This window comes from Clarias gariepinus, chromosome 12, assembly GCF_024256425.1.
Source record: "Clarias gariepinus isolate MV-2021 ecotype Netherlands chromosome 12, CGAR_prim_01v2, whole genome shotgun sequence".
Classification (NCBI taxonomy): domain Eukaryota; kingdom Metazoa; phylum Chordata; class Actinopteri; order Siluriformes; family Clariidae; genus Clarias; species Clarias gariepinus.
In genome coordinates this window covers 13,471,485-13,543,573 of record NC_071111.1, presented here as the reverse complement: position 1 = coordinate 13,543,573, position 72,089 = coordinate 13,471,485, and the positions used below count along the sequence as shown (strand labels likewise).

Genomic DNA, 72,089 nt, shown 5'->3' with positions numbered 1-72,089 from the left:
CTAAATATACATTTTTTTTAATTATATATTTTGTTTAATGGGCAAATCATGTTATATCACCCAAATATTATCTGCATCCTATACTTGAAAATTGTCATAATGTTTCCAAATAGACCATTTTTGCCCCCTTTGTTGTTTCTTGGTTTCAAAATAATTACTGAAAACCATTAAAGTTAGCAACAGCTAGATTTCAAAAGACTAAATACTGCACAAAAAAGTTTCTTATTTATATAATTTAAAAATATTAATTTCAGAAAAAATCCTTTAACTAAGTTTTTATTGCATTTAGCCCCACTGATAGGGGGGCAATAACAATAAATAATAATAAACTAAATGCAATAACAAGAGCGCTTGCAGTCATTAATGTTATATGTTTTTGTGCGCTCTTGTTATTAAACGCAGCACTGCCATCTTATCACAGTGCTTCGGAGCTCTTGAAGATTAAAAGGTCAAAGGATTAAATATCACTCCTTTTTATTTTTTTTTAATTAAAGTACTTATTGGAGGATGGTCACCATGACCATTTTATTAGCCATCTGGGGCCATGCTTATGTTGTTCTCGATACGTAACATAACATTGCATTTTATAAACACTTTATGGGTCTTCAGTTAGTAAATGTACCACCGTATATAATCCACATGCCTTCAGTGTTAATGCAAAGAGAACCAGGGCGTTATACTAGTGAACTTAAAGTATCATTTAGGCTTTGGTCCAAACCAAGAAAACTGAACTATACGTGTGACCACACCCTTAATCTGTTTATGAAAATGAGAAGTGGTCAGCAATGCAGATCCTACCACTAAAATGATGACTCAAAATAAGGAAATTATCAACTATGTTTTCAGGTAATGTACATAATCAGTCAAGAAAACAATTGTTAACCTTTAAACTTTGTAACTAGCGGATATGTCACACTAAAGCAATGTAATAGGGTCAGGGCTAGCTTAGTGGTTAAGGAATTGAAAAAAGGTTTGGAAGGTCCCAGGTTCAAATCCCACGACCACCAAGTTGTCCCTGTTGGGCCCTTGAGCAAGGCCCTTAATCCTAAACTGCTCAGATGTGTAATGAGAAAAACAACAACATGTAAGTCGCTCTGGATAAGGGCATCTGCCAAATGCCTAAATGCACTGTATGTACAGTATGTAATGTACAGTATACTAGCTGGAACCACTGTTCCATTAAGAAGGAACATTGTTTTTGTATTTTCTTACCTATGTGCAATGTACCCCAAAGAATGTGTCTAGTAATAAATAGTACCGTATATTTAATAGTTTGAAATATACTGTATAATATTTAGACAAAATAAAGTCCAAATAAACAGAATTTTTTCTTTTCGACTTGATAAATAATACGCCTTTGTTTATAGAAACAAGTACAATCTAACATGAACTAAAAGAATCAAATTAAAACATACATATTATTATTGCCTGAAATAACTGTGACTTAAAACTGTTAAATTATTTTCACAAATTTAAAAGATTAACATCAGAAGTAAAAATATATATAGCTTGTGGAGGTTCACTTTCTTTACTGCATATTCCATTACACTTTTAAACAAAATTGTTATGTCCAATTAAAAAAAAAAAAAAGTTTCACATATTAATGCTAAGTTTTTGTCCAAAAATGCAGATTTTTTTTGCATTCACTGCTTCTGCAAAATGAACAAAGAGGGCCTATGTCAAGATACATCAGTGACCCTGTCATTTGTGTTCTTTTAAAAAACTGTCACCGATATACAGTATTTAGAGATACATAAAGTTTTTTTTTAAGTAAAACAAACAAACAAACAAACAAACAAACAAACAGCATAATTCACCTCTACCACACAGCTTCCATCCAGCTGGACCTCTCCCTTTTTCTCTTTCTGGTCCTCACTAATGTAGTAGGCCAAGCTGCCTGGCTTAAGCACAAACCAGCGCTCATGCCAATTTCTACGTACCTGCCCCTTTTTCAGCATGTAACCCTGAAAGAGAATATAATAAAAAAAATTGTTAGTATCCATATTGCTTTATGGCAAATAAATACTTGACATATTTTATGGTTATGTGTTAATGCCTTAACAGTAACAGCTTTACTGTTATACCTGTTATGACTGCAGACACTAAAGACTCCTTATATGAATGTTAATAAAATCTTTTTACAAACAACTTCACCATACCATATACTGTATGAAGGTACAGTATTATTCTTTATTAAACAAAAACAGTCTTTCATACAAGTCCTTATGTGTGGGCTTGTACATTCATGTTACCTTAGAAATGATAATGATAAATGAGCATATTACCATACAATAACACTTTGATTTGAAATATAGACAGCATTACTAGCAGAGCTGTTGTTATATGAATATAAAAAATTGCTGCTTGTCATTTGTCAATCTCATTATTAATGTTTAGTCAGGAACAATCATTATTCATCATTAGACAGTCACCTTCTTCAGTACATTGTGGTAAATCTCCATAAAGATGTCATCCAGTGCCAGGCTAAAGGCCTCCGTACTGTCAACCCTCATAAGGTGCCCTGCACTCATATGCTCCAAAAACATCCACACAGATAGGCCATCTTGCAATAAAGGATCTTGGGATAACAGATCCTCCAGTGCCTTCCCATCCCACTCCTGGCTCATTGCAGTGGAGATCTTCTTCAGTAGGTAATCCAGCTGAGAGCATAAATATCATTCATATAAGGGGTCAAGGTCACAAATGTGATAAAAAATTACTACAACTGAGAATATGGCTCCTAGCAAGAAATCGTGCTTAATTATTTGCAACAGTTACAAACAAGATTTTTGTTGTGCAGATCATTGCCTTTTTTGCTAGATCGCAAACACAGATACATATGCATTTGTCAGGAAGACCTATAAATTCAGTTCCGTTTTTACTCCTCTTCAACTTCCTTCCCATATTAACATTGAAGAAGATTCAGATGAGTTACATATCACGCGTCTGTGTATCTCTTATGCGTTGTCATTCACTGATTTTATCTACATTAACTCTTTCGGTTTTACTGGTTAAGGCACATTTTAAACAAGATCAAACTGTGCTACCAAATAAGCTTCTCTCTTTAAAAAAAGTATATATTTATATATACTTTTTTGTAAAGTATATTTAGCAATGTTTTTTCCATGGATTCTAAAATCTAAAATAAGTTCTGCTCAGAGCTATGCATCGTTCAAGAATTTTAAAAACTGTTACCAATACAACAACAAATTTATTTTGCAAGGTCAACTTTATTTATTTATTTTGTAAAAAAATTGCATTTTGGTAGAAATCTTAAGTCTTATTTTTTAGCTCCTTGGCAAGCTTATACACTCCCTATCATTTCATAATCTAGAAAATATAAACCACAGTGTGGTTCAAGTTCTTTTTCAACTCTTTATTTGTTTCATGTTTCAGCAACTTGACAAGTTCTCTGTTAATATAAGCAAATAAAATGTATTAAAGCAAGAACTGAATTTGAAACCTTAATATTATCAAGTCGTTTCTAGACCTCCTGAACCACTAACTAAATAAAGTTTAGCTTTTGATTTTGCTAACTTTCTCTATCTGTAAACTAAAGCTACACTCAAACAATATTTAAAGTTACATAAGAGTCCCAGTTTAAAAAAATACAAGAAAGTCTTCAAAAGCTCTTTTGAAGCAAAATTTTAAGAAACAATGAGTGGCTCAAAACGAGTGTCTACGATTATCATCATATTACTACCTGTAATTGTCAATCTCATTATGCAGTAATAATATTGTAATTATTATTATATCACATGACCTTCCTCATTCTCTTATACTAAAGCACAAACCTCAGGCTGGATGATGACAAGAGGATAACGGTCCTCAGAAAGCAGGTTAAACAGACAGAAGAGCTTGAAGCAGTCTCTTTGGGAACACACCCCATGAAGAACACTGGGCTTGAAGTTCTTCTTAGCAGTCATCATCCAGCAAAGCTCATCAAATGTCTCTTTGTCAAATGTCCCCTCAGTAGCCTAAATATCAACAAAAAACAGGTATATCATATCATATAATATCATATCATATCCAGTACTGTGCAAAGCTCTTTTGTTTTTATGCAAACTTTGGTCAGTACTTTTGGTCAGTTTTTTTTCTGATTTCCAAACATTAGCATTCCAAGAAAAACAGTAATCTTACAGAAAAATATCTGTCGGCCAGAAACAAAAGCTGTAGAGTATGTAAAAGTCCACTTTTCTAACCAAAAAACCCCGAAAAAAAAAGAAAGTTTCTTGATTTTGCATGCATGAAAAAAGCCCCAAAGACCTTAAAAGGACTGTGGCTGGTTTTGCAGGATGTTCAGTAAAATTAAGCAGCTAATTTACTGTACACATTTTACCTGAGATTATGTTTTAAGCAAAGGAAGACATCCTTGCTCTAGAGCAGGTATTTGCATTTGTCTAAGACCTTTGCACAGGACTGTATATTATAGTTAAATAAGTGGGGCGTTGGTGGCTCAGTGTTAGGTCTCTCAACTGCCATGCGGAAGGCGCAGGTTCGATTCCTAGCAAATGCTCGAATAAAATAGCAGGGTTGCGTCAGAAAGGAGCTCCAGCCTAAAACCTGTGCAAAGTTGTTGTGTGGACTGACTGGCCCGCTGTGGCGACCCCTTGACAGGAGCCAAAAGGTGCAAGGCGACAGTGCTAACCATTAAACCACCGTGCTGCATTATCATCAGGAGCAACAAATTGCTGCAACTTTTAAGTAAAAATGACACTATTAGAGTGCCAACTACTTTTTTCGTTTATAACCTCAGACTAGATAAACAAGACATTACGGAGAAAAGTTAGTACATCTATAATAAGATCCATACCTTTGCCAGAATGTATTTGTTAAGGTAAGGCATATAGCCATGATCAGAGACAGGTCCATTGTCATTATCCTTGAAATGCTCCTCTAAAGCAACAGGGTCATGAGGGATGTTCAGAGCTGTGTATAAATTGTGAGACAGCACCTGTGACATATACATAAAGGACAAGCGTGTTAAACACAACAAAACTGTAAAGAAGAGATAGTGGTATGAAAGTTTGCAACTGTAAAGATCAAATAAAACATGCTGGTGAGATGCTTTACCAACAAAAACAGCATGTACTGCCATGTAAATAAAAATTATACCAACAAATTCTGCCAAAATTAGAAACTGTAATTTATTAATGTATATAATTTCATAATATAATTTATGTACGTAGATTAAAGTAATGTACATAATATATTCATGAAATCTACTAATTATTGTAATGTATTAATATATATGGTATGCTTTTAAACTCTTATATTTGCATTTAAATGCTGTGAAACATGTGTGACACAAGTTAGCTCCAGATTTAAGAATTCAACACCAAAGTATCACAAACTGACTTATTTATTTTCCTGACACTTTCTATCCACGGAGACAAAATACAATAAGTATCCGTTTTATTATATCATATGTAGTTGAAATAGCACTATCACACCAAGGGGTAAAGGTGTGATGCTTTTTATAGGTAAAACAATCAGCTAACCAACACATTGCTGAAATAAGAGGAATGAGAAGTGGAATTCGCTTCCCCATGTGTGTTGAGAGAAATGTTGAGAGAAATCTTTGCTTTGCAAACAGCGTGTCAGGACAGCTGCCTGTTGTTGCTACATTTTAAGCATGTGGCAATATAGGGATGTGTTCCAACATGACAGATTCCACAGAAACAGCTGGGATGACCATCCTTAACAGTTCAGTGCTTTGGACAGCAACACTGTTTATTTGTATTTGTGTTATGTGCATTTATGTAACTTTTAAAGGTGACCGGACGTTTTTTTTTTTTTGTATGTGTATGACAAAATCCTTAAAACATTTGCACATACTGAATTAAGACAGGGTTATCCTATTGGACTAGATTAAACTCTTATGTGTTTGTGCAATCAGTGTGTGCACTGCCAATGTCAGCTGACCTGTTTTTTTTTCTTGCATACCCTTAGGATACATTTTCACAGCTTTTAGTTTGTGCACTTGAATGTAGCTGCAGACAAACGTTTCTATACATGGCGATATGTGTAATTCAAGTAACAGAACACAATACCTTTGGTGAACTATTATGACATGTCCTCTCAGATATGACTGTACTTTTTCTGGCTATTGGGGTGGCGCCATCAAAGGGGGGATTTTAAGAATTTGGTTCAGTATGTAAAGATTTTATCCTCGAAGTTACCTAATTAGACTTGACTACCACTACTCTAAAAGATAGTTAAATGTACACTTTCCTAAATTTAAATAGAAACGCATTTGATTGTGGCGTTTAGTAGTACATTTTCTGAGACTGACTGTACTATTTAGTAGTGTAGAGCAGTTTTCGGACGTGTAACCAATAATGAGAAAATACATATACGGCCAGGAAGAGACCTTGTCGCATTCCTAGACAAAGATAAGGAGTTTTTGTTTGTTTGTTTGTCCCCCTACCCCCCTACCCCCTTGCCCAGAAGTACACCACGGTGGTCTCTCTTACCTTCAGCTGGGACTTGGACACTTTGCCGCTGCGCTCAGCCTCCAGCGAGGTGAACGCGTACCAGATGGACTTGAGCAGCTCGGATTTTAGATCCATGTCGTCTCCAATCGCTCACCGAACATCCCACAGTTAACAGAAATGAATCCAGCGCGCTGAAATGCTTCAACAAGCTCCAGGAACCACACGGCGCAGGCGCTGTGCGTGGTTGCCAGATTGAGTTTAGTTCCAGACCAGTCCTGTAACAAATACCTCCCTACTGTAATTACCGCTACAAAGCAGTCCAGACTGTAAAGTATAGACACGCAGCCTTCATTTAAAAGAAAATGGGCCATGGCAAGTGTCTAAGGCTGTAGTTTACTTTAAAGGCATAACATCTTAGTCTGAAATCCACACACTACATTAACAGCCTTTTTTTTTTTTAGGTTTAGGGGATATTACAGCTGCCTTAGGCCATACTGTTTGGTGTCTAGTGAATAATGTGTAAGAGTTGGATTTTTATTTATTTTTTGCCTGAGTTAATTTGCCTAATTTCTTTCTTGTAGCACTTTCCTCTCAGTCACATAACTAAATGTAGCTCATATTTGTCCAGTCCATTATTCATAAGCCGAAACACCATCAGACACCAGAGGGTTAAGATGAACCCTGTAATATTTAAAACACAGATGGTGCATGAACAAAATCAAACTTCCATGCTGCTTAGTATGTTGTAATGACAATTGTGGCATTGTATATAGGATTACATTTCTATTATAATAAAAAAAAAAACATCTCTTTTTCCCTTTTTAACCCTCAACTGTTCAGATGTATAATTTGACAAATACAAGTTGCTATAGATTAGGCCATAAATGGCAAATTCCTGAATTGTAAATGGTTTGATGCTGAGCCCAGGTTATTATCTGTATTTCCCCAGTGTCCCCATGGCTCTAGAGTGATCTCTATACATTTGTATTTTATACAGTGGACCTTATACAGATTAGGAAGCCATTTAATATTTAGCCTGTTACTGGTGGACAGTCATTGCTTGGTGTTTATAATGAGCATTTATCTAGGGGTGAGATAAAAGTGGGTGGATTTCGTCATGGGCAAAGTCCAGTCTGCTCTATCAGGGGCAACAACTTTGAGTAAACGAATGCCTTGTACTGTTTTAAAGCAGCATTAGAATGGATTGCATTCGCTGGGCCTAATCTGTTTTTGAAATAACAATGACTTTGTTTCTCACACATACTTCAGATAGGTTTACCTGCCACTGCTTGTGGCTTATTTTATCAAGGAAGGAAATATGATAGGGGTTTTCCAGTAAACTGCATTTTGAAGCTTAATTAGAATTATAATCTGTGTAATTTATATGTACAAGCAATTGTAAGTCGCTCTGGATAAAAGCGTCTGCCAAATGCCTAAATGTAAATGTAAATGTAAGCAACTTGACATGTTGCTAGAGTCAACGATTGAGACAATAACTTCTGTAATATTCTGTACAATATGCAATATAAATTATTTAACACAAAATATACTCTGGTTATTTGCCTCATAAACAGTGATATACAGTAAAAATATGATAATTTTCAGTGAACATGGGTTGTCGTTATATGCAAACATGATGCAGTGGATTTAGGCTTCATGTACTATTGTACATTAATGGTTTAAAGTAGAAGTATTCATTTTTTTTCCAGTAAGCCCCACATCTCATAACACGTCTGCATCTTTCCAACCAGTGATGGTTATGCAGCCAATGCCCTAGCCAAGCCATGGCAGGAGCTCCATAAGCCACATCCTACCAAAGGTGAGGCTGAGGCCACAACAACAGCTCATTACCATAGGCAAAGTATCATGCTGTGCAGGACAAAGCTGTTCGAGCCAATGCCCCAGTTGGTCCCAGCAATAGCTCCAGCACAGGCCAAGGACAAGGCCTCTCCACAGTTTAAATAATATTGGTTTAAGCAATGCAATGCAGAAAGCCAGTAGGTGGTGCTATAACACAAAACAATTTGCCAGTGCCTTGTATAACGTACAGCCAGAAAATGTGAGTGTCAGAGTAATTGCCTAATGTTAATGTTTTAAAATCTAAAAAATCCTGTAATATATTGCTAGTGTTCTGAGCCATTATTGTACAGTTGGAGACTAGTTTATGATTTTTTAAATTAATATGATCATATGATGATGATTAATATTATTGCATGGCCTTGCAAGTCCCTTAACCCTATCTGCTCCATGGGTGCTATATATTGTCTGACCCCAGCTATTCTTGTCAAGAACTAACCTGAGATGACCAGAAGACGTAGCTTTAGCGGTTAGCCCTTTGTAGCGTGAATGGTAAACCCAAACGCGGAAGAACACGAGTAGGCAGGATAATCACGCTTTTAGTCTAAGGACTCTCACAAATGGGGAGTAAGGGAAAGACACAATCTAACCCGCGTCCTATAGATACACACTCGATCAGGAATTGAAACCAAAAAGGTGAGTACTCACGGTTAGGTGAAGGATTTCGACGTGGCATCGGCGAAACTCAATGACTGAGCGAGGGGCTATGGTTTTTTTACCTCTTTTATACTTCCTGGTTTGCGACCGCTTAACTTCCGGGTCCTAGTGCCGGTCGCATTCCGAGTGTGCATGACAGTACCCCCCTGTCCAGGACCGTCTCCAGACGGTCCTGAGGTGGAGGATACCCTGTGACGGTAGTCCCGGATGAGCTCAGGGTCGAGGATGAACCGTGCTGGGACCCAAGATCGCTCCTCGGGGCCGTAGCCTTCCCAATCGACCAGGTACTGGGTGCCCCTCCCCCGAGGTCGCGAATCGAGGATTCGTCGCACGGTGTAGGCGGGACCGCCGTCAATGATTCGGGGAGGAGGAGCAGGGGGGGTGGGTGGAACCAGAGGTGAAGTGATGAAGGGTTTTAGCTGTGATGTATGGAAGACTGGGTGGATCCAGAGCGCCGCAGGCAGCTGGAGCCGGTAGGTGACAGGGTTAATCCGTAACGTGATGCGGTATGGTCCGATGAACCTTGGTGATAGTTTTCTTGATTCGGTGTGCAGATGGAGGTTTTTAATTGATAACCATACCTTGTCACCTACGTGGTACAAACGTCCCGGTGGGTGTCGGCGGCGATGCTGGGCGACGTAGCTGGTGTTGGCTCGCTGGATGGCGCGATTCGCTTGGTTCCATATCTGCCGACACCTACGGACCAACTGTTGGGCCGATGGTACGTCAACCTCCGGTTCTTGATGGTTGAACATGGGAGGATGGAAACCATGGCACACCTTAAATGGGCTTAGGTTGGTGGCTGAGGAGACGTGGAGGTTGTGGGACAGTTCAGCCCATTTGAGGTAGCGGGCCCAGGAGCGCTGGCGATCGGAAACGAAACATCTCAGGTAGCGCTCCAGTTGTTGGTTGGTCCGTTCCGTCTGACCATTAGTCTGGGGGTGGTAACCGGATGACAGACTACAGGTGGAATTGATCAGACGGCAGATGGCCTTCCAGAACCAGGCTGTGAACTGGAGCCCCCTGTCCGAGACGATGTCCTTTGGGAACCCATGCAGTCGGACTACGTGTTCCAAAATCAATTCAGCGGTGTCTTTTGCTGATGGAAGTCCGGCTAGGGCCACCAGGTGCACAGCCTTGGAGAACCGATCAACGATGGTTAATATGGTGTCCTTACCCTCTGAAACCGGCAGGCCCGTGATGAAATCCAGGGCGATGTGCGTCCAGGGCCGTCGAGGAACTGGGAGTGGTTGGAGTTCTCCTGGAGTTGGTTGATTTGTGTCTTTTGCCCTGGCGCACACCGGGCACGCCTGAACGAACTCGAGGACGTCTCTCCTCAAGGAGGGCCACCAGAACGCCTGTTGAATAAACGATAGGGTTCGTCGCGCCCCAGAATGTCCGGCGATGGTGGACGAATGCCCCCATTGGAGAACCTCCGCTCGCAGCTGTTGGGGTACGTAGAGTCGTCCAGGCGGCACACCTGCCGGTTCGGTCTCCGCCGCCTGTGCTTGGCGGACCCTGGTCTCCAAATCCCAGTGGAGGGGTGCGAGGATTCGAGATGGGTGGATGACAGGCACGGGTTCTGCCCGGGGGAGATCGTCCTCATACTGGCGTGATAGGGCGTCGGCTTTGGTGTTTTTCGACCCCGGGCGGTAAGAAAGATGGAAATTATATTGTTTGAAAAATAATGCCCACCGTGCCTGTCGTGGATTGAGCTGTTTAAGGTTCTTGATGGTGATCAGATTTTGGTGATCGGTCCAGACGATGAATGGCTCACTGGCGTCCTGGAGCCAGTAACGCCATTCCTCCAAAGCCCACTTTATGCCCAACAGCTCGCGGTCCCCTACCCCGTATCGCTGCTGAGTGGGGTCAAATTTTTTGGAGATGAAACTGCAAGGGTGCAGTTTTTGGTCTGGACCTCGCTGGGAGAGAACTGCGGCGGCGCCCACATCCGACGCGTCCACCTCCACAACGAAGGGTTTGTTGGCATTCGGATGAAGAAGAATCGGGGCGGTGGTGAAGCGATGGCAGAGTTCCTTGAAGGCTGAGATGGCGGTAGGATTGAGCTGAAATGGGTGAGATGAGGGCCTGGTCAATGTGGTCAATGGTGCTGCAACTGTACTGTAGCCCCGGATAAAGCGGCGATAGAAATTCGCAAACCCGAGAAACCGCTGAAGCTGCTTGAGTGTCCTGGGTAGGGGCCAGTGACGTACAGCTTCTAGCTTCTGCGGGTCCATGGCCACACCCTGGAGCGTGATGACAAAACCCAGGAACGTGGTGGAGTGCTGGTGAAAAGCACATTTTTCCAGCTTGCAGTACAGTTGGTGAGCTAGCAATCTCTTTAAAACAGCACGTACGTGTTGGATATGTTCCTCCAGGTGGCGGGAGTAGATGAGGATGTCGTCCAGGTAGACGAACACCCATCGGCCCAGCATGTCTCGGAGGACGTCATTTATGAATTGTTAGAAGGCCGAGGGTGCGTTGCAGAGTCCAAATGGTATGACCAGGCTCTCATAATGTCCGGTGAGTGTGATGAATGCCGTCTTCCACTCATCACCCTCTCTGATGCGCACCAAGTTGTAGGCGCTCCGGAGGTCCAACTTGGTGAACACGGTGGCACCAGAGAGGGCGTCCAGGGCTGAGTTGGTGAGTGGTAGTGGATGTCTGTTCTTAATGGTGATGTTGTTTAGCCCCCGATTGTCGACACATGGGCAAAGTTCGCCCCCTTTCTTCTTGACGAAGAATAACCCCGCGGCGGCAGGCGAGCTGGAGGGCCGGATGGTTCCCTGACGGAGGGCGTTGGTGACGTATTCCTCCATCGCCTGCGTCTCCGAGGTGGATAACGAGTAGAGATGGCCGCGGGGAGGGACGGAGCCCGGCTGAAGTTCTATCGTCAGGTCGTAAGGGCGATGAGGCAGGAGGTGGGTAGCTCGTCTCTTACAAAAAACTTCAGCCAAGTCTCGATAGGCGACAGGGATAGCGTTGGTGTCGACGTCGGGGGCCTCGGACTCCCTGGAACACGTCCCAGTCCGTGCCTGTAGGCAGAGTTCGGTGCAGGTCGGCCCCCACTGGAGAATCCGGTTCCGGGTCCACGAAATGATCGGATCGTGCTGTAACAGCCAGGGATAGCCGAGGATGATGGGCGGTGATGAGATGGTTGTAAGGTGGAATTGGATCTGCTCCTGGTGCTGGTCTATGGCGAGCGTGATGGGTTGGGTCTGATGGGTGATAGGGCTGGATGATAAGGGCCGACCGTTGACCGAAGTGATTTTTACCGGCTGGGATAACGCCTCAGTCCTTACCCCCAAATCTTTGGCATAATTAGAGTCAATGAAGTTACCCGCGGCACCGGAGTCGATGAACGCGGTGCTTCGAACTCGTTTGTGGCCAATTTGGAGGTTTACCTGAACCGTGAGATGGTGGCGTCGATTGTGGAGGAGAGGTGGAGGGGGCCCGGTGAGTCTCTCCTCCCACTCACGGGGGCTGCGCGTTTCCCGGGCGAATCGGACAAATAGCTTGGTGGTGCGCCGCCGACCCACAGTAGGCACACAGCCCCTCTCGATACCGTCGTTCGCGTTCCGCCACGGTCAGGGAGGCGCGTCCTAATTGCATGGGTTCCCCGGCTCCGGTGTCAACCACGGCAGGAGGTGGAGATCCGACAGATCCAGTAGTGGAGGTGGTGAGAGCAGTAGGTGGTCATGGCGTGGTGTAGGAGAAGGTGGGTGCAGGCGGCAGGGTCCTAGGGGCTGGCTTCGGGTGAGAGAGGATGCATTGATCGATACGGAGGGAGAGCTGGATCATCCCCTCCAGGGTAGCAGGAAGCTCTCGCCCGGCGAGCTCGTCTTTGATACTTGGAGCCAGTCCCTCGTAGAAGGATGTCCGGAGCGCGACATCTCCCCAGTCGGTCTGCACAGCGAGGGCCTGGAACTCAGCAGCGTACCGGCTCACGGACGATCCTCCCTGCCGCAGATGGTAGAGCTTGGTGTCGGTCTCCACCTCGCCCGCTGGGTGTTCGAATGTGAGTCTGAGTTGGCGGGTGAACTCATTATATGAGTGCGCGGTGTCTGAATCCGCCCGGAGAACTGCCGTGGCCCACTTAGCTGCCTGCCCGGATAGCAACGAGACCAGAAGCGCGATGCGTAGCCGATCGGTGGAGTACCTGGTGGCATTGAACTCAAACACCAGATCAAGCGCTGTTAAAAACACATTACACTTCCCATCTGGCCGTCCCATTTTTTTCGGGAGTGCCAAAAATACATCAGAAGGAGGGGGGGGGGGTTGGTGCGGCGCCGCGGCCGCCGCGACGGGAGACCGGCTAGCCGCGCTATCCACAGCCACCCAGAGATCCGCGTTCTCCCGCCGGAGCTCCGCGACCTTGCGGCGCAAGGCCGCGACATCTTGGAGGTCCCGGCGCAGATTAGCGATCTCCCCGGTTAGCGTGTTGATGAGCTTGGCGTGCTGATCAACCACATCACAGAGGTGCGTGTAATCCGCTGGGTTCACCGCGGATGGCTCAGTCATTCTGTCAAGAACTAACCTGAGATGACCAGAAGACGTAGCTTTAGCGGTTAGCCCTTTGTAGCGTGAATGGTAAACCCAAACGCGGATAATCACGCTTTTAGTCTAAGGACTCTCACAAATGGGGAGTAAGGGAAAGACATAATCTAACCCGCGTCCTATAGATACACACTCGATCAGGAATTGAAACCAAAAAGGTGAGTACTCGCGGTTAGGTGAAGGATTCCGACGTGGCATCGGCGAAACTCAATGACTGAGCGAGGTGCTATGGTTTGTTTACCTCTTTTATACTTCCTGGTTTGCGACCGCTTAACTTCCGGGTCCTAGTGCCGGTCGCGTTCTGAGTGTGCATGACAATTCTGGGATATGCAAAGGAAAAATTAAATTGTGCAATAACATGTACTGCTTGTGACAAAAAAGGCCTTATTTTTATAGATCAAAATTTAAGAAGCTAAATTAAAACATTTAAAAAGCTTAGTAATCCTATATCTTATGAAAGAAGATCTTTGCATCAGTGTTTCTGAAAACAGCTGAGAGGTGTATCTAGCACATTAAATTAAATAAAATTTAATTGTCGCAAAGCAGCTTTACACAATCAAAAAAATATTTAAGTTTGTACGGAATGTGAATGTGTATGAATCAAAATGGTCAGATAGTCCCTGATGAGGAAGCCGAGGGCGACAATGGTAAGAAAATCTCCCTGAGATGGTAGTAGGAAGAAAGCTTGAGAGGAACCAGACTCAACAGGGAACCCATCCTCATTTGGATGAAACAGAGAGCAGGAATTGATTTGCATTCATACTGTGTGTTAGTTGGCAGGCAGTTCAGCATAACAGTTGATGTTAATTGATGTTAATATGGAGTCCAGTAAGTTATTGGAGGCTCAGGCAGACTCGTAGGAAATTCCAGTCCTGAACTATCGAGCAACTGCAGGCAAGTCAAATCTTCAGAGAAACAGCTGTCTTCATGGAAGAATGAAGCTGAACTGTCTTCATGGTAGAATGAAACTGTCCCCAGACACCGGACTCATCCCAAAGAGACACAGGGGCATCCATGTGACGAGATCTCCAACCAGAAGCGGGGCACCAGGATGAGTCAGACAGGTCCAGAGGGCAGAGGGAGTCTGGATCACAGGCAACTCAGGAACGAATTTCACAACTAGAGAATATTTCCAAATTCTTAATCTACATTTTTTTGGTTCTGCACTTATATATGGAATATTTTTTTCAATAATCACATTCTAAGATATACTGTACGCTCAACAGTTTGTGGACATTTGACTATCACACCCATATGAAGGCCTTCTTTAAGCATTTGCCACAAAGAAGAGGTGAGGTTATTATAATAGCAAAGGGGAGGCTAAATTGGGTGTTTAAAAAATAGGTGTGACTGTCAGCTACCACCACTAAAATATTCAGTTTATAATTAGTATTTTACATACTTTTTGTCTATTATGAATGTATCACAATGACAATTTCTGTATACTATCTATATAAACTTTTTAACATATTAAACATAACTCTGTGAACCTTACCAGTATGTATGTCTGTGTGTGGGTGCATGTAAGTGACTGATTTGCCAGTTTGTGTTTAGTTAGTGATTCCTCTACAGTGCAGCCAGGATGAAAAACAATAAAAAAAGAAAAACAAAACAGAACAATGTATGCTCTTTTTTATGTGCACTTAAATTCAAATAGTAACTCGGATAATTTTTAAATGGCCAAAAGGGCTCTCTGTATGCACGCAATTACATGGAACACTAAGAAATTTTCAGGTCTAACCAGATTATAATCTTCCTAGCTATATGTGTCACAGTTTCTTTGAAAGAATTTCTCCATACAGGCGAGATTTCTTTGTATCTCTGTTTCTATGTAATCTTTTCAATTTGCCCAAAAAAATATGAATTGGTTCAATGAAAACTCCCTGCTTAGACTGTATATAAATAAACAGAATTAACATGCAACTATCGTTTTTAACTCACTATTAAAAAACATAAAAGTAGCATAAATTTAATAATCTTTATTATTATTATTAGTATTATTATTAGTTTTATTATTATCTTTATATTTAATGAAAAAAATATAAATGAATGTATAAATAAATAAATGGCGGATGTATATCCATTGCCCGATGTGCCAGGCGACACATCCATCCATACATCTATATGGATTTAGGGTTCTAATTTTTTTGTCCCATAACATTACTGAGCCTTGACCTCACCAGCTGAAGCATCCACAGATTATAACACTATTCACCCATCAAAATAGGTGGTCCATTGCGAAGTCAGTTTGAACTTATCAGACCGCATGACATTTTTCCATTGCAACTTCACCAAGTGTGATCTCCCTTTATTCTTTTCTGGTCACGTTTCTTGTAAAAAGTTGACAGTTCAGCGCTATCTTTCCAAGCTTGGATAATGCACTAAAGAGTTTTTAACCCAGTTTTCATTCATTTTAAATCTCCTTAGATGTTTTCTTTGCTTATTACAGCCTAATAAGTTGACCCTTCTGAAATGGTGACGTTTATGTTCAGGGCGTGTATATATATATATATATATATATATATATATATATATATATATATATATATATATATATATATATATATATATATATATCATTTTGCAGCGTCTCAAGTTGCACCCATAAATCTGATTCATTCCATGTACAGTTTGTGGTAAAAATAATGTTGCTAGTCAAAGAAAAAAACATAAGTACTAGGAACTTGTAATACCCACACTCTCTTGTGTTGACAGTTAACATGTTATGCAGGGTGCTAATTAGTGGACCTGTGTAAGTCTTTTTGGAACATTAGCACCACATTTTCGTCACAAATTTCATAGAAATATTTATAAAAATTGTCAGTCAAAGGGATTTTCCTTAAGTCTGTTCCCTACACAACCAAATGACGTACCAAAATAATTTGCATATTAATGTAATAGAATGGAGGAATAACAGGGAATAGACGAACACAAAAAATTCTGCCAGCAGCCAGACAATGTCAAATTCTTTGGAAATGCAGAAACAAATGACTAAGGAATAGATTTTGGCCTGTAGCTAAGTGATAAAAAGACACAACAACCCTGTTTTTAACACCTAGAAGATTTGTTCATTCATTCACATAACTTTGTTTCTTCATTAAGGACACATTATATATACTTGTATATACTTATATATGCATTTAGTGATTTCATAAACTATATTCAAATTATACAAATATACTTAAATTAATAAAGTGCATTGTTTCTTCATTAAGGACATATTATATATACTTTATTTCAGTTCAATTCAATTCAATTTTATTTGTATAGCGCTTTTAACAATTGACATTGTCGCAAAGCAGCATTACACAATCAAAAGAATTTTTTAGGTTTGTATGAGATGTGCATTTAGTGATTTAATAAACTATATTCATTTTTTATAAAATATACTTGAATGAGTAAAGTACTGTACCATCTTGTTCATTTACTATAAAAAGAATTTTTTTATATTGCTACACACTCTACTTTTTTTTTTAGGAACCACTGTACATGTAACTATATTTACAGAAACACTGAAATGTTGAAGTGTATTTACTTTAAATACTGTAAGTGTACCATATACTCTCAATCTACTATATCTAAATCTAGTAGACAAATTACCATCATTTATTTGTCATTGATTAATGAATGTTTCTTTTAACGTTTAGGAACATATATACTTTGATCTCCTAGTGACATTTGGTGGATGATACATCGCTCAGGATGAACCATTGAATGAATAATTTAAAACCATTGTCCTGACATACTGTTCAGATTTTTTTTCTGACTTAAGGTAAGCCTACATTTCCGAAAAAAACAAATCATACTATTGTTCATGATATGTAACACTTTGACATATCTCTCTAGAAAATATTTATGAATAAACCTTGTGAGTAAACACTTTAACTTGAGCAGGTTTAAAGTGGCTCTGGAGTCATTCCCAGAAACACCAGGCAAAAGAGAATACAAATTCAGAAGAGGAATACACTCCAGCTGGGACCCCATCACATGGCATGACATCCTGGACACATATTCACACACTGATTTACACCAGGAGCAATTTTGCCAATAGTCTTAGTTTTGCCAGTATCTTGAGCTCAGGGTTAAACGTGGGACCTTGGAACTGTAAATCAGATTATGAGACCCTATAATTATAAAAACTCCTTTCAATCAGAAGGAGGATTTATTTTTCTTTACTTCTTTATTCTACTTCACTTTATAAAACTTTATAAAATATGTTTTTAGCAATAGCTTTAATATGTAAATATTTTGTGTTACTTGCTACTTATATGCACTTTATGTAGTTGTATTAGTAGGCTTGCTAGGTACAAAATGTATTAACTAATTATTTGTACTGTACATATTTAGAGAATGTAGTTTTTCTTTATAAATAAGTACTTTTTAAAACCCTGACAAAATAAAATCCTATGTAACTTTGTTCTTTTAAGCATTTTTACTGGAAAATAAAACCCCTGGATAAAACAATAACCTCCTTGTCCCCACCCTATCTTTCCACATGGTTACTGATAAAAATGCCACAACCCCAGTTGTTTGAAACTAAAATTTGACATTTCTAACAAATTGACCACTGGTTATTGTTACACATAATTTATAAATATGACATTGATTATATATATGTTTGATGTAATAGTTTTAGATAGTGGAAAAAATTATGTATTATTATAACTTAAACCACTATTTTTGTGTAAGTATTTCCTGATTGGAACAGCTTATCCACAAACATAAAAAACTCTGCAACCAGAACGAAAAAGCATAGAATGCACATACTACTAGGAAACTGTCACATGGAGAGAAAAAAAAACAACAGAATAATCCCTACTAGGAAACAGAACACAGTGCAGGTCATCAAGTCTTCAAGATTTTAAAAATTAAGACAGATCATTATAAGGCATTGCCAATGTAATACCAAACAGGACCTAAAGTTCCTTCGCACAATACCATGTGCCCCAACTGCCTAAGGGAAATGTCAAAGAAGAACACTTTTTTGCAAAACTTTATTTATGAAACATCTTCTACATGATTGTCATTTCTACATTTGTTGTCTTTCCACTATAGATTAACTTGTGCTCATCTGGGATCAAGGATAGCTTGATTTGGTTAAAAAAAAACTGATCCTAAAAAACCTTAACTTAAAACATGTAAGGAATGACACAAATTGACAGCCAGCTTTATTGCTTGCCCTCATGTTGGCACCTCCCACAACCCGACTCAGCTTATAAATAAAGACTAATGACACATATATAGGTGATGTTCTGAAAGAACAAGAAATCAAACAGAGAGTAAGAAGACACAAGAGAGGAGAAACAGAAGGATAACATGCAATAATAAAAAGAAGAAGAGAAAGAAGAAGAAGAGAAAGAAGAAGAAAAAGAAGAAGAAGAGTGAGAAAAAGCAAGTGAAGCTGCATTTATAGAAAAATTGGAATTGATGACATTGAGTATGTTTACAAGTATACTTATGTCAAGTCATGGGTGATTAATAATTTTCAAGCAGATGTAAGAAGTTTTTTTTTTTTTTTTTGCCAGGTAAGGATTATAAAATGGCATACATTCTACTAACAAAATGTGTTAAGTCTAAATCCTTTCAATGTTTGAAACTGGTATAAAGCATAAATTAATGTAGTAGGTTCAGTAAGAAACAAAACACTCTGATGTGCTGTGATAGAAAAATAATTACCACCTTAATGTTTGGTATTTTCCTATAACAGCATGTTCTGGTGGATGCAATTTCGCTTATGCCACAAAAATATGTGAATAATAATAATAATAATAATAATAATAATAATAATAATAATAATTTTTATTATTATTATTGTTAGTAGTAGTAGTAGTAGTAGTAGTATTGCTGTTATTATTATTATTATTATTATTATTATTATTATTGTTGTTGTTGTTGTTGCTGTTGATGATGGTAATAATAATTATTCATAATAATTTTATAAAAATGAATTTACATTTTATTATTATTATTATTATTAGTAGTAGTAGTAGTAGTAGTAGTAGTAGTGGTTTTAACAAAAAAACAACAATAGCAAAAGCAACAACAACAACAACAACAACAACAATAATAATAATCATAATAATATGCAAATTCATTTGAAAGAATAGACAAAATAACATTAAATTACTTATTTAACCTATTTAGAATATTATTTAGCATCTACAATGGGTTTGACTGTTTGCAAGGATTTCCTTTTTTCCCCCAAAATCTAAGCATAACTGCTAAATTTGGATTTGATTTCTGTGTTTTCTCCACATTGCCCTGTCAATAAAATGTACATGCATTTTATTTCTCTTTTTGTTATTCCCTTCCGATTTTTTTTTTGTAAAAAAAATCAGCACTTTGACTTAAACAGGTTATCTTCAAAATGGACAGCCAGAACCAATATAATGTATCTCGGCCGATCTACTCTACACGTGCCTTTGAACATGTTCATGAAAGGCAAGCCAGAGAAAAGAAGAGCTTCAAAGAAAAGCTAAAAGATTGCTTCAGGTTAGTCTGTTTTACCTTTGTTTTATTTGTTTATGTCTTGATTAAACTGTTTATTATGTGCAGTGTTAACTACCATGACAATTTCTGTCTTGCCTTATCACTATTATGTGTATTTTCTCATTACAGTTCCCCTCTTAAATCAATCATGCGAATTATTAAGAAGTTTTTCCCAATTCTTGATTGGCTCCCAAAATATCAACTCAGACCATGGCTTCCTGGCGACATCGTAGCAGGAATCACTGTGGGAATGGTGTGTGCTCTGCAAGGTGAGATTTGTTCAGGGAAAATAATTAGTTTGATCTCTTAGTTTTTATAGTATTTTTTAATTACATTTTTTCTGTTAGGACTGGCCTACTCACTGCTGGTTAATGTACCTCCTGTAAATGGACTTTATGCTGCTTTCTTTCCAATCCTCTCCTACTTTGTTTTGGGCACCTCTAGACATCTATCTGTAGGTAGGGTTGATGATAAACTCATAAAGATTGGAACTTTTATAAAATATGAGAACCATTTGCATTGTTTAATAATCAAATACATTTTTCCGTATTTATTGTCTGATCCTGGGGCAGGCCCATTTCCAGTAACTTGCCTGATGATGGGAGCACAGGTGTTGAATCTTGCTCCTGATCAACTGTTCATGGTGCCAGGGAATGGGACAGGTGTGAATGGAACAGCTCCAATGGTGGTCAATACGACTGCTAGAGATGCAGCAAGAGTGTCAATAAGCATCTCCATGACTGTGCTGATTGGACTGTTTCAGGTATAGTTGTTCTAAAGTAAAGGAAAAATTGCTCCTACTAGACACCTTAAACACTCCTTCCACTGACCCCAGAGTGTCTGATATGCGTTTACATTTACAGTATTAACCCACATGCTTATATTCTCAAAGGCTGTAATCTCTTCTAATCTTGCAATGGATGTTTTTGTGTTTGTGCAATATGTATGTTTGGCTGTTTGTAATGTCAAATTTCTTTTTTCTGTGAAAATACGTACATATGAATGGAGAAAATAAGCCACAGCAAAATTGGGTCCAGATGCTTCTAAGATACTATTTTTGTTTTCTGATGTAAATACCTATCCTATTACTGTCTTCCAGCTGGGGATGGGTGTGGTCCAGTTGGGTTACTTGGTGCGTTATCTATCCGACCCACTGGTAGGAGGCTTCACCACAGCAGCAGCTGTACAAGTGGTAATCTCTCAGCTCAAATTGATTTTTAATGTTCCCACTGGAAACTACAATGATGTCCTGGCAAACTTTTATGTAAGTATGCAACACGACAAGCATTCCCATTGTTGAACATTATCAGTTTAATCAAGAAATAATTGTTTCTTATTGCTTTTTAATTATTTAAGGTTAGCCATAAAAAAAGGATTTTTTTTGTTCCTTAAATGTTGCTAAAAATTGTGCAATGAGGTGATATTTGTAATTTAAGCCGATTATGTAAGCTTATGTATTTTTGTTGGTGTTTGGACAAATTTTTCTTTTAGTAACAAATGAAATGTCAAAAAGATTCAATAGAACATTGACCAGACATATGAATCATTATAAAATGTCTTTATATGAAAAATAGAAAAGGATTTACAGCACCAGATTACTGTCATTATGAATAATGTTTTTATTCACTAATTTTATAGTAAATAATTATTTACTATAACGTGTGATTGTAATGATAAATGTTAAATTAATTTTCCCAATTGTAATTTGTTTTTAGACAGTTGGGGACATATTTAAAAACATTAAGAAAACCAACATAGTTGACCTGATTGCTGGAGTACTAACAATCATTGTGGTAATGCTTGTAAAAGAGTTCAACACCAGATTTCAGAAACAACTTCCAGTGCCTATCCCCATTGAAGTGTTTGTGGTAGGTAACTGCTTTAATAAATTTTTATAAAATCTTTTCCTTTCAAAATCATCAGTAATTTTTATTAAAAAACTTCTATATTAAATGTAATTATATTTGTACAGTGCTTTTAGCAATGCAGCATTACATAAATGAAAACTCTGGATAGAAAGTAAAAAATATATATAATTTTTATAAGAAAACTTAGGCCGAAAAGTAAAATCAGATTCAAAAAACAACCCATGCTCATCTCAATTTTTGAAAACGAGAAGCATTCCCATTGTTGAACATTATCAGTACCAGATACCCCAACCATAAATTAAATGCTTTTTATAACTGTGCTACAAGTTTAAAAGTATAATTTTATAACAGGAAATTTGATTTGTTTAACATGAGAACATATATAAACCTTAAGTGTATTTGTGGTTCTCAATTATTAGCTCTGCTTTGTCTCTGTCTTCCAGACAATAATTGATGCAGGAGTTTCTTATGCGTTAAACCTTAATGCCAATTATGGTTCTGGCATTGTGGCAAATGTCCCAAGAGGGTAAGAATATGACTTTTTTTCATAAAATTTTAGTACTGGTGCAAAATATAAAATGTGACATGAAATTTGTTGTGTGTGAAATAGATTTATACCACCTCGATCGCCAGACGTAACGATCTTTAGCAGTTTGGTGGGGTCAAGCTTTGCCACTGCAGTGGTGTCTTATGCTATTGCAATCTCAGTGGCTAAAGTATATGCAGCAAAACATGATCTTGTGGTTGATGGAAATCAGGTATGTGTGTGCATGTGTGTGTTTGGGAATTATTTTACTCACTGTGTTATAAGATAGAGAGCTTACTGACTAACTGGCCAGTATCACTTGTTAGAAAAAAGATAATTGACTTAAAAAGAACATAAAGCCAGAATACGAACTTTTCCCTTTTTCCTACAGGAATTGATAGCTTTTGGAATCAGCAACATTTTTTGTGGCAGTTTCTCAGGTTTTGTGGCCACCACTGCACTCTCACGTACAGCAATAGTGGAAAGTACTGGAGGCAAAACTCAGGTACACACATTTTTCTTACTGTGCTTTCACTGGCATAATGCAGCTTATAAGTGTAATACATTGTAAAACACAATCCTTAACAATAACCCTATTAACCAAAAAACCCAAAAGGTTTTCCTCATGCGGTACTTTACCTTGTGGGGAATATATACTATTACTACTGTATACTGTATACACACACATCCCTTTTCTTTTTTGTGTTTTTTTGTATGTGTGTAAATGCAGATTGCAGGCATAATTTCGGCTCTGATAGTGCTTATAGTGATTGTGGCTCTTGGGCCTTTACTTCAGCCTCTACAAAAGGTATGCCAAAGGTCTGAAGAACATGTAATCAGAGAGTTTTATTTGGTTGATTTAATTTAATTTAATTGTATTTATTATTCGAACATTTTCCAAGGTTTTCAGATATACACAATATTTTGGGTTAGTTGTATCCAAATAAAATATCTAAAGGTCTATAAATACATAAACAGGTGTCATCTATAAATATACATAGTGCACTGTTGGATAAAGCAGCCACATAAAGAAACTTGCTGAATTTGCCCACATCTGTAAAATTTACATGCAAACAAACATGCAGTCAAAATGAAATGTCTCTTCTCACTTCTAAATTTCCAGGCAGTGCTGGGGGCCATTGTTGTTGCCAACCTGAAAGGCATGTTTATGCAGGTGCATGATATACCTATACTATGGAGGAAGAACAAAGCTGATTGTGTAAGTAATTTTAGCAACATACATGCAAGCCAAAAAAAGGTTAACTTTTGTAACTTTTTGTATAACTTTAATGGATTAAATGGATAGAATTAAATGGATAGAATTACCATGAGGTGCACGGTTTATTATGAACATAACAAGTTACACAAGTGAACAACGAAAGCACCAGTTACTGAAATTTGATGGGCATTTCAATTTAGGGCATTTTCAAATTAGGCCCCCAGGCACTTCTAGAGAACAATTGGACCCCAAAGTCTGGTTAATTTTGATTAGTGAGAACACAATTGCTCTATGCTTGCTTAAAAAGGTATGGGTATGGATCGAAGCAGATATAGAAGCCAATCATACCTGAGAACAAAAGTAGATCGCTGTTTAGATGTCAAATTGATCTACACAACCATAGCTACAGTAATAGTAGGAAGTCATGCGAGAAGGCACAAAAGAGCATTGCTGAAAAGAACATTATACATAATTATATCAAATATCAGTAACATTAGGCATAAAGTGAAGGATAACTTGCTTTTTTTATTCTTCTCTTGTGTTAAATAGTGGCTCACAAAAGTGAGTGTAAATATGCAAGCATACCCGAGAACAGTGAGCAAAGATTATGTGAATGGTGGCCTGTGGCAGACTGGGGAGGGGAACTAATTGTTCCTGGGCATAGTACATATCAATTGTGCCCAATGTAAAAAATTACCTTAAAGTGGCCAGACCATGTGTGTTAAGCAGGAGAGTTAAAAGTCAAAAGAAACCCACAAAGACATATGGAAACTGCACAGGCAGTAACCTGAGCTCAGGATACACAGTAATCAAATATTTTCTGTATAGAAAACTTTAGGTTTATACCAAAGGTATTAAACATCAAATGCCAAACATATTCCTATTAGGTCTCTGTAAAGATAAGACTGACAAAATTCCTTTACTTATTTTGCCAGTTGTTTAAAATACAATTAATGTGTACATGCTGATTATGTACTTTGTCACAGTTTATTTGGGTGTTTACATTCGCTGCCTGCATCTTTCTGGGGCTGGATATTGGTTTGCTGGCTGGTGTAGTGTTTGAACTTATCACTGTGGTTCTCAGGACACAATTGTAAGTAAAATTAGCCCCTTATTATTATTATTATTATTATTATGATTATTATTATTATTATTATTTAATGTCATGCTATACAAACACTTCAAGCCTGAAGTGTTTTCCCAAAGATTTGGTATTATAAACAATTATAAATTATTGTTATAAAAAAATATGAAATAAATTTGCCACCTTCTTTTCAGCCCAACATGTTCAGCACTTGGAAATATACCCAACACAGACATTTACAAGAATATGAAAGACTACAAACATGTAGGCAATAAAATATCATGTACTTTTATAACATGTAACCTATGCTTTTTAATAAACAATTCAGTTTTTTGACTGATCAAATTTCTTTTTGCATGGTACTAAACATTCCTCTCAGGTTCTCTCATGTCCCGGGACAAAGATTTTTAAGTGTAATGCACCAATATATTTTGCCAACATTGAGTACTTGAGAGACCGGCTAAAGAAAACAGTAAGTTCTGCAGGTGTTTGCTTGTATTTCTTAATTACAGGATCAGCTTGATTATTTGTATTTGTTGTAGACATTCTTGCTGAACTAATATCATTTTAACTTTACATGGCCAGATGGGATTTGATGCAGTGCAAGTGTTTAGGAAAAGAAACAAAGCATTAAAGAAGATTCATGGTCTAATCAAGAAGGGGAAACTTAAAGTTACACAGGTAATAATAATAATAATAATAATAATAATAATAATAATAATAATAATAATAACAAATAATTGCCAATCATTGTTAAACAATTGTATTTATATAGAACAGTTCAGAGTGGTTTACAGTGTGAGGAGAAACAGAAATATTAAATGTTAAGAGCAAAGATGAATTGTAAATATGTTCTTGTCCTTTGGTACACAAAAACAAAAGACCCTTTAACACTATAACCCTGCTGTAGAAACCATTTTTTTCTTTACTCATCACTTGTCTGTTGCAGAATGGCCTGGTGTCTGTGGACCCAACTATGAGCAATGGTGGAGTGATCAATGAGGCGTTTGAGAGTGAAGAGCAGGTAGAACCACGCCAGAAAGGGAAAAAAGAAGCTGTAGAGGTACAAGTGGACTGGGCAGCAGCACTGCCTGTCAAGGTCAATGTCCCCAATGTCGACATCCACAGCTTGGTGATGGACTTCACTGCTGTCTCCTTTGTGGATGTGATGGCTGCAAAGTCCCTCAAACTGGTAGGTGTGCATTCAGGCACTGGATAGCTAAAATTCCAAGGTAGTAAAAAGTATTGCAGTCATTATTCATGGTTCTAGGTAGAGCCATTTGAGCATGATGCTCTTAATGATTTCTATTAATTTCTTGTAGGTTGAATCACTGAATAAAAATAGTAATAATATATCCATTTTCAAGTAACATTTAAAGAATTCTGGAAACTCTACTTGAGAACTTACCACAACTTAAGACTTTGAGATAGTGTTGTTAATTGAGGAAGTGTTGGCTTAAGCGGTTGAGGCTCTAAACTACTGATTGGAGTGTCAGCCTCCCAGCCAGTTACCTTAGCGACACGCCTAAACACGTCTTGCAAGTACAGTAGAAGCGGGACCCACCAACAAAAACACGATCTGAGATCCGGATGTCTGGAAAAGTTGTCCATTCGTGCAGTTGTCTAACCTATTAGCTATTTCTAAATAATAATAAAGTGGGGCAATACTCTTAATACACAGCATACCTTATATTTTAAGGTGACCCTGTAACAATTTTTTACTTTTAAGTAATTTAGTGTATGTGTACAAATATTTACCAAGGTACCCAAAACGGAAAAAAAAAACCATTTAAAATGTATAAAAATTAACTGAAATTGAAATTAACTTTGTGTCATATCTGGACTCTTCAGGAATTTTTACCAGTCATGACTTCATTAAGTCTCTTTTTTTTCACAGATTATAAAGGAATTCATACGCATTGGAGTAAACGTATATATAGCTGGCTGTGATGGTATGTACTTGTGATGGATAACAAACCATTCCGTTTTCTAAAATAGTTTTTTTGTAGTAGTTAATGATACATGGTCTTTTTTTGGACCCTCCTCTGAAAGAGAAAGTCAATTTGTAAGGGTTTACACAGCAGAAATCAGCATGCTGCATTATGACTAAATCACGGTGCTTCCTAGTTTAAAATATATGAACAAAAAAGATGATCATTTTGTAATTAATGTGATTATGCTTAATTAACACAATATGTTATAGATGAGCTTATCATGAAGATGGAAGCCATGGGCTTCTTTGATCAAATGGTGCACAGAGGTATGCTCTTCCTCACCGTCCATGATGCTATTCTCTACATCAAGATTGAAACTGGTAGTGATATCACAGATGACCCGATGATGGACAAGGTATATATTAATGACAGATTAAGTTTGGATATGAAATAAAATGCTTCAGTTAGGAAAACCTGAGTTGTATTTAGAAATGATGGCCAAAGAATAACTACTAAGATAAGGAATGTTTTTTAAATAATTCTTCTAAAAACAAAAGGTTTAAATAGTCTTAACACTACTAATTGGCAAAATGTTTAAGCTAAACCTATCTTCTTCTGAGAGACTGTAGGTGTAGTTTTAAAATATGTCTAAAACGGCAAAAAGATTCTCTAAGTTTCTGTAAAGACTTGTTTACAGTTGAGAGGTTATAAAATCACAGTAATCTAGCACCAGCTTCCGGGGCCGAGCACATCATCAGCCTATACCATTATTATTCCATTTTCCACTTTTGCATGCAAAATCAAATGAGGGAAGTATCACGCTTCTCAAATGATTGGGCACACAGTAAATCTATGAGCCAGTTGTAACCTGAAACAAATGCTCAACCTATAATTTTATCTGAAAGATCACACTTAAGTGTGTCAGTAAGGTGTGTTACATATACACCCATACATATGCCTTGTAATCATTGGAATATACATTATATTGTAAAGTATATAGTGTAAATATTGCAATTTTTTGGATCAGAAGCCTTCAGCATTAGTATATGTCTAGGCCACATACTTCCTATGCAGTATTTCTTCAAATCACAAGTAGCCATTATTATTTATTATAGCATTTTTCACATATAATTTTTTATTTTAAATTCATAATTGAAAAATAACCAATATTTTAAAATATTAGAATGTTAGTCACCTATGTGTAATATGAATGCAAGGACCCCTGTAATATGAATAAGTGAAAAAAAAAATCTAACACATCACCCTGACCACTATTGTAATGGGTGGAATTACGTCACACATCTTTTTGAAAACATCAGGTGGTCAGGTGGTATTCCCTAATGTATTGAGATTAGAAAAGGTTGGAACTTCTGTCTTACAACTATGATAAAAAAAAATTGGTATTGCCTCTCTTCCAACGTCCAGATCTCACAGTTGCAAGATGACAAAGAACCTTTCATTGATGATGAAGACCTGATTGAGACATATGACAACCAGCGCAGGGTCAGTGACTCAATTTATTGCTATAAAATTAAACACATCAATTAAGTAGATCATACAATAGGGTTTAATATTTTAGTAAAATTATTATAGTATAAAAAGTGCTGAATGTTAGGAATCTACTGTAAATGTTTTTCATTATGTCATGATTTAGTAAAAATATCTCTCTATTTTATCTATAGGCTATCCATGGGCTCTCAGGCTAAGCCTGATCAGATCCTGTTTTGGTGTTTTGGTTGGTTTTGGACCTAGGAAGAAGCCAAGAAGGCAAAAACAGAAAATAGATTCAGATGATACACTTGAATATGCTTAGTTATCATATAAAAAGTATTTCCTGCTACAATTTTATCTCTGGTTTAAAAGGATAGGATTTTAAGGGATGAATCACCATAATAAACATTTAAATTCTCCGCTTACATATTAGTCTTAAAGCATATTATTTGGCAAGAACTATGAATCATTTCATAGGCACAATGAAACCAATAAAATGTATACATACAGTATATGCTACATAAATTTAAGCACAATACAGTATAACACTGCATACAGTACCACACTTTAAGATATTTACAGCACTTACTTCATTCATTCGGTATATGCATTGCTCATTCCACACTGATGTTTTTTTTTTTTAAACTACCAAGTATTTATCATACATTCTGCACAATAACCGTTTTAAAAATGCTCATTATATGCTTTATATATACTATATATAATTCTGCTGTACCCTCTTTAGTTTTTAAATGCAGTTCAGCACAATATCATTTAAGGGGATACAGTACATATCTAATGAGGCATACAGGTTTAAGTCTTGATGCTGTCTCTCTTATTTTGCTATTATTTTTATTGGAGTTTTTTTTTTTCTTCTAACAGTACAGTATATAAAGTTACAAGAAAATTGGACGAAAATTATTGACACCAAAACAAAAGCATTTATGTAACAACTGTCTTAGAGTTCTGCTTTTCTTGTCTTTATAATTACTTTATAATTCATGTAATGTCAATATATTCTATATTTCTTCTGTTGTTATAATTCCAAATATAAAGCATATTTTGCTGTATCTGCCCTATTCCCATTATTTCTTTAATCTTGTAGAGAAAAAAATATTTATAATAAAAAGAATTACTTTGAATATGTATGTTACAAGATGACTACTTTAAAAAATGTTTGTTATACTGATTGGAACATTGGTCTGGAGACCATTTTCTGGTGTCTGGCGGTTCATGTTATTTCTTGATTTGTCTCTTGTTTGTGAGAGTGTATCTTTCCAACCCAAAAGATTTCAAAAGGGATTTTAATATTGCAAGCATTTAGAACTCAATTTGTATGTGAGATTACCCTGCTGGGGATAAGCAACATTATGAAACAGACCATCTTTGGATGTTTGGTAGTTGGTGATTAACATTCATGATGTGGTAATGTCCTTAGCTGGGTCCCATGCTCTCTGTTTTAGTTTGTACCCCGCTTAGTCAACCTGGTAAATCATTTGTTCCTTGGGAACCACCAATACCCATTTGTGGTTGAGTTAATACGCTGTAGCGAAACTTTGTACAATTTTATAAAATGCAGAAAGTTTTATACAAAATGACAAGAGTGGAAACCACCTTTAATCTTCATGATTTTGTAAGGGTTTTGATAAATTGTGGACAACAATACAACCTTCGGTCGGTTTGTTTATAATCTGTGTTCAGGAATGCTGTACAGCATGAAAACTTTCTAAACAGCGTGTCCATCTTTAGTGACATAAGGAGCTTGTAACGCTGCAGGTCTCTCTGCAGGCAAACCTGCAGGCCGTTATACCACAGAGTTCTGGACAGGCAGATCTGTGGCCTATCTCTCACACTCACACTCAAATTATATAGGCCCTGACTGTAGAAATTCTAGTGTGCGGACATTAGTTTGACATCCAGTATTGGATGAATTTGGATTTATGTTGGTCTGGTATAGAAGAAAGATAAAAGATGAGAGAAAAAGAAAAAAGAAAAGAAAAAAGAAAAAGAAGTGTTGAAAAAAAGTAAAGAGAAAAATAAATTTTGAAAAAAAAGGCAAAAGTAAAGAGAAAAAGAAGTACTGAAAAAAAGACAGAAAATCAAACACTTAGTACCTAATCTGTTGCCAACTCACCAGCCCCCAAGCCTGCACAGAGCCCACACTCAACACACTGAACCTTCCTGTTCTCCTGGTGCTTTACAGAGCTTATAGGCAAGGAGATTAACTGGTGTTTACAAATAAGATACTGATGTAACTGTTGATAAGAGATACAGTGGGGCAAAAAAGTATTTAGTCAGCCACCAATTGTGCACGTTCTCCCACTTAAAAATATGAGAAAGGCCTGTAATTTTCATCATAGGTATACATCAACAATGAAAGAGAAAATAAGAAAAAAACTCCAGAAAATCACATTGTAGGATTTTGTAACTTCTTCTTTAAGAGGCTCCTCTGTCCTCCACTAGCTACCTGTATTAATGGCATCAGTTTGAACTCATTATCAGTATAAAAGACACCTGTCCACAACCTTAAACAGTCACACTTCAAACTCCACTATGGCCAAGACTAAAGAGCTGTCAAAGACACCAGAAACAAAATTGTAGACCTGCACCAGGATGGGAAGACTGAATCTGCAATAAGTAAGGAGCTTGGTGTAAAGAAATCAACTGTGGAGCAATTATTAGAAAATGGAAGACATACAAAACCACTGATAATCTCTCTCGATCTGGGGCTCCACGCAAGATCTCACCCCCTGGGGTCAAAATTACCTAGTGAGTGACCTGCAGAGAGCTGGGACCAAAGTAACGAAAGGTACCATCAGTAACACACTGCGCTGCCAGGGACTGAAATCCTGCAGTGCCATATGTGTCCCCCTGCTTAAGCCAGTAGATGTCAAGGCCTGTCTGAAGTTTGCTAGAGAGCATTTGGGTGATCCAGAAGAGGATTCGGAGAATGTCATATAGTCAGATGAAACCAAAATAGAACTTTTTGGTAAAATCTCAACTTACGTGTTTGGAGAAAAATAAATGCTGAGTTGCATCCAAAGAAAACCATACCTACTGTAAAGCTTTGGGGTGGAAACATCATGCTTTAGGGCTGTTTTTCTGCAAAGGGACCAGGACAACTGATCCGTGTTAAGGAAAGAATGAATGGGGCCGTGTATCGTGAGATTTTGAGTAAAAACCTCCTTCCATCAGCAAGGGCATTGAAGATGAAACTTGGCTGGCTCTTTCAGCATAACAATGATTCCAAACACACCGCCCGGTAATGAGGGAGTGGCTTCATAAAAAGTATTTCAAGGTACTGGAGTGGCCTAACCTCTCCAGATCTCAACCCCATGGAAATTCTTTGGAGGGAGTTGAAAGTCTGTGTTGTCCAGGGACAGCCCCAAAACATCACTGCTCTAGAGGAGATCTGCATGGAGGAATGGACCAAAATACCAGCAACAGTGTGTGAAAACCTTGTGAAGACTTTTGACCTCTGTCATTGCCAACAAAGGGTATAAAACAAAGTATTGAGATGAAATTTTGTTATTGACCAAAAAATTATTTTTCACCATAATATGAAACTGAATTGTTTAAAAATCCTACAGAGTGATTTTTTGGATTTTTTTTCTTATCATGTCTCTCATAGTTGAGGTATACCTATGATGAAAATTACAGGCCTCTCTCACCTTTTTAAGTGGGAGAACTTACACAACTGGTGGCTGACTAAATACTTTTTTGCCCCACTGGAAGTCCATAAGAAATTTATACTAAAGTTGCAGATTCTATTACACAGGATGGAAGGGTGAGCACTAGGGTTCAGAAATTGTAGAAGATCTATTGTTGTGTAGAATAGACCAATTTAATCAAATTAAATTGTAAAATGTTGTACAATTGCTACTTGTTCCTGCAAAATTAATGTTTAGGTTCAGTTTTGAAATACTAAAACATAATTTGGAAATCCTTAAGAGATGTATTTATTTATTTAAATTGATTTTAATTGGCCTCTAAACTGACTAATATTATCTAAGTGTCTTTCTTTTGATCAGTTACACACTTCACACACACACACACACACACACACACACACATTGATCACTATTATTATTATTATTGTTATTATGCATATATATGTATATATGCTCCTTTTTTATAATGTTCACAATAGTCATTTTACCTTTGACTTTATGTCTGTACTCTTTTATTCTTTATACTTTTATTTATCATTACTCTTTCTATACATTTTTTTCCTGAACTAAATGGTGCATAGAAAGATTGATGATATATATAGACATACAAACATATACAGTATATATATATATATATATATATATATATATATATATACAGTATATAATCTGCCCTACAGCCATGTATATGCAGTATAGTATTTTGGTATTTTGGCTAACTAAGATGTTACCTACTGTCTAAGATGATAAAGGCAAAGTTATCTAATAAATAAATTATAGTATTTCTTTTTTATTACAAACAAGTTTTATTGTTAGTTTTGATGTTAAATTGGTAAAATAGATCAAAATGCAATAAAATTTATATAAGTAATTTATATAAGGCATTTAAACTACCAAAGAGAAAAAAAATCACATGTATGTTTAAAACTTGATTTAAATTATCTTTTGATCTGTTAAACCTTAAATGTTCTGAAACATTATAACAGAAACAGGGCTTACACTCTTATACTCTTGAACCTGCTGAGCTGTAAGTGACCCACTTTGGCCTCAGCTGAGAAAAATGCTTGGAATGAGGAGGAGTTCAACAAGAGATGTCAAAGCTTAATTGTTCAGTGTTTAAAAAATTAAAAGAAATTTTAAGTCAAAACTTAACACATAACCATAATATCTTGAATACTGTAAGCCTGAACATGCACCTTTCAATTACTGGTAAGGACACAAACTGCTGCATTCTCAACTGTTTCCATAAGGTGGCAGCAAGTCCTATCTTAAATGTTTAAAAGGCTGTTCAAGCACTGATAAACTAGCTCATTCAATGCCTTGTACAGTTAGCTTATGGGACTGACCCTTTTTGGGGCATTATTTACAAGAGAATGTTATAGAGAGTCCTGGAGAGCAGAAATATATCCACAATCTCAGGGGCGTAGCAAGCTTTTTAAAAGTGTGGGGGATAAATGTGGTTTGTTTGTTAACAATAAAAATGATGAATACAATGACAAAAGGGTACAAAAGGTATTAACATACAAGATATAAAAAGCTTTCAATTCAAATGAGTGATAGTGATACTAGAGTGATACTAAAAACACCCTCAGAACACACTTGCTTGACTTGCTAAAGATTTAGAATCAGAAATGCTTTAATAATCTTAGGGAGAAATTATTTTGTTACTCCAAATATACAGACATTTCATACAAACAACATACTGTATATTCAGAACAAAAATATAAACAACTATGTACATATATGAATGCAACCAACAACAACAACAACTGACCAAATAATATATGACCAACTATATCTCTCATTTAAAAGAACCAAAAGTGCTCTTTCTGCTCTCCTTACAAGAGACAAACTGCTCAGCAACCTTTTTTTTGTTTCCCCTGTCCAGCTTGTCTTTATGTACATGGCACACAGCAACACTGTTGAGGCGAGTTTGGGTCAGTGAATATTGAAAAGTAATACAATGAAATAAATGCAAACAGCATCTAATGGCAATAGGCTACTGTTGTTTAATGTCAACATTTTTCAATTTTCATCTCTCAACTTCACTTACAGGATTTCTCTTGAAAAAGGTGTCAATCTTCTCCTGCCTCTTTCTTTTCTGCATCTTAATGATACTGCGTGACAAAAGGACAGTGGTAAGCTTGATAGTGGTATGGGTCTGACAGGACTGGGACTGCTACATGGATCTGACCGGACTGTGACTGTTACATTTTGCTTACTTGCAGATAAGCAAGTAATGAAGATATAAAACAAAAAAAGTCCTCACAAAAAGATTTTTCTAAATAATAATAATAATATAAACAGAAGTAAAATAATATAAATAATAGTATAAATAATTTAACAATTTACTGTTTTTAAACATTGAAATAATATACACATTAAAATAATAATCTTCCATAGTCAACAGCTATGCAAACTGACATTATTTCTCACTTTTTTCTCCTCAACAGATACAATCAAACACAACAGGCAAGTCAGCTAATAAACAAACAAAGCTCAAAATATAAAAATCAATTGCACTGGCAATAAACCCATAAATACATTGCTTAACATTGTCAATTTGTTCCTCATCATCAATTTCCTGCCTTCTTCATCACAGTTACTTTATGCATTGATGCCACACACATAACCGAATTTAGCTAAGTTAGCTACTGAACACTATCCCAATTAGCAATTGCCATTAGTCTAAAAAACGAAATATAATACAGAAAACTTTCGACATGTCAACATAACATAAAGAGAACATCTTCCCAAACATATATCAAGCTTATTTAAAAACCTCAAAAGCATAAACATTCAAAGTACCAAAGATTAAACGGATGATTATTTACGGAGATGTAAATAATCATAACAACCATAAGTTCCCGCCCCCTCTGCACGAGCTGACCGATAAATCTAACACACCAAGAGAGGCGGGACTTAAGGTAGAACAGCCAATCATCAGCCGGTGTCATGTTTGAGAGGGAGGGGAGAGGCGAGCGTAGACGCAGAGCGGCCAGAGAAACGGAGGGGCGAAGGCGTTTGTTCAAAACTGCGGGAAAACTGTAGAAAAAGTGTGGGTGTTGAACCCTCTCACCGGGAAAAGTGTGGGTGTTAAAACACCCACATCCCCCACGGGTGCGACGCCCCTGCACAATCTGAGGCAAACAAGGACCAAGTTACCAACCCTAATTTCTGCTGATTCAGTAGTTTGGTTACATCATATTTGTAATTCTTATTTTAGAAAAGATAATAGCTGGTTAGTTGAGACCATCTTTTATTTCATATATATACAGCACCTGCTTTCCATGTGTTGATCTCTCAGCTCAAAATGGTTGCGTCTGTTTCCACACACAGCCACAATAGCTTCTTTTTAATTGCGTATGTGAGTGGCTGCTGTCAAAAGCTGACACGCCAAGATCTTGGAATTTACAATTTATTTAGACCATCATTGCAACAGCTGTTAAATAAAAGTAATTTTATGTCAAAACCATATCTTTATCCAATCTACTTATTTAATTTCTCATCTCTGATTGACTCTCTGATTACCAAACAGGGAGTGTATTTGGCTGACAATAGAAAAAGTACAACTTAGCGTAAACAAGGTATAAGATACTCAACTTAAAAAAGATATTTCTTTGTATTAATAAATTAGACAGAAATTTCTGCCGTACAAAAAGACAGGCATGGTTGCACATGGGCTTCAACTTGATATAATACCACTGATTACATTAAAGCTAAATAAAGCTGAATTAAAGCTTATTTTTTAGCTTTAACCCTTTAACTATTTCTACAAACTCTGTGCCAGGCCCTAACAATTCACAACAAAACACAAAGTGTTTTTTTTTTAAAGTGTTAAAAGTGTTTAACCATCTTTATCAAAGAAAGAAATTTAACATAAGAATTTCTTACTCATTGGATCTAAAATCCCTTTATTGCATCCATATCACTGATAGTATTCCAAGTGGGTGAGAGGACTTCCTGTGGCATTCTCATATTACCTATGCTAACACCTATGATATTTGTAATGACATGTTGTAAAGAGGCCAGAAATATTAAAACATCAATATAAAAAAGAATGCTGAGAGAAATGAGGATTTCAGAATAAAATAAATGATAAATAAATAAATAAATAAATTTTAAATGTACTCAGTTCTGTTTTATCAAAACAAGTGGCAAGCATTAGGGGATAGACCTTTATGCATGTTTTTGGCAACGGGTTTGTTCCAAAACATTTTCTAAGCATGGAGGATTTGAGGATATAGTGGTCTCCAGTTTTTCTAGTAATTGTATCAGTCCATAAGGTGCATGCAACAACGCATGATTATAAAATTGATGATAATCAGGAATGTGTAAAAAAAACACCAGTCATACAAACTATACAGTAGGTGTTTGTATTCAACATATAAATAAGTAAAATACAAAAAAGAAGTGTACGATAGCATGTGTGTTTGGATGGCTTATTTTAAATATGAGGAAGTTAAATGAGATCTTATACATGGTGAAAAAACCTTTATAATGTAGGAGAGAATTTAAATGACATTAGTCATTATCACTATCACTAACTTTCTGGAACAGAGATAAAAAGCTGGTAGAGAACAAGACGTCTTATAACACTCATGCTCTGGAATGTAAATCTTATCTACTTTGTCATTTTTTGTCCAATAGCAATTGATAGCCCCTCTCTCTCTCTCTTTCTCTCTCTCTCTCTCTCTCTCTCTCTCCTGGTACTGTATTCTGAACTGTCTGTTGCAGGTAGCAGGGGTGATCTCAGGCCTGATGGTACTTATAGCAGTCATGGGCCTCGGGCCTCTACTTCAACCACCGCAGATGGTAGGTTGGATATGCGTTAGGAGTGGGGTATTATAAGACCATTGAAAATCATTTTAGAAGGACATGGAGTTTGCATGTTCTCCCTTGGTGAATTTTTCCGGGTGCTACGGTTTCCTTCCACAGTCCAAAGACATACAAGCCAGTGTCCTGCAATGTGTACCTTCGCTTGTGCCCTAAGTCTCCTGGGATAGGCTCCAGGTCCCCCATAACCTTATATGTAGGATAACGCAATACAGATAATGAGAGAGTGAGTGAAAAACACTTGCTTTGCTTATAATAATCCTGTTCGATATTTTTGTGCTCCATTTCTCGCGTCCAGTAACTGTCAGCTGACAATGTCATTGCTAACCTGAAGGGCATGTTTATACAGCTCAATGATGTGTCCAAATTGTAGAATCAGATAAGCACAGTATTGTGTACGTAGCTCATTTGTGGCAAATAAACACATATTAAAGAATCTGTTTAATAAAATATTATTTGATTATTATCAATTAATAAAGCATTAATAAGCATTCTCCCTCCCCTAATAATAATTATGTTAGAATTATTTATGCTTGCTGAGCAAGCAATTATTTATGCTGAGCTTGCAATTGTGTGTGTGTGTATATATATATATATATATATATATATATATATATATATATATATACACACACACACATATATATATATATAAAATATATATATATATATATATATATATATATATATAAAACTAGTCTTCATCAGGTTGTTTGCAAATTGTATAATTATCTATGCCAGTGTTTCTCATTGTATTACTATATACATATACATCGTTTTATATATATATATATATATATATATATATATATATATACATATGGATATATTACTAAGACTAGTTAAAATATCTAAATAGATATATAACTATAGATATATGTTAGACTAGTAATATAGTAATATATAGTTATACATACTATATATCTAACTAGTCTTCATTGGGTTGTTTGCAAATTGTATGCCAGTGTTTCTCATTGAATTACTGAGTTATTGAGAGATTCTATATTGCATATTTTTATTGACAAAAACATTCTGCTGGTTGCACATAACTAATTTGGTAGAAATAGCTGCTATAGAATTATTAATAGATTTAGTCCTAAAAGTTTATTTGAGTGTTTATACTGTATGCATAATTGTTATATGATGGGGCTCTTTGTAAGTTAGCTAATGGGACAAACACTTGGGAATATTTTAACTACAGGAATATGAAAGACTACAAAAAAATGGTAATACACATGGAATATTAACTCTGACTAATCTCCAACTTTGTCTCCTTCACAGATTATTGAGCTTTCTGGAATACAATTGTTCAACTTACCCATATATTTCACCAACATTGACTATTGCAAGGAGTGGTTAGGTGATACTATAAGTTGAATGTTTAACATATTTATGGACTAGCGTTGGGGCCTGTCATATTTGGGAAAAGAGTTCGTAAAAATAGATTAACTGTTAAAACAATCGGATTTTTTGTAATCAGTGATTTCAGGTTGAAGCCAACATACTCTCTGCCTAACGTATTACAAATACAACAAAATAAAGATGAAATTAAGATATGACAAACAGCACCTGGTGAGCTTTTGTTTTTTATATCATATTACTGATTTCAACAAACTACTGTAATAATCAATGCCTCTCTTCTTCACCTCAGGCTATTCATGAACTCTCTATATGAAGGTGAGCAAAATACTTGTTACGCTAATTGATCAAAAAGGTCTAGACTTCCTACTGAATCAACCTTTTACAAAACATAAACATGCATAGGTCCTTAAACATTAATTTACTTCGTAAACCTTTGTGACTTAATATTAAAACCAGTTTATTTGTGCATTACAACCTGTTTGAGCAGAAATGCCAGCGGAGGTAAACCACATTCAAGTGCCTTATGGAGAAATGTTTGTTAAAAACTAACCAGAGGATGTCCATTTAAATTCTTATTTTCATTTCCTCCCAATCATACTGTTCAATAGTGAGAAGAATGACATATTTGACAAGAATGACAAGAATGATATATTTTAGATTCATTACACACAACTGAAGTAGTTCAAGCCTTTTAATTGTTTTAATTTAGATGATTTTGGCATACAGCTCATAAAAAAACCCAAATTCCTATCTCCAAAAATTAGCATATCATGAAAAGATTCTCTAAACGAGCTATTAACCTAATCATCTGAATCAACCAATTAACGGCAAAAGATTCCTGAGGCTTTTAAAAACTCCCAGGTTCATTACTCAAAACCGCAATCATGGGTAAGACTGTTGACCTGACTGCTGTCCAGAAGGCCATCAGTGACACCCTCAAGCAAGAGGGTAAGACACAGAAAAAGATTACTGAACGAATAGGCTGTTCCCAGAGTGCTGTATCAAGGCACCTCAGTGGGAAGTCTGTGGGAAGAAAAAAGGGTGGCAGAAAACGCTGCACAACGAGAAGAGGTGACCGGACCCTGAGGAAGATTGTGGAGAAGGACCGATTCCAGACCTTGGGGGACCTGCGGAAGCAGTGGACTGAGTCTGGAGTAGAAACATCCAGAGCCACCGTGTACAGGCGTGTGCAGGAAATGGGCTACAGGTGCCGCATTTCCCAGGTCAAGCCACTTTTGAACCAGAAACAGCGGCAGAAGCGCCTGACCTGGGCTACAGAGAAGCAGCACTGGACTGTTGCTCAGTGGTCCAAAGTACTTTTTTCGGATGAAAGCAAATTTTGCATGTCATTCGGAAATCAAGGTGCCAGAGTCTGGAGGAAGACTGGGGAGAGAGAAATGCCAAAATGCCTGAAGTCCAGTGTCAAGTACCCACAGTCAGTGATGGTCTGGGGTGCCATGTCAGCTGCTGGTGTTGGTCCACTGTGTTTTATCAAGGGCAGGGTCAATGCAGCTAGCTATCAGGAGATTTTGGAGCATTTCATGCTTCCATCTGCTGAAAAGCTTTATGGAGATGAAGATTTAATTTTTCAGCACGACCTGGCACCTGCTCACAGTGCCAAAACCACTGGTAAATGGTTTACTGACCATGGTATTACTGTGCTCAATTGGCCTGCCAACTCTCCTGACCGGAACCCCATAGAGAATCTGTGGGATATTGTGAAGAGAAAGTTGAGAGACGCAAGACCCAACACTCTGGATGAGCTTAAGGCTGCTGTCGAAGCATCCTGGGCCTCCACAACACCTCAGCAGTGCCACAGGCTGATTGCCTCCATGCCACGCCGCATTGAAGCAGTCATTTCTGCAAAAGGATTCCCGACCAAGTATTGAGTGCATAACTGAACATAATTATTTAAAGGTTGACTTTTTTTGTATTAGAAACACTTTTCTTTTATTGGTCGGATGAAATATGCTATTTTTTTGAGATAGGAATTTTGGGTTTTCATGAGCTGTATGCCAAAATCATCAATATTAAAACAATAAAAGGCTTGAACTACTTCAGTTGTGTGTAATGAATCTAAAATATATGAAAGTCTAATGTTTATCAGTACATTACAGAAAATAATGAACTTTATCATAATATGATAGTTTTTGGAGAAGGACCTGTATATATATATATATATATATATATATATATATATATATATATTGTAGCGTTTTTACGCCTAAAGAAATGCTGGAGAGACAAGCGAGCTTATTTGCTGCCCAATGCAATGGCTGGGAGTACTTTATTTAGCATACAGCCGATATGGCATGAGCAGCACCTTCACTCAGGAGCCTACATCTAATTCAGCGTCAGCCTGAACTAGAGCACATTTCACACGTTACACACCTCAACACACACACAACAGGGCCGAAGTCACTAACCCAAACACCTTTCCCCATCATGGTGAACACACCGACATTTCCGCAAAGCATGCTGGTCGTCAGCCGCCGCCCCGCCCACGCCACACTGCCCCCACCCGAGCTGTGACCGTCCCTGGTCACCATGAAGAACTTTGTTTCGGAAGCGTGGAGGCGGTCGGTGCTGGCGGTGGGAACGCTGGCGTCCTTTGGCAGGTGAGGGATGAACGCAAACGTAGTCCGGAGGCGGTCCGGCCTCCACAGAGTTCAATGTTTCCCCGGCGTGCGGCTGGCAAGGCGCAAGACGGTCCCGGTGGAGCAAAACTCGTGCCCGCCCCGCCAACCGCACCCGGTAGATGACATCGGAGAGCCGAGCTATTATCGTACCGGGGCCCACCCAGTGAGACACACGCCCGGCTGAGAGCCCCCTCCTTCTCCTTCCGGAGGAACACACCCACACCTGCTCGCCAGCAGCAAAATCTCGCCCCTGGCTGTGAGTGTCCACGCCCATTCGCTCCATAGGTGCCCCCACCCAAAAGTCTTGCAGCGGAGCCCGCGAGCGCTGGGTGGGGCCCTTCTGCCTGGCGATGAGCGGTTCACAGTTCTGTGAGACCGGCGGAGCGACTGCGGGTGACGCAGTAACGCGGCTGCACGCTGGCTCGGACGGCTGATCACCACCGGAGAGCCTGGAGGACTGCACGGGGGGGGGGACGTCCTGCGTCGAGGGTTCTACGTCGCGACGGCGCACCACTTGCTCGCAGTACCGGCCACGCGCTTTGCTGCCCGGCCGGCGAGGTAAAGCGCCAGTGTTAGCGCGCAGATTTTCCCCTCGGCCTGCTACCGGAAGTTCCACCCCCCGGGTGTGTGCTGCTAACCTGTCCGGCTGTGGTTTGGGTCCGAGCAACCTGGCTACCCCGAAGTTACCACGCAGAGTTCCGCTGGACAAGTTCAGCACCGCACCCCATCTATCCAAAATATCCAACCCAAAAATGCAGTCCTCCTCGACATTCCCCACAACGAACCCGTGGGAATAAGTCCGTCCACCCACCTGGACTCGCACTGTGCGACATGCCCTTACCTTCACGCAGCCCCCAGCAACGGTGCGGATGCTGAAGGCAGGATCAGGCCGTCGGCGAACACGCCCGCCTTGCCCCAGTATTCCAGAGCGCAGCAGCGAAACAGTGGAGCCGGTGTCCACGAGCGCCCGCAGTAAGACGCCATCCAGCACACAGTCAATGTAAAGCCCCGCGCGGCTTCCCAAGTGTCCTCCCGGCGCTAGTTTAGCGGCTGCTGGTGTACGCTGTCCCGTGCCTCGGCCTCGCCGCGAAACGTCGGAGCGCTGCTTGTTGCCTAGCCACGACGGGTAGCCCTGTCCCCGGCTAGGTTCACGAACCGAGCGCCACTGAGCTGCGGGCGGTCGCTCGGCTCTTCCGCCGTGATGTACCGCCGATATGGGCTCAGCGCGCTCGGCCTCGCGCAGCGGCAGGACGCTTTGCCGGCTAACAGCGCACGAAGCTGTAGCTTGCTCCGGCGCTTGCGCCGCGCCAGCCTCCGCCCCGAGATCCAGCGCCGGGATTTTCACCTCGCCGCTCCGCGTTGGTTGCCGTGGTAGGCTCGCGCTAGCTCCGTCAGGAAAGCGCTTCTTCCGTGCGAGTAGTCGCTCCGCTACTCGGCGGCCCGCTTGGATTTTCTGAAGGTCCTCCGTTGTGCGCTCAAACCCGTGACTCTCCATCCCACTTCTGACACCAATGTAGCGTTTTTACGCCTAAAGAAATGCTGGAGAGACAAGCGAGCTTATTTGCTGCCCAATGCAATGGCTGGGAGTACTTTATTTAGCATACAGCCGATATGGCATGAGCAGCACCTTCACTCAGGAGCCTACATCTAATTCAGCGTCAGCCTGAACTAGAGCACATTTCACACGTTACACACCTCAACACACACACAACAGGGCCGAAGTCACTAACCCAAACACCTTTCCCCATCATGGTGAACACACCGACATTTCCGCAAAGCATGCTGGTCGTCAGCCGCCGCCCCGCCCACGCCACAATATATATATATATATATATATATCAGAACATGACAAAATCATTTTGTACTGCCTTGCATTGGTAAGTCATTAAGTGTACAAAAATAATAGGCAAAGATAAATTCCAGTTTATTTGCATTAAAAAATATTCCATGTATTAATATGACTTAAAGGATGCCATAAAATTATTGTTTTTGCTGCTATATCTTTTGTGTGACTTTTTTTACTCCAGTTTTTGAATATCCACAGAATTTCTATAGGTGTTTTATATGCATGTGTGTAACATGGACAAGACTCAATACAATAACCCACTTGTGTTTCTCTTGACATTTTTCTGTTGGTTACTCTGAAGGTCTCGTGTGAAAAGTGAAAGTCAACTAAAGCATTAATCACACAAGCAAACATACATGGGCTATCTTTTGTAGCTCCCTCACTTTCTCTCTCCCTTTCTCTCACATACACATACACACTCACAAACACACACACACACATACTTTAATGTAAGACGAGGCATACTTTTATCTATTATGCTAAACTTCACTGCCTGACTGTTGTAAGGTAAGTCACAGTTAGTTTAATATTGAATTGTTGCAGATGAACACAGCAGTGGTTGGTTTAAAGTGACTTGCAGAACTTATTGAAATAAAGTCTAACAGGCTGATCAAGTAGCATTTTACATGTAAATTCACCTTTTGTAAAATTACTGAAGCAGTCATGCAATTGTTCATGCTCAAATGTTGAGAAATAGATGTGTGAATTACTAGGGTGTGTATCTACATAGTGATTACACATTCACTGTTATTATTACTATTATTATTAATGATAAGACTAAGCTCTATATTAAACTAAGGATGCTCTGTGTTGTATGAATAGTCAATTGTCTAGATTGCTAAACTTTATCTGATTATCTCCAGGAGCTAGATAAAGATTATGGCTCTGTCGTCATAGCCTGTTGTATATAGCCTCTTGTAAAATGTTTTATTTTGTATCCAATTGAAATCATTTAGAACTTATTACATTTAATATTTATAGTTGGGGCACTCTGTATCATGTGTGTTTTATAGGTATCTTACAAAATATGCTTGATGCAGTTAAATCATAGTGTTTTCTTTGCAGTCAGCATCAGTCTGCTACAAATCGAGACCTTGGATATTGATTAATGATGGAAAATATTGCCAAATAGAAACTAAGTGACTTTTGAGCCTTGCCAATATGCAGTATTTTATAGCACCCTTTTATAATCATGCTGACATAACCTCACATCCACTTTAACTCCATTTTGTTGATATCAATACCACTGGGCATTGAAAATAAAGTAGTAGAAATACATCTGAGAAAAATACTTTGCATGCAGACCTGGATTCCACTTACTTTTCTAAGTAGAATCCATGTCTGCATGCTTTAAAGTATTTTTCTTAAAGGGTGTTTGAGATATGAAAATTGCATTATCTGAGAAGTATTTCAGCTGAAGCATTTACAGACACATTTAGTTGAGTCCAGTTTTAACCTGTTAAAAATGTGCCATTATAATGTTTATTTACAGTAAGAAATACAGCAAGAAAGCAGCAGAGCTGAGCACCAAGTCAGTGGAGGGTATCTTCTTATATCAGGCTTCTTATATGGAGAATTATTCTTATATAGAGAATATAATTATACTGTATAGAGAATAACTAGTGAAAGTGAATTTTGCATAATTGTTGCCCTTCATTAAGAAAAAGGAAAAAACATGGCAGTATTTACATAACCTGAGGTGTTTTAATAAAATAATAAAATAAATCCTGGGTATGTATATAACATGGAAGTGTTATTGTACAGTATATTGCTTTTTATGAAATAAAATAAAATAAATGTCCACTGGAAAATCACTACATATAAAAATACTGCAGTACTGTAGTACTGTGTTGCATTAAATTGTGTCACAGGAAATAAATGTTGGAGATAATATTTATTTTTTTGGTTATAAGTAGATAATATCAGTAGTGGATAAGAGCTGAAAAGCAGGCTCTGGCCTGTGGTTCTGTATACTGTATGGTAAAACATTCCTGCAAATTTCCAGGGATGCTTTAAAAAATGCAGCCCTCATCCTCTGAACCAGAAAGAAATATATGGTTGAAAGGTTTTAAACTAACACAATGCAGGAAATAAACAGGAGGCCTAAAGACTGCAAGCAGGCAAAATTAATACAAAACAATATTATAGGATTATACCTTCATCAACCACTTATGACAATCATTATTTTTGCCATACCTGCTCTATACCAGCCAGAGATGCCTTGATCCAGTAAGTGAATAAAGTGTTAGCGGTGTTTCATAAAAGACGCCCAGTCTACAGACTGCTATCAGTGCCTTTATCTGGAAGAGCAATGGTCAAGGAGATATAAAAATTAAGAAAGACCAGTTGTTAATAATTACAGACACAGGAACAGATTTATGGATATAACTAATAAGAAGGATCTCAGATAAAGTCAGATCCTTCTGTCAGGATGAAGGTGTAATAAAGAGGAATAAGTACTGGATATCAGAGACGGATATAGAGAATTAGGAGTTCAAAGGATTTCAGGTATGCCCTTAGAAAGGGTTTTTTCACTGAACTGTTTTTTTTAGCATCTACTTATAAATCTTTCTAATTGCTATGTTCTTTTAAATAATTCTTGATAGATTTTATTGAGGGATCCTCAAGTAAAAGTTTATATGTTGTCAAAGTGCGTACCTTTATAATATTACTGGTGAACTTACTATTTCACCTCCTGAGTCCTTTTATTATTCAGATTTTGCATGTAAGTGACTTAAAAGATGGATACAAACATTTCAAAAGAGCTGTTGATGGGTTTCACTGCAAAAAAAAAATTAAATATCAATATTGATATTTTTGAACATTCACTCAATCTATTTTCCTCAGGCACACAAAGTTGTCTGGAACAAAAGTACTTTTTTTGGAAATTGTGCTCTTTTCTTAAAAAGCTTTGAACGTGTTTTTGGCAACAGGCCATATCAAATCACTGTATTTCTTAATACGTATGTACTTCAAAGTGTGACGCATTTTAAAGTGTGATGCATGGCAATCACTTTGTTGCTTTTTTTTTCGTGTGCAATAAAGTAAAAAAATTTTCCTTGTTACAATTTGCTGCCAGTATAATTGGCAATATAAAAAAATGACTTTTCTATACACTGCTCAGCCATAACAAAAACACAACATTAACATATTAATACTGATTATCAATTAAATACCAGTAAACTGGTGCCAGGATCATGCAGCCAAGACTCACCTGTGCTTACTGGGAACAAAAAATCTTCCCATCCAGTCTATTACCACAGAAAAGCCAATGTAGCACCAATTACCAGTGCACCGCACACACCAAGAGCCCAGGCTGCTGATCCAGTCTTTAAACTCCTTAGATTTGAATCTAATTTAGGACCCATGCTGCTACCCATAGCATCCAGAAGATTTGCTGGAGGTGTGCTGTGATGCCCGACACCACAGAGGACCCCAAGAGGTATTTTTCCAGTCATGATCCAAGCACAGGGAAAACCTACACAATACTGAGCATAATGTTTTGAATTGTAAAGTTATGGCTGATCAGTGTATTTTAAATTTAATCTCCATCAACATATTACTGATAAAAAATGCAAATGTGCATTGCAATAAAAACAACTGTATCCTGAATTATCAATTTTGACAAAATAACACAAAAATCGCACTGATATGACTGAAACTATTTTGTCCTGGTATTTTAACATTTGTTATTTTTTAATGCCCTTGTGACTCAGAAAGCTCGAACAAAACATTCTCTATCAGTTTGTAACATTTTTGCAAAAACTCATTTCATTTAAAACTGCCTGAATGGATTTATCCTTTTTGGCAGTGAAACCCAGTTAAATTGTATGTGTTGTTTTGTACTGGATAGTTTGCACTGTACTTGGGTTGCTGTGTCTGTTCTGAGGCTGGTGTGGTCAAAGAAACACACTTCTTGCAAAAGATTTACCACTTGTAGTGAGATAACAGACATAATTTACATGTAATGGAGAACAAACATAAATAATTCACATAGTATAATGAAACAACAATGTGACAAGGCTACACCTTTGATGTGCTGACTGTTTATTAAGGCGCTCTGAGATTAAAGGTAGAATCAAGACTTTATTATCAGGTATCGAAAATGCCTTTGAATATCCTGTTCCACTAAAAGGTGACGTGAGAACAGTCCCTGTCTGTCTGTCTCAATTATGGAATCTCAGGAAACAACCTAAATGCATTTTGTAAATTGGATTTGTATTTTAGAAGTATAAAATAGGTTAAAGACAAACGCTGGACAATATCTTTAGCGTGAACAACCACAGAAGATTTATTACAAAATCATGACTCATTTTTTTCCTTTTGTTTTTTTTCTTTTTGTTTTCTTTCTTTCTTTTTTTCATTTCTTTTTTTTTTTTTGTTACTTGTGCTGAGTAAAGCATTATTAAACATGCTGATATGACCAGAACAAATAACATCCTTCAGTTACAGTACAGAGATTCTTCTACACCTTTGTGGTCCAAAGCTGTGGTGGTGTTGTCCCTAATAAATATCCTCTCCTGATAGAGTTCCACTAGGAATCAAGTTCCAACAGCTTTGAAAGCCACACCATGGCACAGTATGTGGTGTCCAGACCACTTTACACAGAGGATGCCTTTACAGATGAGTATGAGAAAATCTGCCGGCAACACAAGACCATGCTGGACCATGTTAAACAATACTTCACGTAAGCTTGAAATTCATGTAAAACAGTAACTAGTATGTCAGAACCTTTACTTCTTCAGATTTTTTAACCTAATTTGTAAGGTACTGTATATGTTGCATAGTACAAACTTGAGACTAGTGGTACTATTTTAATATTATTTATCTCTCTCTCTCTCTCTCTCTCTCTCCTTTCTCTCTGTATGCAGTTGCAATTCAAATCGTGCAAAGAATGCAGCCTTGTCTTTGCTGCCTATTATTGGGTGGATGAAAATGTACAATGTCAAAGAATGGATACTAGGTGATATTGTGTCTGGAGTTAGCACTGGACTGGTGGCTGTACTGCAAGGTAAAACAGTGTATTATTAAACTTCACCATAAAACTCCTCAGACGTTGTTTTTATATTAAAATACTTGATGAAAATGGTCAAAGGAATGCAAATTAACCTTTTTTTGAGAGAGAGAGAGAAAAAGCATAACAGGAGACAGTAATAAGTGTATTTGTTGAATCATAATCATAAATTTGAAACATTCAGAACAATTTGTTCCAAGCATCTGTCATACCTCTTTGCATATTCAACACAAAGATAAACAGCCAAATATCAAGGAAGGTGATAGTTGTAAAAATGGTGTTTAAATAATAAAGTAAACTTAAACCTGGTGGGTTTGCTGTTATTCGTAGGACTGGCATACAGCTTACTAGCATCTCTTCCTGCCTGGTATGGGTTATATGCTGCCTTTTTCCCTGTCATCATCTACTTTTTCTTTGGCACTTCTCGACACATTTCAATTGGTGAGTTTTTGTTCAATTTGTGTTAATATGATAAAGATCTGCAGTAAAGTGGTATAATTCAGAAATTCACAACAAATTTCTGAATTATGGAACTGCAGGATATATATGTATGAAGTATATGAAGTATGAAGTATATATATGATACAACATGGTATGATATGATATTATATGATATAATATAATAGGCATGGTGGTATAGTGGTTAGCACTGTCACCTTGCACCTCTAGGGTCCGGGCTCCCATGCAGATATAATAGTGCAAAAGTTTGAGGATCACAAGTAGATTGTGCTACATGCTTTGTATATTTTAGATAAAAATGAGTACAAAATACAGAATGTGCTGGTTAAATTTATACGTCCCAAAAAAATAGGATATGGAAATTTAAGTTTTACAGTTTTACAACATCATTTGATGCTAAATTCATAGTTGGACTTTACAGTAATCAACAAATTTCTGTACATTTTAAAACCAAAACAGCTTAAGGTAAGGGTTAAATAATTCCAATATAATAATGTAAGCAACAGTGATGGAAGCACCTGTGCCATGAGCTATGCAGCGCAGAGCTATGCGGCAAAATCTTGTTTAAAGGCCCATGCCCTGTGGCACACCCAGGGACCAGTCGCCAAGGCATCCTAATGGTCACAGATTCCAACCTGTGTGCTGATTCTTTTGGGGTATTTTAAAGCCTCCAAAAAGCCCCGGATAAAGGATAAAATTCCCACTTGAAACCAGATTAGAGAATTAATTTGTTATTTTGTATAATGTGAAATAATGTGCTACATGGTAACCTAGTCATGTTAAATTGCCAAGTGATAATATCGTTCTGTGCTTTACTAGCAGTGATTCTTACAAAATTCACTTTTCCTTTCGACTACATGATTTTAATTTAGGAGCATTCCCAGTTCTAAGTCTTATGGTAGGGTCTGTAGTGACCCGACTGGTACCCGATGAAGGTCCTCCTGCCAACATCACAGGCTTTGAAGGGCTAACAATGGACGAGCAAAGAGCCATGGTGTCTGCCTCACTTACCTTTCTTATTGGTATTTTCCAGGTATGCCTCCTCTTATTATCCTATTCAGCTATTTACAAAAAATAGTGGTCAGCCTAATGTATTAACTCTTCTGCCCTCTAACACTCAGCTTGGCATGGGGTTGCTGCAAGTAGGCTTCATAGTCATTTATCTGTCAGATACTCTCGTATCTGGATTCACTACAGCTGCTGCAGTTCACATTCTGGTGTCACAGCTCAAATTTATTTTTGGGCTGAAAGTACCAGGTTTCAGTGGACCACTTGCTTTTATAAAAGTAAGTAAAAGGGGTTTTGAGTTACCTTTTTATGTATTTACTAACCAATTTGTCAAAACAAACCACTATGTTCTTTTGTAGTATTAAGATGTTTTCCTTAATGTTGTAACGTTGTTACATATCCTTGTTACAAATAAATTTTAAGAGTCTGCACATGAAGTATGTCATAAGATGCCTTAGACATCCTCAGTAGTTCAATAGTAAAACATAATCTTACATACTTATTGTGTCTGAGCATTTGTGATCATACAGACACTCCATTCATATTTCATTGTTTTAATTCTAGATCCTGGAGAAAACATTTGTGCAGATCGGATCCACGAACATCGCTGATTTGGTGACAGCGGTTGTGGTGATGGTTGTTGTGTTCATTGTGAAAGAACTCAATGAAAGATTCAAGAAAAAGCTTCCGGTTCCTATCCCAATAGAAGTCATTATGGTGAGTTTTTCTAATGAAACAAAAACACACGAAAATCTAATGTTGTCACTTTTATTAATTTATGATTCATGAATGCCACTAATGACTAGCATAAACACATGACTTTTTATTAACTGATTAATCTGGCACACATTACCTTTAGCTTTTTGCTAATTTACCTGAAATAGCAAGTGGTTTATTACCCTCTTGCGCAAAGCTCTATAAATCACATACACAGAAAGATAAAGGTTCCGGCCTGGTTACTCTTTCACTAGTTTAAGGGATTTACCTGGCACAGAACTGGCACACTGAATGAGCTGGTCTGCCATTGCTAGACTATGGGATATTCTATTTATGAGACAAACAAAGAGGAGGAAATATTTTTTTAAAGAAGCTTGGCTCTTTTTTTATATGTAAAAATTGGGAAAAGCCATGAGTTGTATTAAAGGGAGACTCAAAGAAAAGCAGAGCTCTTTCAAATGTGTCTTTTTAAATGATAGGCAGAGATTAGATTAGTCATATAATTTGAAGAAAATGTAAATCATAGCATGAAAAAATGGCAGAACTAACAACAGAATTGAAAACATACGTTCACCATCCTACTATACTTTACTAATGTACTAGTTAGGCCAAGAGAATGGAAAGTCAACTTCTTTAATCGCATTTTGATACCAGTGTTAATCAACACACAAAATAAACAGTACTCTAGCCACTTTTACAGCATGCATAAAAGAAATAGGACTCCAAATCTCCTACATACCAATTTAACTTTTGAATGTGTACTTCTAAAAATAAAAGATGGTCTAAAAAAAGATGGTGAAAAAAATGGTCTATTCTAAAAAGCATCATCAAAACGGAATTCCAAACTACAGTTAGCAAAAACATTTTAATTAGCACTTAAAGTTTTCCAGTGATAAAACAGCTGCTGCTGTGTCATGCAAGCTTGTTGTTTTTGTTGACCATCTTAATAATACACTATTTGTTTTAAGTGCAGCTTCTTCATCTTTCAAATGTTTTTTTTTCCTCTTTAAGGATGTGATTTAACACAAACTAACTAATCAATAAAGAGATTACCAAAGTTATAATAACATTTTTATTTGCATTTGTGATTTTCCTGAGGGTGAGTACTAACCCAACAATTTCCCTGTTTATGCAGACTATCATAGCATGTGGAGTATCTTACGCATTTAATTTCAATGCAACGTATGGAGTGGATATTGTAGGAAAAATACCAGATGGGTAAGCAACAAAATTATAAATTATATTATATTTAATGTGAAATATTGACTGTAAAGAATAAGACATATGACAACAATGTGTTGCTTTCCTCTCATTAGATTTGAGCCACCTATTGCTCCTAACGTTCAGATATTTCAGGAAACAGTTGTAGATGCTTTTCCCATGAGTATAGTGGGTTTTGCTGTGGCGTTTGCTGTGGCTAAAGTCTATTCTGTCAAACATGACTATGTTATTGATGGAAACCAGGTGAGCTTCACTATCATGTAGCTTTAAAAAAATAATATAAAGAAAATGCTTTAGATATAGTAAATCCAAGTTGTTTGATTGTCTTGAAAAACCTACATACCTACAGGAGCTCATAGCTTTTGGTGCCAGTAACATCTTTGGTGGTGCATTTAAATCACTGGCAGCCAGCACAGCTCTCTCCAGAAGTGCAGTCCAGGAGAGCACAGGGGGAAAAACACAGGTAGGGCTACTGCAATTCACTTTACTGTGCATTATTGTATTGTATTCTATTGTAAGAATTATTATTATTATTATTATTATTAATAATAATAATTAATTAATTAATTTATTAATTAATTAATTAATTTAAATATATTTAAATATAAATAAATATATTAAATTATGTGAATGATAAACAAAATAGGTAAGTAAGTTAATAGTTAAAGAAATACTAATAAATCCATTACCATTACAATGGAATTTATTTTAAGTAAAAAACAAAATATGTAAACAAAAATACTGCCCTCTAGGGATGAGGTAGAGGTATATACAGCTCTACATTGAAGGATAACAGTGAAGCTCAAAGGAAAGGAATGTAATTAGAGGAATAAACAATCTATGCTTAAGAAGTTAAGAGCTGAAAAATTATATTGACATATACAGCCTATTAAAAGAGCAAAGTACAATAAAGTGCCTTTATAAAGTCATATATTACCTTTGTCATATGATCTGTTAACGTATTTTATTTGCCTTTTAAAATTTATCCTTTACCATTTAACAATAAACATTTGTCCTTTGTTTTACCACGACATAACCAGACTGTTGTGTTTTTCCAGATTGCTGGTATACTCTCTGCAATCATTGTCCTGATAGTAACTCTGGCCATAGGGTTCTTGCTAGAGCCACTGCCAAAGGTAACCTTCAGGCTCAATCTGCTTCCAGTGAATTCCTTACAATATGCATAATCAGTATTCTGAAACTCAGTTGAACTTTTTTGTGTTCTGAGTTTAAGTCAATGTTTCAGTGCAGCACACTTTCTGTGTGTTGTATGATGTTGTATGTGTGTTTTCTAGTCAGTGCTGGGTGCAGTGGTAATAGTGAATCTGAAAGGGATGCTGATGCAGGTGTGTGAAGTACCTTATCTCTGGAGGAAGGATCGGCCTGATTGTGTAAGAGACCTCCATGTGTTCTTCTTTCTATCAGCAAGTGAACAGTCTTGATAAATATATTATGTTTGCCATATATCTGATCATTCTAATTTAGCAGAAGTACGATCTGTATCTTTTTCAGAGAAAAAAATAACATTTACAAGCGTTACTGCTACTTCTACTACTAAAATGTAAAAAAGGATTTTGTATTTTGTTAGACTGCTAGGCAGTATTAGCAAACTTGACAGGATTTATGAAAACATTTTAAATCAAATGGGTTATCTTCCGAAAGGATGCTAGAGGCTAAGATGAGTTAAAATCACACGGTATTTTGAAAAACACCTATTCTGCAACATTAAAATTATAGCTACTTGGCTCTGCCACTCAAAGAGCCATTTACCAGCATACAATCTAAAGAGAAGTGTTTCACAGAAAAATTGACTAACATTTCCTAAATGTGTAACATACAGTATAAGCTGGGCAGAAGGGTACATAACAGCAATAATTAATTCATAGACCACTATGATACGAGTTGGTGAATACTTAATTAAACTGTATTTTTCTAATAATATACTGAATAGACTCAGACTGTAATTGCTTGTGTAATTGTGTGCCCACTATGTCATTCCGTTCAGGCTGTCTGGATTATGACCTGTATTGCCTCCATCTTGCTGGGGCTGGATATTGGCCTTGCTGTTGGACTTGGAGCAGAGATGATTGCTGTTGTCTTTAGGACCCAGTTGTAAGTATGACTAAACACAGTTTAAGGGCATGGGAACCTACAACAGATCAAATATTCATAAAGAATATATTTTCAAACCTAAATTTCATAAAGAAAAAAAACAACATAAATGACCCAAAGACTTTGATTTAGTTCCCAGTAAAATAATAATATGTCCCCTATTTTTCAGCCCACACTGTTGTGTCCTAGCAAACATCTCTGGCACTGACATTTACAGGAACCGAAAAGACTATGTCAATGTAAGTCATCTTTTATTACATATTCCATGCAAAAATATTCCACATCCCACAATTGCCTTCAAGGCAATAAAGCTTAAATCTGGCATGGCCTACTTTAGCTTAACAGGTGTGTCAATATTTTATGGTTTTGCAAATAAAAACATAAGAAACAGACAGACAGTTATGGTCTTTATGAGTAAGGTTTAAGTACTTTTACATACTGGCCTTTCTCATGTAAAATTATATTTAAAAATCTTAACCTTATCCTTTAACAGATATATGAACCAGAGGGAGTGAAGATTTTCCGAATTCCTTCACCAATATTCTTTGCAAATATTGATTTCTTCAGAGGCAAACTGGTTGATGCTGTAAGTATTTGCTGAATTATAAGCGTAACTATTCCCACAGTTCTTTAGCGACAAGAATGAACCCAAAATTTGGTGCCTTAATTTGTACAATGATTTACTTTTTGTAGTGGACATTGTCAATTATGGGACAATTTCCCATGGAAATACACAAACTATAAAGTATTTTCCATTCATCCTTAAAAAAAAAAAAATGCAGTATGCAGTTCTCCTTCCATGTCAGCAGCTAGTTCAAAAGTGCAGATCAACTTCTGTCAGAGGCAAAAAGGGGATGCATATTACCTCAGTACTAGCTTTAATGTAAACTAATTCATTTCCTTTGCATGTTGCAGCACACCAAATTTACAGAAAAAAATGTATGTGGATTTTTTTTTGTCTAATAAGCAAACCAGAGGCAACAGTAGCAAGGGAGATGATACAAGGAAAGAAATATTGAGAGCAACCAGAGGAAAGCAAAACATAGAAAAAACTTTAACAGTATTGAATATACTGATGTGTGCTTATGTGTTTGTATGTTTATTGCACTAAATGAATACATTTACATTTAGGCATTTGGCGGTTGCTCTTATCCAAAGAGACTTACAAAAGTGCATAAGTTTCTGTCATGGGATAGATCCTTACACTGGGTTATTATGTTACTAACGAAGTATCATCAATCAAACACTATTGGGGCAGGTTTATTATTTTTTTTTAGAGAGAGATTAACCCAAGTACTGAAGAAACACATATGTCTTCATGTCTTCAGTTGTCATTGAATAATCGCAACACACACACACACACACACACACAAACTTCTACACAGTTAATGTCCTCCTATCAGTTACACCTGACCGCTCCATGACCCTGACTATACCCAAAGGATAATTGTTTTCATGTTGCTGTGCCAAGGCTATACAGAGGCATGTTTTATTACACAGCTTTTGGGAAAGGTTTAATGCATCTTTACCCAGGGCATCTTGTCAAGGCTAGAGATGTCAACTGGCATGGCACAGAAAGGTTTTTATAAGCAGGCTTTTTTTTTTTTTTACTTTTATTTAGATACGAATGAGTAGTAAGTTATGAGGTTTGCAGGACAAAAAACCACCACAATCATTAACATGAATGTGTAGCACTGTGCAATGTATTTGCAGCATTCATCCTTTGTTAATGTCTAGTGAGAAAACAAATACGATCGAAATACAAATAGTATAATTGACTTAAACCTCCAATTTGTATTTTTTGCATACCTGTATGTATGTCTACATGTTATTGTCTAATTCTTTAAATGTAAATCGTTCATTTCTTTGTTACAGGTGGGCTTCAATCCCCTGAGAGTACTGAGAAAGAGAAATAAGGCCTTGAGAAAAATTAGGAAGCTAATTAAGAAAGGGGAACTCACAGTCACAGTCGTAAGTCCAATATTTAGTGAGGTGGCCACAAAGTATTGCCACTTGTGTTTGAACCTTGAATCTAGAGACAGATGGCTATCAGACATTTGGATTGTATGAGGCTGTTATGTCCACCCCTTTTGGAATTTTATTAATTACAGATCTTTTTTTTTTATTATCCATAATAGAAAGGACTACAGGCTACATGCTCTTTGCCTATTGAAGAGTCAGAAGACGAGAGTAATATGGAGGACTTAGATCAACCAGTAGACTTCTCTGGCCTTCCTGTTCAGGTGAACTGGAGAGAACCACTTCCTGCCAACATCTCTGTTCCTCAAGTGGATATCCACAGTCTCGTCCTTGACTTCTCGGCTGTCTCCTTCCTTGACATCTCAGCACTCAAAGGCCTTAAAATGGTATGGCAATTGGCTCCTAATCTAACTACGGTATTAGCATAGAAATCTTTTGAATTTAAGAATTCTATTGTTTTGATGTATTGTATATAGCTAAAATGCAACATATATGCAAATTGCTTGTCTGAGACTCATGTCCGAGCATGTTTGGCATGCATGAGGACTTTCTTCACTTTATAAATGTAATAACATTGTGTCATAAACTTTCTAGGCTTTGAAAGAGTTTATCCGCATTGACATTGAGGTCTACATTGTTGCCTGTGATCGTAAGTTTAAATGTTACTTTATTGAGGCATATAAACGGACACAATTAAATGCCATTGCAATAAAACTGCCAGACGTTATCAGTTACTAACCTTTGAAATGCTCTTCCTAGCTTACATTATTGAGAAACTCAAAAGCTGCAAATTCTTTGATGATGAGGTTACAACATCCATCTTCTTCCTGACCCTCCATGATGCGATGCTACACATATATAATCTCCATCCGCCCCTCAGCATTAATGAGAAGGTAAGGAGGATTCAAAAAGAGTTTTTTTTCCTCTGTCATATCCCATGTTTTGCTATTCAACACTAACTATTAGACACTTAATTAACCCACGTGCCTTGAACAGGTATATAGCAGCATTCATGACAAGCTGAGTGAAGGAAATAACAGCTTGCGTAACAGAGAAAAAATAGTGAGTTAACCCACCATTTTTTGTAGCATTTCTACTAGCATTTTTTTATTCATACATTTTATTCCCCTTTTTTTTTTTTTTTACATGGTTTAAATAGTGAAATAACTACCATCTTTCTTTGCAGGTCAAAGAACCAGAGACCAGGTTCTAATCCCAGTTGCTCTCAAATATATTGGAAATACCAAGATGGAAAACAGGCTGATAAATACCTTAAATTTTGTGAATTTTCTAATGCAATTTTTTAGATGAAAAATATATTTTGTATAGTTTAATTTTTCAAAATAGATTTGTACTGTACAATACAATCTGGAGGCACATAATCATGTTATCAGATTTATGTCAAAATTAAAGAACAATATGGATGTATTTCATACCGTTGACACATTTGTACATGTAAAATAGTTTTATATATACATATATAGTATAGTATGTCTGATGCAATATTATTTTTAAATAAAATGACTCAATATTTATATTCGTATTTTAGTCCCCTTTTTTATCTTTACTGTTATGTTCAATTTGTCATTATATATTATTCTGTTATATTTATATTGATATGAACTCAAAAATAAAATCATTCAGCATTGTTCCTCTTTTTTTCTCTCTCAGTTATTATAAAAAGACATTTGGGATGAAAAGTACAAAATCTAATCTTATTCGATTTACTTAAGACAATTCTAAAAATGAATGGGATGAATACATATATCTTCTCTTCTATAATGTACTGAAAGCTGGAGAATGAAGAAAATTTGTCGGATTTGTCGGAAAATTTGTTGGAGCTATATCCTGTCCTCTGAAATTTCCTTGTATCTTTCCCTTTTATCAGCTATAATATATTTAGCCAGTGATGAACTGTGACAAATTGCTTGGTTCTGCATACAGGGGCTGGACCTCTCATACAGTATCTGTAGAACAGTGAATGTACTATGGTATGGTCCAAAACCAAAGTACTACAAAACATGTACAGTATGAGGATACGGTCCTCAAAATTTTATACATGTTTATGTATCATAACAGTAATATTTATACAGTACGATCATTTTACCATGTTTTTTTTTGCTTCCCAAAACTTTGTGTCACTGTGTTATCTTTCCAATTACAATCGTACCTTTGCAGTGTGATTTTACTTGTTATGGTACCCTCTAAAGGTTAATACACATTACCTTGGTAAATAGTATCTGATAAATACCATAGTATTTAATAAAATACTGTGGTACACTACCATGGTACCCACTGAAGTGCCTCAGTTCCTACGACTTTATAAAGTCCTATGATGTCCATCATCATAATATCTGAAGTGCCACAGTAATACAATAATAAACTATAGTGAATTATAATAAAAACCAAAATGAAATTTCTAAAGGGTCTCTCTTGGTGCTTTTGGATGAGTCCTACAGCAACTCCAGACTCCTAACTAGCAGTCCTAACATTTTGATTACATGCACCTTGTGACAACACATTCAGTTTTAGCAAATCATTAATGGCTGGTTTGGGGTTTCCCTTTACATACACTCATTCTTCCTATCAGATAAACTCTGTTCTTGGCACCTCTGCTAAGGATTTTCCAAATGTAATGTGCTGCTGCTAGCATGTTAAGCTACTGTTTATAGCAACAGTAGCATTATCAGAACACCTCAGGTTCCACATCTGCTGGTTTCTGAAGACTACTGGGCTTTCAGAAGTAAGAATTTATTTATTTAAATTTGACAAGGCAGGATATTGCAGTACAAAAACCCTGAAATGTGTCAAATATACACATACTTTAAAACAATCAGTTACTTAATTTAAAATGAAGTTAAATTAAATAAATAAATAACACATATACACAGAAAAGGCATCCTAATCAAGCACATGTAAATAATCTATGCAACAGTTTCATACAATTTTAAAGCACGGGGAATAAAGAAGTGTTCATGACGTTTGGTTTTACTTCTTGGTATAGAAAATATCCTGTGCCGCCGAAGAGATTATGTAGATGTTAGAGCCATAGGCAGGAAACAATGCAGCGGCGATGAACTGTCCCTGAGTATTTTAGTAAAAGTACGTATGGTGGCTTTATCACGCCTTTCACTCAATGTTGGGAGAGTAGAAGTCAGAATACCCATTATCCGACAGCATCATTTTTGGATCCTCTCTAACTCCTCAGAAAAACCTTTAGGTAATCCACCCCATACTGGACTAGCATACTCAAGAACTGGCCGTATAAAAGTTAAGTATATTTGCACCAACACATCACGAGGAAAACATGCTTTCTTAGCAGCACAAAGATGGTAGATTCTAGGGCGCACCTTCGAAAATCAGATACTTATTGTGGGCACCATGACAAGTCAGAGGATATTTGACCACCGAGCAATTTAAAAATGGAAACTCCATGTCCACAGTTTAAGCTCCATTCGCTGCCAATGTAAATTTCCGTTCCCATTCCACTACAGAATCTAAAGCCTTCTGAGTGAGTCCAGGTAAAGATCCCATTAGAAACTCTGTGATTGTTAAATCATCAGCATATTTCACAAGTAGAACCAAAAGAGGCAAACGATTATCATGAAGAGTCCAGGCTGTTTATACATATAACAAAAAGCAGAGGGGATATTACGCCCCCTGAGGAACACCAGCTGGAACTGGAAAGGAATTAGACACATGAGCCCCACTTCACATTCTGCTCTCTGTTATTCAGATGGCTCCTTACTATAAGCCAAGGGGTCGTCTGACATGCAAGTCAGCTAAGGAATGTAGTAATTGACAGTGATCAGTTGTGTCAAAAGCTCAAGCTAAATCAATAAAAACAGCATGTATATCCATTTTGGGGGAGCTGTTAAGTGCTTCATGCCAGTGCTGCAGGATTTGAATCAAAGCAGTGTCAGTTGATCTATCTCTCATAAAGCCATGTTGCGACGGTACAATCTTAGTACCTGATCTTAGTACAATCTTAGTTTCTTAGATTATCATGTTATAATGATTTTTTCAAATCTATCTTGTTAATGGTGTGACAAAAAATAGACAACACACACAAAAATCACACCAGTTGGTAGATTGGATATTATACATTTCTGTGTTCTAAGTGTGATTGTGTGCATGGTGCCTTGTGATAGACTGCTGCCCCATTTTGCACTTTGTCGATGACAGAGTACAGTATTATATATTCAGTCTTCTGTCTGCTTATAATCCAGCCCTTCTCAGTGTCTTAAAATTGTATTTTTTTAATTTGGCAAAATTGAAAATCACAGCCAGGTACCTTTATTACAGTATAAGCAAAAAAAAAGTCAGAAAATGGCAGAAATTATATTACAGTAAGTTACTAAATCTTTAAAACCTTTAACAAATCTTAAAAAAGTCTCTGAAAACAGTGGTCTCAGGGAAAGCTGATGGGAGCAAAGGTTAGCTTAGTCCACATGCCAATCATTGTGAAATGCAGAAATGTCCCAGTCTTCGACTAGCTATACCATAAGTAATACTGAAAAATAATATAAATAGGAATTTATATTGCATATTCTATTATAAACAATACTATTTTCCTATGTAGATCTGTAAGTATTGGTTTGGACATTGTTATCATATCATATCTTTATTTCAGAATGGTGCAAGATAGAAAAGCGTGAGAATCCAGACTGCTCTTTAAGAAATCAAACATATTTAAGGAAACTGGATTGCAAACTACCCAGTCAAAAGTTCAATGTCAAGTGTGTCAACAATGTTTTTGATGAGGAATATTTGTTCTGTAATCCTGAAATAATATTGAAATAATAAAGTATCACCTTCTCCCTGATGATATAAACCCTGGCACATGCACCTTGTTAATCCTTTGTCAGCATACACACCAGGAAGGATGACTCAGATTATCATGTTGTGATGGAAACCAATTTACATCTGTAAATGATTAAATTGTCTGCAAAGTAAAAGCAGATGCATATATTCCCCAGCTGAGTCCTGAAACCACACACAGGAGATGCAGTAACTCCCCCTGCTTTTCACCTCACCTGGATTTTACAAAGTCAAATGGAAAAAACAGCAGAACTAGTTGATGGACACTATTTGGTGGAAAGACAGATATTCTCTGAAGATTCCTTTTCAGAAGAACACAAAAAGATTACCAGGACACACAAGGGGCTACTAGATCATGTTAAGGAATATTTTACGTAAGAATTATTTAATCAAAGATAAACTACTGTTCCACAAAACTGTCATTTCCTACAATATGTTTTAGAGAACATTAAATGTCTCGCTTATTTTGTTTGATTATATTTGTATATATTTGACTATATTTCTTTTCAGTCGTGTTTATTACAAAGATCTTTTTATTTAGTTCAATTGTTTCAATCAAACAGGATAGAAATTTTTGTATGTGTTTGTGTTTTATATTAGGTGTGATTCAAAACGTGTAAAGAATGCAGTATTGTCTTTCCTTCCCTTCATTGGCTGGATGAAAATATACAGATTTAAACAATGGCTGCTGAGTGATGCAATATCTGGAGTTAGCACAGGACTCATAGCTGTACTTCAAGGTGGTATTTTGTTCTTTTTCTCATTTCCTTAATTTGCAAGTAAGTGAAGTAACAGGCAAATGAGCAATAGCACACATTTAACTTTGAATCCAATAACAAATAATAACAAACCAAGTATCCGAAAAAGAAAGTGATAAATATAGTATATACTTAACTAAGTTATAGATGGGAAAAAGTGGTCCACCTAGAGCTTTACAAGACATGTCCCACCAGAAAGAACCCCAGGGCTGACCAGGACCTGCTGTGCAGATTGTCCCTCTCGTTTGCTATAGGGTTATAAGACAGATTAAAATAGACAAGGTCATGTGTGACCTTAGAGAAGTCTGAGTTGACCCTCTTAGCGTGTTGCCAATTTGATGCTGAACAGGACAAGTAGAAAGCAAATGAATAATAAAACAAAACATTCTGAAATTTGTCACATTTTGCCACTTACATTACACACTACTGTATTATTTATTAGTTCATGGTTTGTCCGAAGAACTAGTGTGAGAATGAACATATACAGTATGGAGGAAAAGTTCCTATTCTGCACACAGCATTATGCCCTTAGGTTTCAGGATCAACTCCTGGTTGATAATAATAATAATAATAATAATAATAATAATAATAATAAGCACACAGTATTTATAATTTTATGTTTTAGATATTGATTTGATGTTCTGTATTGACCATGTCCTATTACTGGTACTAATAACGCTACACTAAACATTTTCCTGGCTTTTTCCAAACTGCAGTTGCTCACTTTTACTGAACCTGTCTGCACTCTGGCCCAAATTCTTGTTTCTGCTGAAAATACATGAACCACCCTGTGTGTCAGTCGCTGTAATCATGTTTTTTTTTCTAGCAATACTTTTGATATGAACATTAGCCAAACCTTCTGGCCCACATCTGCATGATTTTATGTATTGTGTGGCTTTCTTATTACTCACATTATGATTATTGCAGGAATGAGCTGGTGCTATGATGCTTCTAATAAAGTGGCCAGAGAGTAGATATAGAGTAGTAATAGTAATATTTATATTTCCCCAGGACTTGCATTCGCCTTGCTGGTTAACTTACCACCGGGATATGGACTATACTCTGCATTTTTTCCTGTTTTGACCTACTTCTTCTTGGGCACATCCAGACACCTGTCAGTAGGTGCGCAGTTCCTGGTGCAATATAGATGCAGCATCTCACCAACTCATTTTAAGCTGTTCTAGCTGCAGATCTTAAGCTTTTCTATCTTTCTCAGGTCCTTTTCCTGTTCTGAGTCTGATGGTTGGCAGTGTTGTAGCAAGGATGGTACCTGACCAGGGCGATGGTGTGCCTGCCAACATTACAGGATTTGAAGGTTTAACCATGGATCAGAAAAGAGTTATAGTCGCCTCTTCTATTACATTTCTTATGGGCATTTTTCAGGTATCCTATATAACCAGTACTTCAATCAGTTTCAAATGATCTTTTGTATATTATATAAGGACAAAATATTTTAATAATAAGCATACAACTAGAACAGTGTCTAGGCTTTAATTTCATATGACTTCTAAATTTTTGTATAAATCATCCAAAATTTTCTCTAGCTTGCCATGGGACTGCTACAGGTGGGCTTCATAGTCATTTACCTGTCTGATACTATGATATCTGGGTTCACTACTGCTGCTGCAGTTCACATCCTCGTATCACAGCTCAAGTTCGTTCTTGGGTTGACGGTACCAGGAATAAGTGGACCATTCAACATTTTCTTTGTGAGTAAAAAATTAATTAAATACTATTTTTTTCAAATAGCTGTTTTAAGAGTATATATTGAAGTGGATGTTTAACCTTTCAGAGAATTCTGTTAATCTTATTTCTGTTGGTAAAGAACAGACGGGACATTTTCCATCTCATTATACGACAAAGAAACTGGATGTCTGCGGATGTTGTATTCCTTCTTGTGCATAAATATGCAGTTAGCCATACCAATAAAACCACATAACAGTAAACCCTTAACATTGATTTTTAAGTACAGTATATAGAAGTAAATGGTGACAGGATCATGTCTTACCCATGCTCAGGCTCCATAGTCAGTGAAGACCTAGTGGCAGGAAACACATTTCCATATGTTGTACTTTCCTTTAACAAATGCAAGGGTTAGTATATGGTAAATTTGACTAGTAACAAGTAAACTAATGCTATCTCTTTATTTTTTATTCCAGACTTTGGAAAAGGTTTTTACACAGCTCTACAAGACAAATGTGGCTGATTTGTTGACCTCGATTATAATCATGGCTGCAGTGTATATAGTAAAAGAGGTCAATGATAAATTTAAGCTACCTGTGCCCATTCCAATTGAAATCATCATGGTGGGTATTATTTGAGAGACAGCGTTTCAAAATATTTCAGGTCAAAAGAGCTTTTCTAACCTTAATGTTGACTATACTGTATATTAGACCATCATTGCCTGTGGGTGCTCTTTTGGATTTAATTTTGAAGAAAGATTTAATGTTACTGTGATTGGAGAGATGGTGAAGAGGTAAGAATATATCATATTTACTAAAAAGAAAATGTGAAATTTATTAATATTTGATAAACTGCACTTTCATGTAATAAACAAGTATGGAATACAGTAGGCTATGTAAGGGTTTCATAGTGTTAATGTAGCGATGACATATTGTATAGAATGGAACACTTCACACATATATGATATTTTATGTTTTGCCATTTATGTCTTTAGATATGAACCTCCTTTTGCTCCAAACGTGGACGTGATGCAATATGGTGCAGTAGATGCCTTCCCTATAGCTATAGTGGGCTTTGCTGTGGCCTACTCTGTGGCCAAAGTCTATTCTGTCAAGCATGACTATGTTATTGATGGAAATCAGGTGAGAAATCCAAAATCCAAACATTAAATATAGGATAAAAAAATATATGGGGCTGTGCATTTTATTTAAAATTGAATCATATTTATGCCAACTGAACCAAGATTGTTTTTTATGGTAACAGGAGCTCATTGCTTTTGGAGTAAGTAATATATTTGGAGCATCTTTTCGATCCTTTGCAGCCAGCACTGCACTTTCCAGAACAGCAGTACAAGAAAGCACAGGAGGAAAAACACAGGTAAGTATTATAGTCCTTCTGCTCACCATATGAACCTGATAGTTAAGGTGTGAAATATATAGCATGTGTCAAAGGTCTATGTATGCACTATTGCATTATTCAATATTCCATCTTAGCCTTGTTGTACACCTAAGACATGTTTTATAGTTTATGAGGGTCACGGTCATTAAAGTTTATAAAGGGTCCAGTTTATCATTTGTAAGATTTATTGCTCAGATGAGAACTAGGGATGACATATTAACTTTTTTTAAAAACAGATAGCAAGTCTAATCTCAGCAATTATAGTGTTGATCGTCACAGTTGGAATAGGATTCCTGCTGGAGCCACTTCCCAGGGTAAGTGAAAAGGAAAATTTTAAAACCACCAGGATCCTTGTCAAAAGACATTGTCCACATTTTCAAACTGTCACCCTTTGTCCACTGAAAGAAGACATTAACGACTTAACGTGTGTTCCTTATTTAAGTACATTTTATAGTTATCATTTATATCAATTTCATACATTTAAAAAGTTATCAATTATAGTTTAAATATTTAAAGATATTTCAAATTTTAAATGTCCTCAAATAAAATTAACAGTTATAATACGAATTTTAGATAATTGTTTCATTCTAATCATCATGCATACATGGATAGATGAGTATATGACCTATACTTATAATTGTAGAAACTCATAACTGTAACTGTCTTACTTGCTCTTTTAGTCTGTTTTGGGAGCTCTTGTGATTGTGAACCTCAAAGGCATGCTGATGCAGTTTAGAGAGGTCCCATACCTTTGGAAGAGGGACAAAGCTGATTTTGTGAGCATTCTCTTTGTTTCTTTTTACCTGAACACTGTAACAGTCATAACAGTGTGAAAAGAAAATAGTTTTCCATGGTAATAATCCCAGAGGACACAACAAAGCAGTTTAAGAGAGTTAGAGCACTTTCTTACTCTCTTATTGGATTCAGACCCCTTCTAAATTGTATTGCCATCTGCTCCAGTTACCCCAAAGACTTCAATTCTGCCCTTAAAAAAAAAAAATCAGCTAATTATTTGGTTAAAAAGGGTTTATTACACAATGTAACTCACTTAAAAAAAAAAAAAGCGAATACACCTCTTTCCAAATGTTCAGAGGCAATACTACAGAAAAAAACACAAAAACCTATGCAGGTGGTTAATACAGATTCTTAGTGCTATTTTCCAAATTTATTTTTAAAAAAAATGGCCGTCTGTAATTTAAACTCACCGATTTATTTTATGTGCTCGGTACAAGTTTTTTTTTATATAGTAACTATAACACAGAAACATTAATAGATGGATGTACAATCTAATGTAAGCCTAAAAGTAATTGATTAAAAATATGCTGTAATTTAACAAGAGAGGCATGTACCTCCAGGGTTGGGGGTTCAAATCCTGCCTTGCAGCCCGTGCATCTCAATTCAAGTAACTCAATTAAACAATTCTAATTGTTAACAAATTGATGTGGTACAAAATGATAAAACAACGTGAGACATGCTGCTATAGAAAAAAATCATCTTCAGCATAACATCACCCTGTTGTTTATTGATTTCCTTTTGACAGCACAACATGCATGTTTAATTCATTACTTAAAGAAAATAGGGTTAATGACCTTGTATCTATAAAAAAGAAAGACCGATTAGATACATTAGTTTCAAAGTGTCTAAACAGGTAAACAGCCCCCCCCCCCCCAAAAAAAAATAAATAAATAAAATAAATAAATAAATAAATAAATAAAAAATAAAAAACCCACACAAAATGGCTTATTTTTTATCTTTATTCCCAAAACCATTAGCTGGAACATGTGTCATTAATAAATAAATAAGTCTGTATCTTTGGTTTTACTCAGTTTATGCTTTTTCTAATTTCACTGTAGTTTTTTTTTTACTACCTTTTCTATTTTAGGTTATCTGGGTTGGGACATGTGCAGCCTCTATTATTCTGAGCCTGGACCTGGGACTGGCTGTAGGTCTCGGTGTGGAACTGCTCACAGTCATCTTCCGTACTCAGTTGTAAGTTTGATATGCAATATTCAAGAAAAAAAATCCAAAATAAATTATACCTTATGACTAATGTTACATTTCCTTTTCATACCAGTCCACGTTGCTCTGTGCTGGCCAACATCATAGGCACTGATATCTACAGAGACCGCAAGGACTATCACTCTGTGAGTTCCTTTAAATATTTTAGTATTATATGCCGACTTTCCCACCTCAGTAAAATACGATCATGTTCATATCTTTATTTATTTACAGATTTATGAACCTGTTGGAGTTAAAATATTCAGAATCCCTTCACCAATATTTTTCGCAAACATTGAGTTCTTCAGGGACAAACTAGTGCAAGCTGTAAGTAGTTCATATTTTGCATTTGTTTGAGATCAATTCAGCAGCAAGATTTTCAATTGTTAAGAAAGGTCCAAGCCTAAAGAAAAGACTAAAAACATTGTGGAAACCATTGAGGAAAGCCGTGACCTGCCTACATTATCTAGTGAATTGTGTGTATATTGTTCAGCAATAACAAGTTGGCTGATAGAGATACATGGTGGAAAGAATACGAACTATACAGACTGAGCTCCTAAGAGCAAGTACCCGGTCTTGTTAAAACAAAGAAACAAACAAAAAAAAAAACCTTGAGTAATCACTCAAATTAATTTTTTTTTTCATTTATAAATTTTTACAATATCCTATGGTAGCTAGTGTAGCTTAATCAGCTAGCTAATGGTTTGCCTGTACAGATCCAAGCAAGTTAGATGTTGAACTGTGAAATGCTTAGCTGTAACCTACACCAACCACACCAGGGCTGAATATAAGGGGGTGTCGGGGTTCACTTTGCCTTCAACTCCTCACAGTAACAACTATGTTAATAAAATCACATGTGTAAAACTTAAAGTCTGTAAGTCACATGCTTTAATAAAAAAAAATACTTTCAGTTTGATAAGGGCATAAGGAAATTAAGTCATGATTGTGCGATCATTTTTGATGCAAAATCTTCTGTCAGGTGACTTGAATATAAGTAACTTTTATGACAGTTTCACTGAAATAATTCAAATAAAATTTCAATATTGCGGGTAGATTATAATATATATCGCAAATCCTGAACCATTTTCCTTTTCCTCTAACTGCAGTAAATCTAACTACAGTAAGTCTCCAGTAATCTATTTGTAGCTAGAAGGCAAAATTGCACCATTTAACTAATTTAGAAATTTGTTTTTTCTTTGTTACACTGTAAAAACACTTTATAATTGAATACACACGTTAATATTGCTGCCCTAAACATTGCAAGCATTGACAGCGAAATAGCACCTGTGGACAGATTTGAAAGACAAGTTGATTTCATATAATAATCAGGGTGTGGAGAGTTCTGACACCAGTTAAATCAACTTTAAACCTTTGTTGTTGTTTTCTCAGGTGGGATTCATTCCACTCAGAATTTTGAGAAAGCGGAACAAGGCACTCCGAAAGATAAAAAAAATGTTAAAAAATGGAGAGTTACAAGTATCACCTGTAAGTCATGTATTTTAAATAGGTATTTATTTTATTAAAATCATATTTTAACTGTATTTTACAAGACCTACTATATTTTAAGGTTAGAATCTCCAATTAATTCCTAGCTGAAATGAACCTCATAATATTAAGAGCATGATGACTGCTAACTATTCTTGTTGTTTTAAGTTTCACATGATAAAACAATTTTATTTCAACAAGATTCTTAAATGCGGTGAAAAGTAATTCGTTAAGTAATTCAATTAAGATCACCTTTTCCTTTAACGTCACATACTTTAAACGTACTTTTTTTAATTCTAATTTTTAGACGATTTATGTGTGTGATTTGATTTACATATTTTTCTTTGGGGTATTTTCACATTAATACTATTTTCTCACAAGCTCACACTGTGTAATGTTATTGTTTACTTGAGTTTCAGGGCATTTATTCGCATAAGCACAAAAACAAAACCTAATGATTACGAGGGAAATCCATACAATTCTTACCTGATACTATTTTCTGATTCAGAGAGGCTTTGAGTCCATGGGTTGCACAATCGATGAGAAGTCAGAGGATGAAAGCAACATGGAGGATTTAGATCAGCCAGTAGACTTCTCAGACCTTCCTATTCAAGTGAATTGGAGAGCTGAACTTCCTGCAAACATCTCTGTTCCTCCAGTGGACATCCACAGTCTTGTCTTGGATTTCTCTGTTGTCTCCTTCCTTGACGTCTCAGCACTCAAAGGCCTTAAAATGGTGATTTGTTTTGCAAAATATTTACAACACCAAAACAAATTACAGAAATGCTTGTAGAAAATAGTGGCCTTCTGGGTGTGGGGACACATCCATCCAGCCCTCATTAAGAGAATGTTAATTAAGTATTCAGTATTTAACCTCATTTTAAGGAGGTTGGGTATCATTCCTACAATGTTTAAAAAAAAAAAGTTCTAATTGTTTACTTCACAACATTAATATGAAGACCTCACAGAATATCTTAGACAAAATATTATGAACATGTTTTATTACACATAAACCCAGAGAAAAACTGCTAACATTTTGCTTTGCCTAAATGTGATCTATCCTTGCACAGCTATTAAAGGAATTCATTCGGGTGGAGATAAAAGTCTACATTGTTGCATGTGATGGTAATTATATGTACATGCATCACTTTATATTTTGGTGGTCTTTTCTCAAACATTAACCACTTGATAACTGTTTCCTTAGTGTACATCTTGGAGAAACTACACAGTTGCATGTTTTTTGATGATGAAATCACAACGTCCATGTTCTTTCCTACTCTTCACGATGCTGTGTTGCACATTCTGAATAAGAACTCAGATGTTCCACAGGTAAAGGTATACAGACATTTTAAGCAATGACAGCCATGTGTTACCTAATTATTAAGCGTTTTAAAGCAAGGGTATCCGATCTTATCTACAAAGGCCTGCAGATATTTATTCCAATCAACCAAGAGTCACACCTGATTCCACCTGTTTAATCAGGTGATCGTAGGTTTCAATACTCAGGTGAGGAAGGAAATTCTGCGTACGCAGACACACTAACCCTTTCAGGATAAGATTGGACACCCCTGATTTAAAGAAATTCTTTTTTATGTTTCAAATGTCAAACTTAAACACTGGACTCAGTGACCCATAGAAGTTGTGTGAATGTGTATTCAACAGGAGACATGCTTCAAAGTGCCAAACTTTCAGACCAATGGATTATATCAGCGGAAACCTGAAAATTCAAATATTACAAGTCTATAAATGTTATTGAACATGCAACGGACATGTATGTGATAAAACTGTATTGTCTTAGTTTTATTGTTACCAAGTTGTGGTTTAGATGTCTCTCTGACCACCAAAGGCAAATACTGAAAGAACCCCATACATACCTATAACACACTAGCAGGAATATTGAGCCGTTAATAGTGGTCCAATGAAAACATTTTTCTGACGTATCAGTGTCAATTGGTTCAGCTCACCAATAAGAGATAACGCTTTCAGCACCAACGGGCTTCTTTCCAATTTGGTATATCTAGTGCGTTACATATATGCTTTTTAAAACTCAATAAATATTCCAGCATTAGTATTAGTATGCTGCTATAACCACACTTACTATTATAAGACTAGGTATGCGAATAAAACCATTTGAGACTCATGAACACAATGCTGATAAATTTCCGACCACAGCTCTTCATATATCTTTAAAGCATCAACTCGCTCGAGATTGACATAAATAGTATACACTGCTCACAAAAATGATTTATTAATCAATTAGTCATCAAGACTAGATAAGGAAAGGTCAACCCAATCAAACACTGTTCATATTTTTCTTTTCTTGCTTTTTTAAAGCAAACTTTAATAAATTTTGTTAAAAAAGACTGCCATTTGTCCTTTTTTTTTTCTCCAAAAAGACCTACAGAACCTGCTTGCAATGATAAAAATTTGGTGGTTGTTGAAGAACTAAACATGGGCACCTCACTGTTTATGGCTTCTCAGGAGTGAAGATCTGTTCCTGTGTTAGTTGAAAGTAAATTTAACAGGAAATCTGTATACATCATGCCAAATAATAAATTAGTCTCTTGTTTTCCTAAGTTTTTATACCTTATATGCACCTTGACTAGGGTTGAGTATTATATTTTTTTCTTTTTTTGATTACCGGTGCCAAATCGATACTTTTAAAACGGTGCCTGACCGATACTTTACAAAAGTCACAAAATGATGGTGGATGACTCAAGAATACATTTTTATTGAACAGAAGATTTAAAAAAATTCTCTTTAGTTAAATAAGCCTTTTTTGCAATAGTAAATGGGGGTCACTGTTGTAGTACTACTAGTACTAGCTTTAAAGCCATAATTATAAACAGAATCCATGTTACATTAGTATTTTACAAATCGTTTGGTAACATGAATGCAAGATTTGCATTTTGCAGTTAACATTACATTAGCCTACGACTAACCTGCGGAAAGGCTGCTGTCGACGTCATAATCCGCGGACTCCTTTTTGCTGCGTGCCCTCAAATGTTTCATTAGATTTGACGTGTTTCTCCCTTTACACGCAACTGCTGTAAAACATTTGCTGCACGTTGCGGTGTCGGAATCCTTTCTTGTGAAACATAGCCACACTTTCCACCGTTTAGTTTTAGGCATTATAACGAAAGTTGTATAATTTAGCAAGCTAAGATAGCGGTAGACCACCTGCTGCATTTAAGCGCATCTCGGATGGTCTCTCACTTCCTGATGATTTGTGCTTTTAATTTTTTAAAATCTAATCTAATAAACTTTTAATCTACAAAATTAAGATGGATAGTAACATTACTGCAACAATGTTTTGGATTTGTATTATCAAAGCTTTCCGAAGTTCTCAAGATTTTTCTAATTAAGGAAATAATTCATTTTTACCGATCATTTTTGACACCCCATGAATGCAGTATTTAAATTTTACTAGCGATCATGTGTGTTGATGAATCTGATGCTTATTATAACTGGGTCATTCAATCGACAGTTTTAACAGTCGGCATTTAAGTGGCACCGAAATGAGGCACGAAATTCGCGTTGTTTCGGTCCAGTACATACCGGTTATATCGGTACTTTGGTACCCAACCAAAAAGGGTCATGGTCCATGGCACTTTAGTAAAATTAAGAGCAACATCATTGACTAGTAACTGGCAATGGCTCAGACTAAAAAAATGTTTAGGGAAAAACATTGATAAAAAGTAATTTTTTACTGAATATTCAATTAGTAATACATTCATGAAGCAACACATTTGACAAAAATGTTAAAAATATTGCCAAATTCATTTTTAAATCTGAAATATATGCTATAATTAAATGTATATACTCTAATTTCAGAAATAAACGTCTTTAAACATACGCAGTCCTATTTAATATTCAAACTCAACTATACAGACCTCCAACCCTTCTCCACAAACTCAATTAGGAGATCAAGGATCAAAGCTACCAACAAAATTATTCTACTGGTAATAAGGTCTGTATCGACTCTGGTCTGGGTGATGAGGTACAGGCATCTGTCCCTGTGGAGGAGGACCCTGCATTCTGGGTGGGGGAGGACCTCTGGGAGCAGGCCACATCCCAGGACTGAGGCCTCCAGGTTGGTTGAATGGTGGGCTGAGGGTACCTTTATCTTCAGAGAACTGAGGAGTGTAATGGTGGGGTGGTGGGGCATTTACTGGTCCCCCATGTTGAGGAGGAGGACCAGGTGGAGGATGGTTCATGTATGGTGGGAGCTGACTCATGAGATGCCCAGGAGGAGGGGTGATAGGAGGAGGAACTGAGGATAAAGGTGGAGGAGGTGCTTGACTGAAGACCTGTGGTGGATGCTGCATTGGATGAGTGAGTGGAGGTGGAGGCCCATAACGCTGCTGAGGTGGAGCCATCATGTGGTGTGGGTGTGAGACCACAGGCTGCCCTGGATAGTCTCCTGGGTGGTGATGTGGCGGGGCATTTATAGGCTCACGGGAAGCAGAGCTTGCTGAATCATCCTGGATAGGGACGGTGATGAGGTTGCTGTGCTTCCTTGTGGTCACCGTAGTAATACGGAACGTCTCTTGAGCGAGAGAGCGAGGAGGCCCCATGTCAGATGTAGGAGTCTGGACAGGGAGGGGACGGAGGTCATCATGAGAGGCAGGAGATGGCTGAGAGTATGGGTCATGAGTGGCATGTGGTAAAGGGGGAGGAATAAGCACATGGGGTTTAGGCATGTGTGTAGGAGGCACACGGAAACGCTCTGAAACTTCAGAGCTGGGAAGGTGGTGAGAGTCAGAGCGGCCTGCTGAAGTCTTGCTCGCCCTCATGTGGCGGTGGTTAATATGGGCCTGCAAGTCTCTCTGTGACAGATAGGTGCGTTTACAACCCTGAACGATGCTGCACATGAAGAGAGAACCCCGTTGACACTGCTCAATCCGCTGAACAGGGTCGTTACAGCTGTACTGATTCAAACTGAAAAGATAAAGAAGATGA

At 37.0% G+C, this 72,089-nt stretch overlaps 5 protein-coding genes across 10 annotated transcripts in view; 3 read left to right on the top strand and 2 right to left on the bottom strand.

The window, feature by feature from the left end:
• Positions 1-6,656, bottom strand: part of def6c (DEF6 guanine nucleotide exchange factor c) — an 11,682-nt gene extending 5,026 nt beyond the window's left edge. Inside the window, exons 1-5 of the mRNA XM_053509111.1 lie at positions 6,477-6,656; positions 4,814-4,954; positions 3,795-3,977; positions 2,433-2,660; positions 1,818-1,964 (exon numbers count right to left, since the gene is read on the bottom strand). Coding sequence (XP_053365086.1) covers positions 1,818-1,964; positions 2,433-2,660; positions 3,795-3,977; positions 4,814-4,954; positions 6,477-6,572 — 795 coding nt within the window. The 5' untranslated portion in view covers positions 6,573-6,656. The remainder of the gene's footprint in view (positions 1-1,817; positions 1,965-2,432; positions 2,661-3,794; positions 3,978-4,813; positions 4,955-6,476) is intronic.
• Positions 6,657-18,921: 12,265 nt separating this feature from the next.
• Positions 18,922-28,908, top strand: slc26a4 (solute carrier family 26 member 4). The gene is made up of 21 exons (XM_053508667.1): positions 18,922-18,945; positions 19,864-20,000; positions 20,127-20,266; positions 20,345-20,455; positions 20,570-20,760; positions 21,097-21,261; positions 21,713-21,865; positions 22,309-22,391; positions 22,476-22,623; positions 22,783-22,896; positions 23,122-23,199; positions 23,515-23,610; positions 24,597-24,703; positions 24,889-24,958; positions 25,074-25,166; positions 25,280-25,375; positions 25,644-25,886; positions 26,592-26,646; positions 26,898-27,043; positions 28,054-28,131; positions 28,311-28,908. Exons 2-21 carry the CDS (start codon positions 19,876-19,878, stop codon positions 28,332-28,334), a joined length of 2,316 nt encoding a protein of 771 aa, XP_053364642.1. The 5' UTR covers positions 18,922-18,945; positions 19,864-19,875; the 3' UTR covers positions 28,335-28,908.
• Positions 28,909-44,882: 15,974 nt separating this feature from the next.
• slc26a3.2 (solute carrier family 26 member 3, tandem duplicate 2) lies at positions 44,883-56,525 on the top strand. The gene is made up of 21 exons (XM_053508795.1): positions 44,883-44,981; positions 47,001-47,160; positions 47,345-47,484; positions 47,818-47,928; positions 48,819-48,979; positions 49,068-49,232; positions 49,519-49,671; positions 50,807-50,889; positions 50,988-51,135; positions 51,242-51,355; positions 51,951-52,028; positions 52,188-52,283; positions 52,898-53,004; positions 53,174-53,243; positions 53,498-53,590; positions 54,880-54,975; positions 55,143-55,370; positions 55,579-55,633; positions 55,744-55,877; positions 55,981-56,046; positions 56,171-56,525. The coding sequence occupies exons 2-21, from the start codon at positions 47,045-47,047 to the stop codon at positions 56,195-56,197; spliced, it is 2,241 nt and encodes a 746-aa protein (XP_053364770.1). The 5' UTR covers positions 44,883-44,981; positions 47,001-47,044; the 3' UTR covers positions 56,198-56,525.
• Positions 56,526-59,978: 3,453 nt separating this feature from the next.
• slc26a3.1 (solute carrier family 26 member 3) lies at positions 59,979-69,490 on the top strand. Of its 2 annotated transcripts, none has more exons than XM_053508794.1 (19): positions 59,979-60,179; positions 60,406-60,545; positions 61,575-61,685; positions 61,780-61,946; positions 62,108-62,272; positions 62,723-62,869; positions 62,957-63,039; positions 63,241-63,388; positions 63,510-63,623; positions 63,881-63,958; positions 64,325-64,420; positions 65,527-65,633; positions 65,719-65,788; positions 65,877-65,969; positions 67,032-67,127; positions 67,636-67,863; positions 68,198-68,252; positions 68,332-68,456; positions 68,790-69,490. In XM_053508794.1, the coding sequence occupies exons 1-19, from the start codon at positions 60,040-60,042 to the stop codon at positions 68,871-68,873; spliced, it is 2,247 nt and encodes a 748-aa protein (XP_053364769.1). In that variant the 5' UTR covers positions 59,979-60,039; the 3' UTR covers positions 68,874-69,490. The 2 variants fall into 2 exon arrangements, with proteins under 2 accessions (XP_053364769.1, XP_053364768.1); XM_053508793.1 differs by having other exon boundaries at positions 68,332-68,462.
• Positions 69,491-70,815: 1,325 nt separating this feature from the next.
• cbll1 (Cbl proto-oncogene-like 1, E3 ubiquitin protein ligase) overlaps positions 70,816-72,089 on the bottom strand; it is a 3,453-nt gene continuing 2,179 nt past the window's right edge. For all 5 annotated transcript variants that reach the window (XM_053508860.1, XM_053508862.1, XM_053508863.1 and 2 more), the window contains one exon: positions 70,816-72,068. In XM_053508860.1, coding sequence (XP_053364835.1) covers positions 71,084-72,068 — 985 coding nt within the window. In that variant the 3' untranslated portion in view covers positions 70,816-71,083. The remainder of the gene's footprint in view (positions 72,069-72,089) is intronic.

Coding starts and splice junctions, on each gene's coding strand:
- slc26a4 (XM_053508667.1), top strand. CDS start 19,876: ATGGACAGCCAGAACCAATATAATGTATCTCGGCCGATCTACTCTACA. Junction 20,267..20,344: donor AATGGTGTGTGCTCTGCAAG/GTGAGATTTGTT, acceptor TTTTTCTGTTAG/GACTGGCCTACTCACTGCTG. Junction 27,044..28,053: donor ATGACCCGATGATGGACAAG/GTATATATTAAT, acceptor TCCAACGTCCAG/ATCTCACAGTTGCAAGATGA.
- slc26a3.2 (XM_053508795.1), top strand. CDS start 47,045: ATGGCACAGTATGTGGTGTCCAGACCACTTTACACAGAGGATGCCTTT. Junction 50,890..50,987: donor GTAGGAAAAATACCAGATGG/GTAAGCAACAAA, acceptor TCCTCTCATTAG/ATTTGAGCCACCTATTGCTC. Junction 53,591..54,879: donor GAGGCAAACTGGTTGATGCT/GTAAGTATTTGC, acceptor TCTTTGTTACAG/GTGGGCTTCAATCCCCTGAG.
- slc26a3.1 (XM_053508793.1), top strand. CDS start 60,040: ATGGAAAAAACAGCAGAACTAGTTGATGGACACTATTTGGTGGAAAGA. Junction 61,686..61,779: donor ATCCAGACACCTGTCAGTAG/GTGCGCAGTTCC, acceptor TATCTTTCTCAG/GTCCTTTTCCTGTTCTGAGT. Junction 67,864..68,197: donor CACTCAAAGGCCTTAAAATG/GTGATTTGTTTT, acceptor ATCCTTGCACAG/CTATTAAAGGAATTCATTCG.